The following is a 71036-nucleotide window of genomic DNA, read 5'->3' on the forward strand; positions in this document are numbered from 1 at the left end:
ACCATTAGTTGTAATGTGCCTACCACCACAGTATCCACAAATAGCTGTGAAATCCCAGAGAATTAAGCTTGAAAAGCTAATGGCAGAAACTGGCCTCTTGATTTTTATTTGCATGTGAAGACTCACTCATCTGCATTTTATAACTGAAGACCTTCAGCAGTAACCATGCAGTGGAGCCCTCCAGCCTGTGACAGCACTTTCCTCACAAGTGTATGCCGGGTCTTGCTTTCCCCATCTCCTATATACTTAGACACAGGAGAGGGGTCATCCTTACTGGTGCATCTCTTGGACTGTCTTTCCCCACTGCTTTCCACATGTTCCAGGCTGTTGGGCGTGCAGAGCTCTGCTGAAAACCCAGCAACGTGGCTACAGTTCTGCCATTGCACTGCAGGACCACCTTAAAAGCTCACTGTGCACCCCTGATCGCAGCTGGGCCCGTCTCAGTTCCCAGCACCAACAACAGCACATTTCCTGTGTCTCTCCTGATGCAGCATCAAATACTACCTGATCCTTGTGAAAAAGAACATCTTTCTCAGCAGGTGTCCTGAGCCCCCCAGGAAGTGTTTGCTGCTCTCTGTTTGCAGATCTCTTCTCATTTATCAGGCCAGCCTGGTCACTCATCACCTCCTGATGTTAATGGTGGAAGATAGGGCCACTGAGTGCAAGAGTGGCAAAGCTGTCATGCTGCAGCTGGGCAAAAGCGGAGCCTCACTCAGTAAATATTGACACGTCTGCAAGCAAACAGAAGGCAGCTTTCAGCGAGCAGCCCTCTGGCTCCCTGAACTGATGCTGGACCAGAGACGCTCGCTGCTTTGTGGTTATGAGCTGCTGTTTGCAGAAGGCAGGATGCAGGAATGGATCTCCAGCAGCTGTGATGACAGTGGCAAATTGATGGGCTCACAGGAGCCACCAGCTGCGTGCCCACTGCCCACCTGCAATACAACAAGTGGCTGCAACCACTTCAGCCTCTGGAAAAATAAGTTTCCTTTTCCATCCCTCCATTAAAAACACACAGCACAAACCAGAGCTTTGTTCCAAGTCTTTAGTTCACATGATTTCCTGTCCTAAAATATTGCCCTTAGTATTTAGGTGGTTATTGCATCTCCTGTAAATTGTCAGATTTAGGCAAGTCACAGGTGCAAGTGAGTATAAACACAGAAATAATCAGATTGATTCCTTCTCATGGGTTCATGGAATCAAGTAGCCAGTCATTAGCAGCATCAGTCCTTACAGAAATCCAAAAGTTTAATTCTCATACCTTATAAAAACTACAACTTAACTTTCATCCTAAACTGGGAGTTTTATGCTCCCTTTCAGGATACTGCCTGGTAGCTAAATGGCCACATTCCCTGCACAACAAGAGATGGGATTGCAAGCAAGGGGGTCATGTTAGATTGGGTTCACCTCCTTCACTATGGCCTTGGGCAAGTTATTTGATCTCTTAAGGCTCTAGTTCCCTTCCATGAAAAGCAGGTGATAATGCTTTCTCTCTCCAGCTCTTTCTTGTACCTACTTAGACTGAAAGCCCTTTGCTTTTTCTCTGCTTCTGTGTTTTCTGTTTGTTTGTATTCCCAGAACAATTAGATTCTGATCCACCCAGTTCTGCAGTAAATGTAACTAATTATCAGTTCTCATTTAGAGCCTGGGGGCACCATCAACAGGCGATAAACAAGAGGATGACTCAGGTCCTTAACTGACACTGTATGGATCTTAGAGAACTAAGGAGTGGGACGGTAAATTGGGATGGTAAGTTCAGAAGTAGATCCCAGGACTCACGGTGTCATCAGTCCCTTTCACCTTTTTTTTCTGAATGTCCAAGTTCTTTCTTTACATTTGTTTTGCAGTCTCTGGTTTGTTTTTACTACCTGCCTCTTACTTGCAGAGTACAAACGACAGTTAATCCCCAGTTGTTTTTCCCTGCATGAAATAAACACTGTAAGTAATGGGCGTGCTTTGGAGAGAGGGCAGATCCCTGTCACGGAACATGTATTTTCTCTTCTTCCTTGCTGTTTCTTGCCATCTTTCATTTCTAAATGAGACTGGCAGTTGCTTAGAGCAGGGATCTTGTCTGTGTCAAGGAGCGCAGTGTGCCTATAGCACTGCAGTATACTTGACAGGCTGTTGGTGTAGACTGTACTAGGAAAAGTTACTCATTTTTTCATTTCCTAGAGTAAATCAGTCACTGGAAGCTTTCTGTCAGACAGCTCTTTTGCTGAACCAAGTGTTGGGTGATGACAAGGTACCAAAAGCGTGGAAGAGGAAAGTGGAAACTGCAGCCTAGAAACAGTGTAAGAGAGCCTAAGGATCTGGTTGATAAAAGACCAAATATCTCACTTCTACGACAGCTACACCCCAAGCTCTGAGTAAAACCAAAAGGCACCAAAGTGCTGTTTTGATAGCACTAGTCTTCAGATCCAAAACCTCAGCTTCTACAAAACAACTGTTTGATAGCAAATAATTTCAAGTGTTACTCTTCTTCAGCCATTCCTGATCTGTGAGGCCTCTGCAGAACCCTGTAAGGAAACCTATTGCTCCAGGCTGGGGCCAGTCCTTTTGCCAGGATCACTGCTGATCATGTCAAAGCCTGTGCCAAAACTGCTGTGTGCTTCTAGCACTGGCAAGCCTACCAGTACAACTGGATTGCTGGGAATGAACCTAGCAAGGCACACTGCTGGAGATCCAGGGGAAGGACAGAGACAGAGAAAGAAGAGGGAAACAGGATGAAAAGAAAAAGAAAGTGACATAGCAGACACAAAATGGATCTGAGTGTAAATTAGAAGGGCAAACTGGTGATACCTTTTGTTGACTATACTTTGAATGATGGTTTGCAAAATTACAGCCAGCAGCAACATTAACAGCAGGCATTGAAACGTCACTGTGCTGGCAAGCTGCATTCCTTTTCCAAAAGTCTCCAATTCCAACCACTGCAAAAGTACCACTGTAGCACTGTCAGTATATATGATGACAAAAAGTATGTCAGGCAAGTGTTTCCTACAAACTGCTTCCACTATGAGAATATACAGGTAGAGAAACTGCACTGTATGTCACCTAAGCATGGAAGACAAAATGAAGAAACCTGTTGTTTGGTTGGTCTCCCCACTTGACACTGGGAGAAGTGAGACTAGACTGCACCTCTGCCTTCTGTGCCTAGAAGATGATTAGCAGTAAATAATTTATTTGGAGGCTTTTTCTGGCACAGACAGATGTGTATAGACACAGAAAGGAAACACTGCTTGTTGAAAGGTCAGCATATAATGGTTATGAGCAAGGGAATGTTCTCACAGGAAACACTGAAGGCTGTGCAGAAGTAAACATACCTCCAGTGTGGAGTGGTGTGGCGATCCAGCTGAGTCCCTCTCCAGGGATGAGCTTCCCAAGGATGATGCACAAAGCCCTTGAGATATTTACACAGCCTGTTCTCTAAAGAACAGCTGCCACTCAGCACAGTTTATCTTCTTTTCCTGATTATTCAGTCTGTGTTTTCTTTGCTCCTCCTGGCTGCCTTTTCCTCCAGTTCCTGGAACTGCGAGGAGCTGAGGCCTCTATAGCACCTGTGTGCGTGCGCCAGGCCCAGCAGCTGCTGCATCCCTTGATGCTGAATGCAGCCTGTCCATCACATGCATTTTCACAGTACTGGGCAATAGGTTATTTCCAGATCCTTCCTATGTGGGTTTGTTTCTAGGCTCAGAAACTTCGTATTTTCCTAGAGCATGAAAACTCTGTTCTTAGCCCCTGGCACCTCTGCATTTTGTGTTTCTTCTGATTAGGAGGGCTCCCCAAAAAGACTCATCTTTTTGTTGCTATCAGAGGTGGGAGAGGAGAGACAGTTCCAGCTTGTGAACTGTCTGAGCCCTGCTAGACACACAGGGAATATAATGAGTGAGGATCTCACTGGGTGCCTGCATTTGAGTCCTGTAAAGGCTCCAAACTCCAGAAGCCTTTCAACAGAAACAGCATTTGAAGAGGTTACAGTTCTGGTGCTCCTACAAAGGGTCAAAGCCCCTCTTTATTTCTGCTGGCAAAGGCTTGCATGTCCATGTCTGCCAGATCTCCCTGCAGGGACACAAAAGTCTATACTCAAATATTTGTTGCTGCCTCCACTTTGGGCTGGAGGAGCCCTGACTTGCACAGGATTTCCAAGCAGGCCAGGCTGAACAGCTGGCATCTCTTCAACATACTTCATAGCCAGAATTTTGCTTGCTTCTTGCAACAGCAAGGTTCAGAGGGATGCATTCTTCTCTGTGGAACAAAGAGGGCACTGTCTACCAAGCTTTTGCTGAACAAAATCAGTTCAGTGAAATATTTGCTGTTTGCCTGCTCCCTATTTTCACAGGCCTGCTCTCTCCACTACCTTCACTAGACCCATTATTGCTTGATCCAACTGCTGCAACAATAAAAAAATCAACATGAGTCACCCACAGAACACAATTCACATTTTTTTCTGAAATGCAGTACCTATTGAGAGGTAGATTTCTGCAGCCACCCCAGGTCCTTTCTAGAGTCATAACCATGCAAAGAAAAACCTTTATAAAATATGATTTTAAAAAAGAGAAGTACTTCATAACTGCACAAACAAAAATTTCCCTTGCTACCTTCATATTCTATTAGGATTAAATCTCTCAGTTTAAAAACAGCAGGCAAGAGGAAAAATGATAATGTTACTATTCATGAGTTGTTTGTAGCACCCAAAGACGTGCTGTTTAAACCAAACAAAGAAGAGATTTCTTGCACACTGCCTCCTCCCAAGCCAGTTCTTATAGGGTAGGAATGAGTGCCTTGATGTTGTTATTGCTGAGGGAGCAGGGGGCTGCTCTGGTGGGTACGAAGTCTATGAATGTTTACAAGGTAGGATTTCTACAGCATACAAGGGAGCTAGTCATCAGCCAAGGTTACTTCTGGCTTAAGCAATCAGTTCAATGGACTTTAGCATTGTTATATAATTGTAACCAGAAGTCCTCTGGGAGTTTGAACCATGCTGTTGTGCTCTCACCGCAAGTAATTTGTGAGGCATCTCTCCCCTTAGGAGTCTACATTAGTTAGTAATGCGGAGCAGCTGTGAGCTTTCTTTAGGAGAGAGGTACTCCCAATGACCAGAGCCCAGGTCACAGTCAAATCATCTCCCATGATGTTATCTTACATCTTTTCTTCAGAGCATGTAGCCATCTCACAACCACTTTAACTTTCTCACTAAGTTCATATTGTGGGTTTATAATTTTGTTTCTCCATGCAAAACACCAAGTGCCACACCCCACCTTACCACAACTGTTTTAGTGCCAGTGCTGCTACTGCTGTTCCATTGGCTTCCAATTTCATTCTACACATGGGAACCTGATCCAGCAAAATTAATTAAAAATTTGTCACTGACTTCTGCCAGACCTAAGTTTCAACCAGTAGCCTCTGGCTGTCACTAGGCCTGTATTTTAACCCAAGCAGTTTCTGATTTCAGTTCTTTTCACAGCACAGTTCATCCAACCACTTCAGCAATACACACATATAACAACCTTCCTGAGCTCCTATTTCTGCTTCCATCAAGTGGATAGTGATTTGAAGTAGGCTGCATCTTTCGCCTACCCTCAGCCAAGTTCGTACACTTGTGGCTCATCATTTCAAAAACAAATGATCTCAAGTTGCCAAGATGTGATTCTGGGTTAACAGGGCCAAAAATAAAGTTGTGGTCAAATGAAAAGGAAATATCAAGTGGTTTTATATGTTGGCACTAATTAAGCATTTACACACAGAAACCCACTAAAGTCCTAGAACTAGGCATCCAGATCAGTCAGTATTCACCTGAACAGCTCTCTCCCAAAACAATTACTCCTTAACTCATCCTTGCTGGTAGTGGTAGCTGCAAAACAAACAGAACTTGAAGTTGCCTCATGGTGGTTCTTCGGGAAAGGAAATTTTGTTCAAAAGCATCACTGTAGTCCAAGTCTGTCTGTCTCAGGTGCTCAGAAGTTGGCAACAGCCCATCCCACAGTGATTCCACTGTGCCAGGTTCAGTGCTGTGATGTGTTGTTAGTCAGAGGTGAACGCTAAGAGGCATTATGGCTGTCTAAACCAGGAGTCCATCACAGCACCCATTCCCCTGCCCTCAATCCCAGTTTTCTTTCCAATGGAAACCAGGAAGCATGGCAGGGAGGAAAGGGAAGAGAGGGCAGACAGGTGCACACCCAGTCTGCATCCTGTCAAGTAAGCAGGATGTGACTGCAGTGCACACCTGGGCCTCCAAGCTGGAAAACTTGCAGTTCAGATGTACCTCTCTATCTCAAAGGTAGCTGTAAGAGTGAAATTGCCCTGTGGCTGGTTATAAAGCCCAAACAACTGACTACGTGAGATCCACCTCATTTCCCATTGGCATAGCACTGTGCTGCTGCATTGACAAACAGCAGGGGCTTGGGTGTGTGGCTTCTCTTATTGAGGAAACTTGCCTGGCTCAGATCTGCAACGACCTTCAGACCTTGCCGGAAAAGGACAAGGTCATCCATGCTGTGGGAAATTCTGAGGTAGAGGCTGGTAGAAGCAGAGGCATATATAACAGTTACTGCAGGAAAACAAGCTAGTAATAATTATTATTGTTATTATGTATGACACTCCTTGTATTCCCATACAGACCAAAGACCACAAGTGAGACTGGGGGAGGATTAACTCTGCTAGGTGCTGAACAAACCTAGAGTGATCCTCTACCCTTGCAGTTTACAGGTATAAGCTGGGCTTATGTAAAAGAAAAATCTCTAAAATTGCAGAATTTACTTGCTTGCTTTTTTTTGCTATAAATTCTTTCACTTATTTAAAAATCAGAGAACTGGAAAAGAGATCAAACCAAGAAAAGCTGGAGCCTACGAAGAACTATGTGGCTTAGCCTACAAATTATGATTTTATAGAGTTAATCAGGTTTTGGGAGTGATGCAGACAATGATAAACAAATCAAGGCAAGAAGCAGGGATGTAGGAAATGAATTTCAAAGGATTATAACTCTGGATGAGGTTATTAAGAAGAGTCTTCATGCATGCCCATGAAACCACAGACTGCATTCTCTCTTTAGATCATGGGAGAGTTTCTAAGCAGACAAGAAGTAAAAATTTCTCCTACTGGAGCTTTGTCAATAAAGAAATGTCAATAAATGTTCAGTTGATTGAAACAATTTCCCAACACAGACGATAAAATACATTTTCCAGGGTGGTCTATTACTTCTTTCAGTGACAACCCTTCTCCTCTCAGTTACAAATGATTACTTAGGTTTTCAATATCTATGTGGGAGGCAGGCATCCATTCAATATTTGAAATTTTTCATATATAATTCCCTTCTGAATGGGCAGTGTGTATTTAAGATTTTACTAAATGAATAGGGACAAATTATGCTTTTTGAAAAGTTGACATAAATCTGAAGAATTTGCCCTATTATAGACTTACACTTGTTAAATCAATGTAAACGAGACCACACTTTGGCCTCTCAAAATCTAGCACAGGGGCAGGAATACTATACAAGAAAGGGTTACTTTCCAACTGCTCGTAAGATTTAAGGCAGATAAATAAATAATAATAATAAGTCTTTGTTTCTGAAAGGAGATATTCAGTCTACCAAAAGCACCATTCAGGAAGGATTCCCAGGTGCCAGTATTTGGAAAGGGTATTAACTATTCAAACAGTTCAGGCAGAGGTCTTTGCTGTTCACTCTCTTGGCTCATCTCAGATTTCTTCAATCTCTGCCCAGAATTGAGCATAGGCGGGAAAGAAAGGGTGGAAATTTCAGAGGAGTAACATTTTCTCCAGAACTAGAAAGAACATATTTTTAAGCCCTGCAGTAAAAATGAGAAAACTCTCTTTTGTTAATGTGACAGCAAAGCTGTCTGGGCAAGGGCCACATGCTGCACGTGGAAGGACAGACTGCAGCAGATGCTGTGCAGGGAACCCTCTTTTCCTCCCCTTTTCAGATATAATTTACTTGGCTCCACTCTATTAGTGGGAGAAGAAGCCACACAAAAGTGTCAGCACAACGCAGCTGGGTTGTTCAAACAAAGCGACTCAGCAGCAGGTGGGAAGAGTGAATTCCACATAAAGTGAAAAGGCTTGCTGAGGGGATGGCCGCGCTCTGCTGACAAGAGTCAGTGCCCCAGAGACAGGGATGCAAACACCTCTCTGTGTGTTTGATGCTTGGAGAGCACAGGCTGCCATCTGAAGCTACTTACCCCACCTGAGTTGGTCTCTGGCTCCTGTATGTTTTTAAAGGTTAGTAGTTCTAAGCACGTGCACGAGACTGAGCAGAAATTTCAGATGGGAATTATTTCCCAAAAAAAAAAAAAAAAAAAGTGGTTGGAAATAGCAATCATAGAAAGCAACAGGAGAAAAGGCCAGTAATCTCTGACTGTCTGGCAAAGAGAGAAACACAGATGTTTCCAACAGGAATAAGTTTTGCCTGGCTAGAAGAAAAGCTTACTAGAAGAAAGATTTTCAGAAAACATCATCTTGAGTCAATGAGATCTGCCTTGTCAATTGTTGTGAGCCCAGGGCTCCCCTGGATGTACCTCCTCACTTCTTCTCTGGGCACTCCCTAGGCAGTAGGCCAGAAATGCTCATCCTATTGTCAGGTTGCCACATGCTTTTCCCAGGTCTCTGTTGCCCCTGTGCTCCAACAGTTTAGAGAGGTTCTGCCTGGAGCCACCTGCAAGCAGCAGACTTGTTGAGTGTTCTTCCAAGGACAAGTTGATTAAACCTTGTTAGACCAAGACTGTGTTTACTGACGGCTGCTGATTCATCCCTCTTTGTAGTATGTAGTCTTGGTCATGGCTCTGAAAAACCTAAATCATTTGGGTCCCTGCCAGTATGACATACTCTTCCTCCATTTTGCTGTAGCAACTGCAGCCTGTGGAGGCAAGTGTCAGTCCTAATCCTGGAACTTATAATGACCAGGGATCACCAGCAGCAAGCTGCTTCCAGGGAACCACCATAACAATTTGGCAATCTTTCATGCAGTACCTATACTTGCTTAGGATGTCTAAAACCACCTGTATTAATTAACTGTGTATATATTAACTTGTTGTGCCAAGACACTAGGATGATGGGCAGACTGAAATGTGGATAGTACCTATACTAATGCATTAAATCCTCATGAATCCTAACCACAGTCAGGACTACACTTACATAGCAGTTTCTCACTATGCTGTTTTGTCTTTCCTAGGTTTCTTCAACAGCATCGTCCTACTCACACTGCCAGCAGTTTGATTGGCAGGTGCAAGGTCAGAAGGCTGCATCTCACCCCTCTGGGCACCTGAATAGCACAAAGAAAGATGTGTATGTGTTCAGTTGCCAGCTGGAAGCATCACATCTATTCATGTGATGCCCAGGCAAGATGATATAATTGGCACATTTGTACTTCTTACTCCAGTAAACTCTTTACCTGTCCCCTGTGCCAAGAGCAGTCAGGAAGATAGATGCTATTAGGGAAGTGATGAAAAGCATGGAACGGACCTTAAAGACATAGAAAACTTCTTGTCACAAAACCAACAAAGCTCTTTGGCTCTTATGCCTGTCTTTTCCTGAGTAGGGCATGATAACCACTTTTTTGGGCATAGTGCCTGTGTAGGATTATGCCAAAGAGAATCCCCAGGGAATGACTTATCCCAGTCATTCCACACATATCATCTTTATCTCAGTGCAACTGTCCCATCCTCACCTACTAGCCTAATTTCTTGCTGATTTGTTATTGAGAATGCTACTACAGGAATTCCAGATGTGGAGGAACTCAGCCTGCGGCATACATTGCAACTTGACCCATTCCTCTCCGAGTCTCCCAGAAACTGCACACAGCTAGCTTGTGTCTCACTAACAGAGAAAATTGCATTCATCCCAGACCAGGCAAAAGACCCGCATCCTATTTCTTCAAACAGTTTGCAGTCAAAGTATTCCCAGAGTTTTGCCACATTTAGTACAAACTCAAGACAGAGGCGAGTGCCTGTATTGTAGCAGGTAGGGACACCTCTGGTCCCTTCTGTTGCTGTTAATGGTACTTGGCTTCAGTTCTTCACTTTATGCACAGCATAGCTCAAGGATTCGCTTTACAGTTCTTGAAACTTGTTTAGCTGTTTCTTAACCACAATCCTCCCCTTTGGCCAAGCAGCCATCTATCATGCCTTCCTTATTGAAAAAAAAAAAGGTCTCTACTTCCCTTTCTTGTTTACTATTGTTTACCTTATACAGTAATGACTTACGTGCAAGAAAATGATTCAAAGACACAATGTTTCTGAAGCCAGCGACAGTCTGAACTTTGGAGATATTTGGGAGGAAAACCAGACTTTATATTCAACACACCTGAGTAGAATAACCCCTGCCTGTTTCTTGCAGCATCAGAACCAACTGCAAACTGTCCCCACCACATGTAGAAGTGACCCGAATGATGGACAGCAGTGTAACTTGTAAGCAGTGTCAGACTAATGGATGCACAGGACAGTGCAACAGCTGCACTGTAAGAGTATTTCGGAGGCAGCCTTCTTAATCTGTACCAGCAGAAGCAGTGACATGGCTTAATAACTATTTTTTCTTTGTCTTGAGATGAGGTACACTATAGAACATGAAAAGAGATGCGCTCACTTCCTACAACATCACTAGAAGTATTTTTAAATGTTTTATAAAGCTGTGCAAGCATACAGGAGCTGCTGTGTACTCAGCAGTATTTGCTTACATGTATTTCAAGATGTTTAACTCTGATGTTGCAAATAGTTCTGTGAGCTACTTGCCCAAGACAAGTGGAAGGTAACCTGGGTTTGATTTCTCACACAAAAGGATGCCAGCTCTCACAGGGTGGAGCCGGGAGGAGCTGAAGCTGTTTGGCACACAGGTATGTGCATGTTCCTGGCAAATGCAGGAAAGCTCAGTGCTCCAATGGGAGCTGCTGGAGCATGGCACCTTGCCCCCCTGAAGGAGGACCCAGAGAAAAGCCACCTATCCAGCGGCCGGCTGAATGATGTCTGGTGCCTTTCTTCTCCCCTCCTGGCTGCCTGAATGCAGAGCAGCTCCTCGGTTGAGCCTCGGATGGCAACGGATGGGAGAAACTGCTTTCAAACTGTTTAATAACAGTGATGGTAACCTTTGACCTCACTGAATAGCAGCGCTTTTGACCTTTCATTTGTTAAATAATACAACCACTTACTTCCCGATCCTTATCAGTGTTTAGTAATTGGGGTCAAGACAAAGCAGGCACAGTACAGTTACCCACCAGACTTTACTGAACCAGGAAGAATTTCCTTAAGGTATAGATTTCCTTTTTGATAATCTTTCGTCGGGACAAAGACTGGAGACTGGGTGGTTTAGGAGATCCATAACAGACGAAAGAGCCTCTCAGCTGTTAGCGCCTGGTTCGAATCCAGCTGTGGCTGACAGTGGCAGAAATTCATTATGGTCTCAGGTTGCCTCTCTGACTAATATGAAATGAGTTTGGCTTGCAGTTCTGATGTTTAGTGGCCAGATAAGAGCCGTAATATAAAATATTAGCCCATAGTTCCTGAGACATTGGTGGTTAGATGGTTTCACAAAGCCTGAAAATTCCTGTTCCCATAAAGAAAATCAGGCTATGGCAGAGTGACAGTAGGTGACAGTGTGGACAAAAAGTCTGCGGTCACTCCTGTGTGTTCTGCCTGATCGATGTCAAAGAGAGCCCGTTAACCCTCAGGAATCTGAGTTGCTTTTTAGGCGGTGTAAGTAAAACTAATGGGTCAGATTGTGTGTGGTGCAGCTCATTAAACATCTCACTTGACAGGCAAGCAGATGACGGCTGTTACAGCCAGCGGTCCCAGGATCAGTGTTTTCCTTAGAAATGAACAGGAAATGGATGAAAAAGAAATCCAAGAATTTATGATGTGACAATGGATTTAAAATATGTGCATACACATATATTTATTTATATAATGCACACATATAAAAGCTTAAACTTCCTGAAGACGTCAAACAGAAATTCTGTTTGTCTAAGCAGCTGCACAATCTCATTACTTATTAATTGCATTTTGTACTAAGCCAGAATGCAAGATTTTTAGGGCAGGAGCTGTTTCGTGGATGTCTGTTGGTACATGATTCAGCAAAATGAGCCCCTAAAGAGCAATGCAGATGATGCCATTTATAGATAAGCCATATATTTATAGATATACGTGAGCTAGATAAGATCAGTAAAAACAACTCTGTAACTAGTAAGATTCAGAGGGTGTGGTTTTGGTTTTTTTGCTGCTCTTCATATAAGAAATGAAGAAAATGGAGCCCAGCTAAGGTGCAACACAACTGTGCATCCTCCTGCTTTTTTTTTTGCTGCTTTTATTATTATTTTTTTTTACATTTGGATCCTAGCACTTAAAGGGGGCCTATGAGAAAGCTGCGGAGGTGCTCTTTATCAGGGAGTGCAGTGATAAGGGGTAATGGTTGTAAGCTGAAAGACGACAGATTTAAACATTAGGAAGAAATGTTTTACTGGGGGCAGTGAGGCACTGGCACAGGTTGCCCAGGGAAGTTGTGGATGCCCCATCCCTGGAGGTGTTCAAGGCCAGGCTGGATGAGGCTTTGAGCAGCCTGGTCTGGTGGGAGGTGTCCCTGCCTATGGCAGGGGGGTTGGAACTGGATGATCTTTAAGCTCCCTTCCAACGAAACCATGCTATGATTCTGTGAGTCAGGCCTCTGGAAGTCGAGGAACACCCGTGCAAGTCGGCTGCCCCTCAATGCATTCGTAAAGGGCTGCTTGTCAGTGTCTCTGGGCCTCGGACGGGCACGGCCAAGCCCTGCAGCCGCCTGCAAGGCTCACGGGGCCCTGCTTTCTCCTTCGCTTCTCCAGAGGCAGCCCCCTGCTGTCCCGCAGCCTCCTCGCCGTGACTGCCCTGCTCCCCTCAGCGTCCCGTAGGAAGCATGCGGGGGCCGAGGCGGCGCCGGAACCGCACGGAAGCTGCTCAGGCGCTGAGCTATTGGCAGCCAGCGGCGCGCCCCGTCCTGCCTCAGCCCCGGCGGGAGGCACGAGCGGCCGCCATCACCCGTCCGCGCCGCCACCCCCGCCCCCAGCGTCGCACACACCCTTCCCTGTCGCCGCTGACTTTGATTGACGTCTAGGGCCGTTACTTCCGCCGGAAGCGCACTGCTGCCGCGCTCGGGGCTGTTGCCCGGCAACGCGGACGCGCTCCCGCGCCGTTTCAATGGCAGCGGGGAGGCGGGGCCCGCCGTTGCTATGAGAGAGCCGCTACTACCCCTCCCCTCCTACCGCTGTTGCCGCGGCGCTGACTTTGATAGGCGCTTGAGGGCGCTACTTCCGGCGGAAGTGCATGCCCCCCGGGCCGTAGCCCGGCAACGGGGACGCGGGGCCGGCATGGAGGCGGTGTCGCTGCCCGCCGCCCTGGAGCTGGCGGCCGGCGGCGGTGTGGGGCTCGGCCCGGAGAAGCGGGCGGTGCTGGGCACCTCGCTGCCGCTCCTGCAGCGCGACTACCGCTTCCAGCGGGTCCGGTTTTGGGGGTGTATCCAGGGCGTGCGCGGCGTCTACTACCTGGCCGAGGGGCTGGGCCCCGACCGCGCCGCGCCCCGCAGCCGTCTCTACAGGTGCGGGGCTGCCTCCCTTCCGCTCCCGGGGCGGGGGGAGAGCGGTCTCCGCGGTGGGTGGGGGAGAGGAGGCGGGACTGCGAGAGAGTGTGTCGGTGCGAGAGAGTGTCCGTCTGTCGGTGTGTGAGAGAGAGAAAGTGTGTCCGTCCTTGTGGGGGAGAGAGAGAAAGTGTGTCTGTGTGCAAGTGCATGTGTGAGTGCATCTGTGCTTGTGTACATGTGTTTCTGCATGTGCGCATGTCTGTGTGCATGCATGTGCATGTGTCCGCATGCATGTACTTGTGTCTGTGTGCGTGTGCCCTGCTCTTCTGGAGGGAGCATTGCTGTGTCCCAAGAGGCCTGGTGAGGCTTGCATTGAGCCCTGTTATTCAGTGGGCTTGGGCTGTGTTGTGCTTGTCGCCGGCAGCTTGAACTGTGTCGAATGGAGCCTCCTGCCACCAGCGACCAAGGAGATGGTTGTGCTGGCTGGGAAGCTGAAAGGCCGCTTTCAGGGGGATCCTTCTTTTGAGTACGACTACACTGAGATAAATGCAGAAGATGCTGAAAGGTTGTTGGAAGATGGTAAGGAGGTAAATAGAACAAAACACTTCCAACTCCCTTCACTACAGTTGTACCCCTCAACACTGGACAGGTGGAGGCTCCTCTTCCTTGTTTGTAATGAGTAGACTGAGCCTGTGCTCAGACAGAATATGTACAATTTCCTCTTTACTGTCATTGTGTAGCAGCACTTTCTTGATTGACCTCTTACTTCAGTTACTCCTGGATGTAGATGTAACAGTAGACATGGCTTAGGAATGTTATACCTCCCATGTGTTTTATTATGCACAATCGGTATAGATCCTTACTGCAGTTTCTGAAGCTTTAATAGGAACTGCAGGCACCGTTCTTCATAAAGCAATAGACCGGTCAAAAGTAGCTTAATTGAGAGGGAGGGAGGAAGGGAGGGAGGGATGAAGAGAGGGATAGTTAGCTCTCTGGTGAGTCTGGACTGTCTGCTCCTAACCACATTTTCTCTCATACCTTTTGAGAAGAACGTCCTGTTTGTGGCCCGCTTAGTGGCATTGGGCTCCAAGCTGATGAGTGAGTCCATTGTGGTTTCTCCTGTCACCTTGAGTTTATCTTCAGAAATGACAACAAGGAAAGCCCTACCTTTAAAATTTGCTTATTTTACTTTAAAGCCCATCATCAAGGAGGAGACCCGCCTCGTAGCTACGATAGAACAAATAGACTCAGCAGTCGGTATCGTACCCCGGGGTGCATTTGTGAAGACTCCCCTTGGGTCTGTGCATGAAAACAGAAACTTTGAAGGTAAATTGTCATTGTCTTTATCAATCAGGATCAACTGTACTTTGATCATAAAAGCTGTAAATTAAGATTAATTTCTCTCGTTGGTGTTTTGATGTGAGGTTTATTTTTCCATTGGGTAAGGTGAACAGGGAGGGGAGAATCCAATGGCACTAATGTTCAGGTGTATGATTCAGCTCTGGAAGATGGGAAGTGAGTCAGTAATGGCTCTGAGTCACTAAACCTGTAGTTTCATTTGTCTATGTATAGTTTATATCAGTGTTTAGCACTTATAGCTGCAGGGAATTCTCCATCTAGGTACAGGATGTTACCAAATGGGCAGAGAGAGTTGGTCTCAGCTCAGAGCCCATTGCTTGTCTGGGACTACACAGTTAGCATGGTCTGCAGTGCACAACATTAGGGAGTGCTGCCACCCATCTGTAGCAAGACTTCAGTCTTATGTGGAGTCTGCTGGAGAAAGATTGTGATTCTGTCACAGGCTGTCTGCTTAGAGAAACAATATGATATTCAATGTTATAAGAATGTTAGCTGAGCCTGCTGTATTGATGGTTACCAATGGCTGTTTGCAGGTCTTTCTTTGATGGAGGCAAAAAAGTTAAGTTCCTATTTCCATTTTACTGAGCCTGTTAACCTGAAGAATAAAACCCTGCTGGAAAAGGCTGACCTGGACCCATCTGTTGACTTTCTAGACTCTCTGGAACATGATATTCCACAAGGTAAGGCTAGCAGAATCAACAGATGCAATAAAAGGGAAGGCAGTCCAAGTAGCCTGGGAAACAGCAAGGCAACAAGGTGTTGGGTTACTGTGGAGCTGGTATGATTGGGAGAAGTTCCTGCAAATCTATAAAGGAACTTTATCCTTTAGTAAATATTGTACTTTATTTCCTTTTTAAGCAATTCTAAATGCTTGTAATGGTAAGATGCAAGCGTACCAGAGCTGTCACATCCACATAAGTATGACCACACCAGCAGTTATCCTCTCTGGCTAAGTGTCACATTCCCTCCTGATTTCTGTAAAGCCTGTGACAGCTGGTATCCCTATGGGGGAGATAACTCCACCAGTGATAGAGAGAATTTATGTGGTTTGAAGTATTTCACACCTCTGGTCCCGCCCAGCACTGCTGCTCTTTATCTAAATGGGCTCTCATTAACACTAAGCCGATATCGCTGAGAGGCTGAATTCAAACGTTCCTTTGATAAACTGTTAGAAATGCTTTAGTGTGGAATTATCTGTACTCTAGCAGGATTACAAGCCGTGGAAGGAGAAAGGAAGACCTGCGTATTGGAATGTATCATCAGTTCACATCTTTACTGTTGTGCTTGACAACTGTTAAATATATTTAAAGTCTCTTCCAGAGAGTCTTGACTCCTCTGGCAGAGTATTTTTTTGTAGGTATGGGAATGACTTGTTATTTGTTTCTAACTGCTTTTTGCTCATTTGCTGCACTTTTTGGATTAGGCCAAGTTTTTTCACATCCTGCTGTCTAGAAATATTCCTGGGACAGAATCAGACCTCGGGTTTGCTATTTTATTCCTATCCTGGAGTAGCAGGATAAGGGTAGTAGAGGAGCTATGCCAAATGGAATGAGCTGGAAGGACAGCAAATTGCCATATAGCTTTTCAGACTTTGTCTCGTTCATATATCTCTCTATATATCTTTTTAAATATATATATCACCTAGTCTCTTCTTTGGCAAAAAGAGCCCTACCCTTTATTTCCTAGGGTTTTTGGTAGGGAGGCTTAATTTTGCGAGGCCTGAAGCCACAGAGCCACTGGAGCAGAAGGTGAATCTGCAGTGTCTTTCTATTTTTCAACTAGAAAGCAGGCTCCAAGGGCTAAGAGCCTGAAGGCTAATTTGCAATGCAGAGCTGGTTTTAGCCACCTTCAGCTGTGATGGAAAAGGGCACCTTTGAAAGATTTGCATCTAGTTCAAGACTCCAGGCAGTTGGCAGGTCGTGCTGTGTTTTAGACATTTCTCTCCCTCTACTCCACTCTCGTGAGACCCCACCTGGACTGTTGTCTCCAGTTCTGGAATCTCCAACATAAGAAACATGTGGAACTGTTGCAACGGGTCCAGAGGAGGGCTATGAAGGTGATCAGAGGGCTGGAGCACCTCTGCTATGAGAACAAGCTGGGAGAGTTGGGGTTGTTCAGCCTGCAGAAGAGAAGGCTGCAGGGAGACCTTGTAGTGGCCTTCCAGTACCTGAAGGAGCTGCAGGAAAGCTGGGGAAGGACTTTTTACAAGGGCATGTACTGATAGGATGAGGGGGAATGGCTTTAAGTTGGAAGGGAGAAGATTTATATTGGACATTAGGAAGAAATTCTTCATGATGAGAGTGGTGAGGAACTGGAACAGGTTGCCCAGGGAATTTGTGGATGCCTGGAAGCGTATTCCTGGAAGTGTTCCAGGCCAGGTTGGATGGGGCCTTGAGCAGCCTGGTCTGGTGGGATGTGTCCTAGACCACGGCAAAGCGGTTGGATCTGATCTTTAAGGTTCTTTCCAACCCAAACCATTCTATGATTCTATGGCACTTTTATTGAAGTCTTTAAATCAATTTGACTTGTAGATGTATTTTACCCAGTGGCAAGTAGAAAGTGGGGTTCTGCCATGCCACTGTCAGGTTTATCTTCCTTTGACAACCTGAGGTCTCTGTAAGCGTGAACCTTTGCCCCTCTTCCTGGGAGGTTGTTGCTGTTAGTGCAGATCTTGGTCTCCTTAAAAAAAGTTACCTCTCAAAGACTACCTGAGCTCATGTGCAGCTGAGTGCTTCTTAATGGAAGAGGAGAAGATTCATCATGGTGTCTGCGCAGCTCTGGCTGTATTGTCCTGCTCTTTTTTGGACTGAACCTGAAGATTGATGGAATTACCTTGTCTGGCAAAGGAAATAAGACAGGAACTGGTTACAGAATCAGCAAGGCATATAGCCTCTCTAATTGCAGTCTATCCCATGCAGATAGGAGCTCTGACATTAAAGAAAGATCAACCCACCCCCCTTTAACAAGCATTCAGGTTGCCTAAAGTTCTGGTTGCTTGTGAAAATGTGTGTGTGTGGAAGGAACAGAGGAGGGCAGACACAGGATGTCTTCTGATTTTATCAGCACGGCTCAGCCAAAGTCGCTCTCTTCTGGTTGCAAGGCACTAAAACTCTGATTCTTGGATTACCTTCCTTCAACTCTGCCAGTGCATGTTGGTCCTGACCCAGAGCAGACAGCGCTTTTTCTTTTTCCTGACATGTTGTTCTCGGCTCTGGCAAATCTCCTAATCTTCACCTGAAGCTTTTCTTGCACTTTCTTTTCAACAGTTATTGCCAGGACAGAAGTAGGAATTCCCAAATTTACCGCATCTAGAATTGTGACAGAAGCCAGAATTGTCTCTGTCCTCAGCAAATATATGAACAGTGGGCAAAGGGTGATGCTCCTAGCCTACACGTTGGATAGAATTCTCTAGGCATCTTAAAAGACCTAAAGAACAGGACTGAGAGATTAAGGGATGATTTTAACTTGTCTAAAAGTAAGAACTTTGTTGTTACTTTTTCTTTATTAATTGGAGACTAAGCATCTGTGATGGCTGTCAGCTGTCATGAAATGTATGGTGTGTCATTAGAGGAGAGCAGAGGTGTCTTACAGAATGGAAAGTTGGAGGCAGAGAGAAGATTTTATATGACAGCTGAGAGGTGGGAAGAAAGGAAGTTAAAACTGTGTTGAATAAAGGTAACAATGGTAGAAATGGAGAATTCACTGCAAGAGTGGAAAAACTGGAGTTTTGTAACAAAACTGTCTGCCACCCTAATCTTTACCAGTGATATCTGTGGTGATTGTGTGTTCCAGATTCTGTCTCTGCCTATCGAATTATCTGTGTACTTTAAGAGTTCAGAATATGTTGGTGTTCCTCCCCTCATCATACTGTGAGTCTGTCTGTTTTCTCTTGGTGTCTCAGCTCCCAGAGGCAAGTGACTGTGCGACTTAGCTTTTATTAAAAAAAAAACATTTCTTTTAAAAATTGTTGTAGAGAAAAGCGGGAAAACATGAACCTGGTCTAAAAAAGCAAATTCAGTCAGTTTATCCCCTTTTAAAATTTCCAGCTCTCTGAGCTAAACTGATGAGTTTGAGTGGCCTGACTTATGATTTTTCAAATGTGGAGAGGTGGTGATACTGATCTTCTGTCACTACAGTATCAGACCATGTAATGCTTCATTCAGATCCAAATGGCCAGCTGGCCAGAATGTTGCATACTGGGATCTGTAGGTTTTGTTGGCCATATGTCTGCATTAAAGATAAGCTTGTTTGCTCTAGTCTAAGCAGACAATCTGCTCAACTTTATGCACAATTAGATATAGTCTTGCAGCTGCTGGCAGATTGCCCGCGTGGTCCTTTCTGCTGCGTGGAGTCCGGCACCCTAGGCGATAGCGTTTCAGGAACTAGAGTTGTGGCAGTTTTACATGTGCTTGTAGATAATGGAATGGCAAAACAAATAGCAGTAATTCCTAGCGTGCCTACAGCGTTTTCACTTGATGACCTAATGATGTGTAGGTATGAAATAATAGCCTTTTGTGAGGCATTGATGTCATGGGGAAAGTGAAATGGGGAAGGATGTTTTTACTGTGACCGTGCTACCGGATCAGGCTGTGCTACATTCTGCAAGGATAAAGGAAGAGGATGGGAGAAAACCTAAGGTACTAGTGTGTTATGGAAGGCTTGGGAAGAAGTAAAGCTAGGGATGAAAAATTTAGTTCCTCAGTGCTTTCAAACTACAGTTTAGAAAAGTAATAACTTGACTCTTAACGTTTGTTACAGATTACTGACTCGGATAGATCACTTTGATATGGAGATGAGGAACACCAACAGGGCACTGTTAAAAACTGATGCAGGAGGGCAGATATGTCAGAGGCAAAGAAAAAGTAAAATGTAGATAGGAAAAGATATGAGCGGAAGTAGGATTTATATCGGAAGACTTTTTCAAAAGTTATGACTCCCACTCAATAAATAGCTGCTGTTGTCTGAAAGCCTACCACAGTTCACTGGTAGAATAAGAGTAGGATTTAGAATTTTAAAAAGCAATTTGAAAAGGAAATGCATAAAGTTGGGAACAATTAATGATTGATATATTTTTTTAATTAATAATGAGTAGAAAATGACGAAGCCAGGATGACCTGGACTAGTCCATGACAACTGTAATGAGAATTTTCTTCCAGTATATCGAGAGGAAAACAAGGCATAGTAATAGTACTGGAAACTATTGCTAAATGGTGATGGTTAAAAGGCCATTAAGAATATGGAAGGGCAGAAATGATCAAGAATTTTTTTTCTGGTTTGTTTTTGGAAGGAATATGGACTTGCATTAAGTGAAAATAATAAAATACTGTTTCTGACAGTTTTCAGACTGTTTTCTAGGGGAGGATAGAGCTAGGCAACCTTTACTTTGAGTAAAAAAAAAATGAAAATGAAAGAGCCAGATAAGTTACACCTGAAATCATCGTCCTGGGAGGCTTGTGGCATACCTATGATGCTAAACTTTAATAAATACCAGTATTGCAGACATAATCTCTTACCTTGATTAGTAATTGCGATTCAGAAGTTACTGAATGGGTGTATTTCTGGAAGGGATCAGAAGGGGCTTCAGTTGGAACCAGTGCCAGTACTGATATTCAACTTGCTTACAAATGGTCTAGAAGTAAAGGACTGGTGGAGAGACAAATAATGACAACGACAGGATGGCTACGGAGATCTGGTAAACTGGGCTTACTTTATTAAAGTACATTTTGATATAGCTACTTACAAAGTAAAATATCTAAGATCAAGGCCTGGAAGCCAGGCTTCAAGAACTGTGTTCTGGAAGATGTAGCTCTGAAAAGAAATCCAGGCACAACCCACTGAACATCAGCTCCCAGTCTGATCCTGAGACTTAAAAGGCTAATATGATCTGTGCATGTGTAAACAAGGGCGTAGCAAATAGGAGCAGGGAGGTGACTTTACTTTTGCATGCACTGTTAGTGGAATCAGAACTGGATTACTGCACATTGCAAAACTGGAGAGTTGCAGAAAAGAGCCACAAAATGATTCAATGGCTAGTGAGAGACATAAACAGTTCAATCTGTTTATCTTGCAGAAAACAACATGAGAATGACTGTATTACACTGTGTAAATACTCCATGGACTTTTAAGTATTGGGTACTGAAGATCTATTTAGTATAGCAGAAAAAGGCATAACAGGAGTCAGCAGCTGAAAATTACATCCAGAAAAACTAAAATGAAAAATTAGGTACAAATTTTAATAGTGAAATGATTACCACCTAGCAAGGGCAATGGATGAGTCTGTTTCTCGGTGTCTTAGCATCATGCTGGATGAGTTTCTGGGAATTGTGTTTTAGCCAAATGTATATATAAGTTGCTAGTCCCAGACATGAGTAACTGAATTCATTTTAATGGGCAGTATTATGTAGGAATCCAGAACAGATGATTTCCTGGTATGCCTGGCTGTAAACTTGATGACAGCTGTGGAGGGTGATGTTTAGCTTGGGCTTCTTCATGGTCATTGACAATAACACAAAGGTGACAATGGGTTCCTGAGACAGTGAATCTTAAAGGCAGGACTTTCAGTACAGCTGGCTTTGCTTTCTGAACTATCACACATGAAGGCTCAAAAGAGGGCTGAGGAGATTCCCGAGTTATTCCTGTCCATTCTGGAGGGTAAACTGGGGAGCTGAGACCTCTTGGATGTAATTGTTGACTCTGTAATGCTGGGAGAGATTTTCTAGCATCATTCTAAATTGGTATACAGCAGCAGTGTGGATCATAGCGAGTCTTCTCTACTTGCTGTTTTAAGATTCAGGTAGAGGAGTAGAAGTGCCTAGATAAAAGATCGTTTCAGCTTCTTTACCCTCTTTCTGTTGAGGAAGTGACAGCTACTCAGTCTGTAGCTCTTTTTCTTCACCTGGAAACGCAAGGCTTTTGCAGCATTCCTTATACAGCAGTACAGACAAAGAGATTTGTGGCTTTTCCCTTGGTTGAATACTTTGGGCACTAGCGTTTCTGTAAGCTTGCTGAACAGTAGCCTGGGTTAGAACGCTAACCTTCTGTCCTCTGAGCTTCATTAGCACACTCTTTATTGGTTTAGCGAAAGACAGTGCTTAATGGGCCCTTGAAGGTGGAGAGGTTGCATTTCTAAGTGGGAGATAGTTTCCTCTGACCACTCTCAAGGGCCATTTTGGTAGTCCCGTCTTGGCTGCCCCAAAAGCCCAGGTGCTGGAAGGATGAAGGACAGGAGATACAAACCTGCTTTATCTCCGTGCATTAACAGGGCTAATTATCTCCCTTTCGACCTGCCCCCTTCCCCCCCCCCCTCCCCCCCCCCCCCAGGCAATTAATCCCCTATCAGCCTTGTCTCCAGCCATTTGAAGAGTCTCTGTCTGCAGAGGTATTTACAACCCCAGCTAGCCAGCAGAGAGCAAGTCGTCTTGTTATCAGGGCTTTAAGACAAATGGCTGCCTATCTCCCCAGTGGCCCTGGAAAATCCAGCAAAGTGCTATGCTGTGCTGGCCACCTACTTTCACCCAGCCTCCCTTCTCCGCTAACATTTCACAGATGTGACCTGAGCCCTCCCCTTTCATTGCTTAACAATAAGCAGCACCTCCCCAGCTCTGTGAAAGCTGAGAGCAAGAGCACTTTACTTCTTAGCCTGCCAAGAGCCACACGGGGACAAGGCTTTTCAAGCTGTCTCACTGAAATCCAAACTAAAAGACCCGTAATGAATGAGAAGGCAGTGCTTCGTGTTAGCAAGGATGAAAAGAAGTGGCCAAAATGTAGACTGAAATACCTAGTGTGGTTCATAGCTATCCTCATTCCTGTTTAGGAGAGGTGCTCCTTAGGATTGGTGAATGTGTGAAACTGAGCTATGGTATCCCATGGAGTTTCTTGACATTTATACAAGTGTTTTTGACAAACAAGGATTTTAACACAATGGTACAGAACAAGTGAAATGCATTAGTGTGCACTAGAACAGTCGGCATTCAGATGTGAGAATTGAACCCAATAGCTGGCTCAGTGGGATATTAGTTAAAGCATTGGTACCTGAATTTTTCTGTTAAAACTGAAGTCAGCCATCCCTAGAAATAATTCTAGGATGGCCGCAGCTGCTACCTTCCAGCAGGGTGCACTATGGTGCCAGCATTGTCAGGGCTGAGCTTAGAAGAGGAAATCACAGAAAACTAAAATACGAAAGAAAAGCACCAAGACCATCATCAAATTTAGGAGAAAGTATGGCCTGAGTTTCCAGACTGTATGTGGTACCTACATTTCAGGAAGTCAATTTATGGAGGAGATACTCTGTCTCTTCCAAGCTTAGGCAATTTCTAGAATGGTCACTGGGCTTTTCAATAGCTTTCTTAGCATCCTGGCCATGATAGGCATGCAGTGGACGTACACAACTACATAAGCATGTCTGCTACATCTTCAAAAGCAGAGATGCTCTTCAGTTTTGTTAGTGATGTGTGGAGTGGGAAGCCACTCCTGCAGTGATCCAAGAGAGTTCCCTGGGAGCAATACAAGATGTTGTCCCTCTTACAACCTGGGGCGCTGCCAGCTCAGGAATTCAAGATCAGACTGGAACCTCTCATGTGGCAGCACGGCAGGAGGACTCCAGAGTCAGCTAGTATTATGGCTTTTGACTGGCTATCCATGGTCTGCCTTGATTTCTGGAAAGGAGTCTGTTTTCCTTGGGCTTTGTGTCTATGGGTTATAAAGCAGCACATTCACTGCTTTTAGGTCCTAGGTCTGTATCACCTCAGGGGTCTTGTTTAGTCAGAGGCCATGGATAAGTTTATACTGGAGTAGGGCTGCCCATCAACGTAGAGCTGTGGTAGTCTTTCGCCCTCCTGACTGCTGCAGTGAAAGAATGAGGACAGAAGCAGAGTCTTTGCAAAAACTTTCCAGGGATTGTATTTAAAGGTTTTGGGTTTTTTTCTCCTTGGTAAAAAAAAAATCATTCCCCCCCCTCCATCTCCATTTCAGCTCTTGGTTCCTTGACTGTGAAAAGGAGATGAACTTCTTGCTGAACTGATAGGAAATTCTGGTAAAGCCTCTTAGAATCAGAAGCTGTAGTTTTATCACCAAATCAGTCAGCTTTGGCTTAACCCTTTCCCTAGGGAATGATAAGAAAAATCACTTGCAGGGGGAAGCCTAGGGCAGTCTGTGTGTCGCTGAAATCAGAATGAGGTCAGCTTTTGCTAGGAGTGATCTATTTCTGAAGGGGCTCCACGTAAGGAGTGGCAGTTCCTGCCTGAGCAGCAGTTGGCATTGGTGCCAGCCGTGCATATAGCTTTCCTTTGCTCTGGCCATAGAACTTTTGCAGGGACGGAGTCAACACGTGTTGTCTTATTTTACTGTATACAAATATCCTATGGATTTAAATAAATAGGGAAAGGAACAAGGGATAGTTGATCTATGGGTTTATTTGTACAGCAGTTGTGCTGTACAGAGATAGCTAGGCTACCCAGGCACTAGGAGATGCTTACCCATCTTTAGTATTCAAAGTTAGCTTGAATATCAACACAAATGCAGTGTGCTGTGTGGGTATGCTCAGTGTGACAGTCTTCTCGGAAACTGGTAAGCTCTTAGGTAATTTGGGCCAGAATTCACATCTAACTTAGTACAAAAACATCAACAGTTTATAAACTGTGCCATCTGTTCCTCATCCTAAGCCCTTTAGTTTAACTGGTCCTGCTAACTTGATGAGGTAAGAAGTGCAACTGGCTTGTAGCCTTGCCCCTCCTGCAGGAGGGTGAATTGGATGTGCTCTAATCATTCCGTGGGTTTTGAATCCAGCATCGACTTCTTTGTGTCCTCTCAGAATTCAGAGATCAATGTGAGGTTCTTTGCCCCTAATCCAGCCCCTGTTCATCATTATCACCTCCTCAAAGTGGTCAATGCTTTGTTATCAGGAGAGGCGAAATCTTACAAGGTGGCCATAATCTTCTCTGAGAGTCACAGATATTCTCCCGTGGGTAAGAAAGTGACAGTGACCGAAAGCTCTAGGGGGAAGCAGGCTAGAACAAAGCTGTCCATAGCATCCTTTCATCAAACTGTTAATCTTTCTTTCAAAGACATCACATTTGTTTCGTGACAAAAGCCCCAAAGAAGCTGAATTGAGCCTGAAATCCTGTAGCAAGATTTAGAGGAAGCGTCTTTCATTCAGAGCAGGGAGGAGCGAGAGACTCCTTCTTTTTCTTCCTACCAACCAATGGGCTCACAGAAGCCCACGAAGGTGACGGATTAATGCAGGGGCTCCCCAGGTAGATGCTACGTGACTCCTGGCACGCTCCACAGCGACCAGCTGAACAAGAAATATGGAGTGTAACAAGATTCAGTGTGAACTTGTGCTTTGGAAGGAGGATGCTTTGCCACCGAGAGATTTCTGAATTTACTACAGAAGGCCCAAGATACGATGATCTGTATTGTAGTTGTTAGCAGGGGTTTTAATCAGTTTTCCCTCTCCTTATAAGTTTTGATTGCATATTGTCTTGCTGTTTCCTCTAGTGCACAGCCCCATTCCAGATCTTTGTTCTGGATGCTTTCTTTGCAAAATCTACATTTTTTTTTTTTTTACAGCAACAAAAGTAAAAAGGATTCTAGCTATATTCTAATTATTGGGCGAATTTCGGACGAAAGGGCAAACTAACTGGACTATAAGGAAGGCTGTAATTTGATATGTATTACTTCTGTGCTAGCTTTTTCAGCCCTTTCCATCCTCTGTTGCTCATTTATATCTGTGTATTGGCCCTTCTTTTGTGTTGGCATTGCTGGCTGTGCAGACAAATTCCAGCAGGAAAAATAACTTTATTTTTGTCTAGACTATTTTTCAGCCAGTTCGTTTTCCTGACCTGGTTCGCTGAGCAGTAAATAAACACTTTTGTGGTCTCTACGATGGAAGAATGATGAGAGGGGGAGTAAGGGTTTGAGGGAAGAGGCTGCTTCAACTGGATTAAGCTGCATCGTCTTCAGATGTCTGACTATGGCCTGAATTTCACCCAGTACTCAGAGGCACCTGAATACTGTGCATCTGGGACAGCATTGCAATCCTTGAGTCTTCCTTGTCAGCAGGAAATGGGTACCTGGTGTGTAAATGGAAGGTCCAGGCCTGTCTTAATCATTTGTGCTGTAGAGGTGTCCCCAGGGAGAGACGATAATGGAGAGAAAAAGCCTCTGAAGTAAGATCATTTTACTTTGAGGTTTGGGCATGGTTGTATTTGTGTGTCAAAGACATGGTAAGCAGTAGGACCATGCAAGAGCTGTTTGGCAGCATCTGACTGTTTGTAAGCTGTGCTTTCCTGGCTCTGGAGGCTTTAAAAAATAGTACTGAACCTGCAACCAGTCTGTGTTTTTATTTAATTATTCTTAAATAGTTATTTGGGGAATTGGAAATATTGACAGCAGTGTTAACATATGGGGTGCAGGTGGTGTGTCAAGCAAATGAAAGAGATTTAATTTGCAGCCAGTAAGTGGCATGAAGGAGTTTGAGCCCCACATAAGAGTGTTTGGATGTGTCCTTATAGCTGGTAGGCTGTGCATGAAATCTCTGTGTGGCAAAAATTGTTGAGAGCCAGAGCACAGTGACCTTTCCTTACAGCTGCTCTGCTTTGAAATTTGTCTTTGCTCCCTATAGGTAGCAAATTAGAAGTAAGAAGCTCTTCCCAGTATAGGATTTTCTGTTGGAGGGAAATGGAATCTAAATCCCAGGGGTGTAGTGTACCTTTGTCAGAGCTAAGTGCTTGGGGGTCACATGGCCAAGCAGCGGCTGCTTTTGCAAAGGGAAGTGGTTATATTGCCCCTCTCTGGGTGTTAATATTTGTCTTATAACTCCTTACTTCACTCACACTCGGGACTGACTGGAGCAAGACGTGTTATAACCTGCTCTTGTGGCAGCAGCATATTGTGTTAATGGTCAGTGCAACCATGCCGTAGCTGCTTTTCCCTTGCGACGTTTCTTCCTTTGAAGAGGAATTGATAATGTCACTTTTATGGCCCTCGGTGAGCATTTGCGACATGGAGCCTCTCTATCAGGCTGTCTAGCTCTTAAAGCTGTTTCTTCTCAAGCTTGCACTGAAAGGAGGCATTGCTGAATCACCTCCAAAGCAGCAATGTTATGAGAGGTCATGCTGAAAGTGGACCAGTTACTGCAGGAAAGTTCTTCTGCAAACAGCCCTCTTAAAAGGCTTTTGTCTGAAAGCTAATGTGCAATTACAGGATTCGGCCTGTAGCTGAGACAGACATGGGGGATGAGACAGGGATTTCTATTGGCGACTGGAAAGGAAGAAGAAGCTGAGGAGGAGGTTGACTTTTGAAATTCAGTCCTGGTGTCCTGGCAGCTGTTGAAGGGCCATAAAAAAGGCAGTGGTTTAACACTGGGTGAGCATCAGGATCTTCAAAGCACTTTCTTGTTTGGGAAAGATGTAAGGAAACTCCTCAGAATTCCTGCCTGTGTTTGGAGGGGTGGAGGCTGCAGCCTGATCCAAAGAGGGAATAGGAAGCTCCAGATATTCATCCAGCGGATATTTTTCCCATGCTCTTTCCTCCCACACAGCAGCTCCCTCCCTTCCCTTCTGGAGCAGCAACAGGCAATAGTTTCAGCACAGACAGTGCTTGGCTTCCTTAGGTTTGCTGGGTGCAGCTTAAGAATGAACTTGCTCTTTTAAAAAATGTATTTTGAAGAATGGAAACCTCACCACAGCAGTGTTTCTTTCTGTGAGAAATCTCTAGTGTGAGAGCAATGACCTCCAGTTCCCTGCACCTAAATGAGCTTTGCGTGATGAGTGAAGTTAACTCTGGTGCCTGATTTAGGGACAACACAGGCTACAGCTCACATGTAGATGGAAGTTAAAATGAGCATCTAACTCTAGGAAAGCCAGCTTTTGCTTGCTGTCTCCTAGTTCTAGTTGTATTCCCTCCAGTGCAAGTAATAACAATTTAACTTTTTTTCCTGAAGACTTTTGTCAAGGAGTTTTGGTGTGCTTGACAGACTGATGCTCTGAGCTTCCCTGCCTCCCAGTAAGACATGTTGTCTTACACAGGTGTAATGACGAGCACAAGGAATGCAGTGGGATATTCTGAGCCAATGTTAGAAAGGATTTGAACCCAGCATCCTCCTTTGCATTTTTACAGTAATACAGATATACATCTACCTAGGCAATGCTTTTACTCCAAAAAACATTTGTAGTGGCAAGGAAGTTTAAAAGGAAAAAAAAAAAGGGAAGAGAAAAATAAGGGGATAAAAGCAGCATTTGATTTTCATAGTTCTCCTCATCCCTTTTTATACTGTATAATTAAATGCATCCTCTTGAAGGAGGAATGAAGGCATATTAATTTTAAGCTATTGTTTCATACCATTGTTAGTAATTCGAGTACTTTTCAACTGATTTATGATATCATTTCAAACTCCTACAAGAAAGGTGTGCCTGAAAAAGCACCTTGTTTGAAGATCATGATTTTGAACTGACAGAAGAGAAGACACTTGTCTTGGATTTTTCAGGGAGGACAACTTTCTTCATGGCTCATGAGTTCAAATATCAGTTTTGTTTCTGGACCATTTCCTCAAATGCAAAAAAAAGTACTGAGATAATGGGCTCTAATGTCTTCATTTAAAAAGACCAAAATAAGCAGATACGTTCCAGAACTTTAATGTGATGTCTTCTTAGAAGACAGACACTAGCATTGTGTATCAAATGCAGTTTCTGAATGGTTTTTGTGTGTTGCACAAGTCCAGTCTGGATAAGTTTACTGAATAAATCACCTTTGGTAACTGAGTTAGGCAAATGTCCCCACTGATCTGGTTAGTAAAAGGTGGAAGGTGGCACTGGTTCTGCTGCTGTTTGGCTAAAGATAAAGAGCAGCTCTATGACCAATCGTCATTCTGGCTGAAAACAGGATCCGAGTGAAAATGACATTACAGTTTTTGGCAGTTTCTCATAGTTTTTTCCTGTCCTCAACCTATGTTGTGTTGGTCCAGCTAGGACTGCACGTAAGTAACCTGCTTTTTTGTTCAGGACCTCATTTCATAGAAAGGCTTATGCAGCATCAGCAAAACTTTATTTTCCATATTTGCATAGAACTAGATGCGGAATGAAAAATCAGAGAAGACCTGGGAAGTGTAACAACTTAATAGTCCCCAAAGGTCTCATGTTTATGAAATAACACATTTGGGACTTTGAGAGTTCGCAGCTTGGACAAATGGTAGGAAAATGAAGCAACTGCATGTCATTGCCTTCAGAGATCTAGAAAGAAAGTGAATGGAGCTGTCTTGAATTACACCTGACCATTTCTGCTAGGTGTGAGGGTACTAGGGAAGTTGCTCTGATCCACAGAGTTAGCTGCTGCTGAATACTCCGCAGGGATTGATTAGCCTGCATAACACTGGGTACATGTTTGAGATCATGGATCCATGTACTGTATTGCCCCAGAGTGCAGCTAATGCCTGTATTTGGATGAAGGCACATAACTGTCGAGGACACTGAAAGGTAACAAATCAAAGATGACATAGACTTACATTGTGCATATTACAGTATAACAAACCTGTGGAACTTGCTATCGAAGGAGACGGGAAGCAATGGTGTCCAAAAATGCCCAAATATCCAAAAATGTCCTGCCCTATCAAGGCAGGCTGAGTGAGTTGGAGTTGTTTAGTCTGAAGAAGACAAGGCTCCAGGGAGCACTGAAAGCAGCTTTCCAGTACTTAAAGGGGGCCTACAGGAAAGTCAGGGAGGGACTCTTTATCAGGGAGTGCAGTAATAGGATGAGCAGTGATGGGTTTAAGCTGAAGGAGGGTAGATTTAGATGAGATATTAGGATATTCCTGTGAGGGTGGTGAGGCACTGGAACATGTTTCCCAGAGAAGTCGTGGATGCCCCATCCCTGAAGGTGTTCAAGGGCAAGTTGGATGAGGCTTTGAGCAACCTGATCTAGTGGGAGGATCCTGCCCATGGCTGGGGAGTTGGAACTAGATGATATTTAAGGTCCTTATCAACCCAAACCATTCTATGAAAAAAACTTTTGAAAAGTGCAGAAATACAAAGAGAAGCGATAGGTAACAGGTGAGCAGCACAACTTGTGACACCTGGTTTTACGGAGCTTTGAATTGTGTTGTTCCTTTCCGATTCTGCATCCACCATATACACATTTGCCCTCAACTTCCCTCTTCCCTCAAGCCCTTAACTAATGTAGTTTGCCGTGAACTGTGCAAGAGACTATGTGTATTGCAAGTGAGTGTGCATCAGCCCAAAGCTAGGCAAACACAGACTACCCAGTTAGCTGTTGCCTTTTGGATGCCAGACAAGCCAGGCAGCTTGTGTTTCCTCGCAGCTGCTAGCAGGCCAAGCAAATAGCTTCAGGAGCTGCAGTCAACCCCTGGGCCATGTTCTGTGGTGACCTGTTGTAGGAATGGCGGTGTTAAAGCTCTTCAGCCTGTTGTTGGATGTGACTAAAACTGACCAAGAGGCAGAAGTCAGTGGGAGGGGGAGGACTGGCAGCTGGCAGCAATCACAGAAGCCCTTCCCCAAGCTAACCATGACATGAGTAAGCATGAGTCATAGCATAAATTGATGAGCCTAAAATTATCTACAAGGATGAATACTGTCTAACTGGCCTAACATACTATGGGCTCTCTCCTTACTCTGGAACTGGCAGATTTTGGCTGTGGGTGCAGATAGGCTGACCACTTGACTCAAGGCCAATAGTAGCCTGACAGATCCAACTCTGTTGTTTTGGTGTTTTTTTTTTTTTTTTTTTTTTTTTATTTGGGCCTGCAGCTTTTGCTTTTAGATGGAGCTTCAGCAGGAACCTTTTTCCCTACCTTCTGGCCTCTAGGCATTACTGATTTGGTGCTGAAACTGGTATTTTTTTTTCTGGCAGCTCCTTGGCCTCTGGCACTGAATCCAAGCTGATGCTCCAGCGCCCTCCCCTCTAGCATTGTTCCCAGGCTGTTGTGTCAGATGCAAAACAAATACTCAGTGGCTCAGAGCTCCTTGCATCCAGGAGAAATTGCATTTTCATACTGGCTCTGAACCTCCTCTGCAGAGCCAAAGCAAAACTAATGCAGAAACTAATCCCTTCGCCCCTACCACGCACATCCTCTTCAATGGTGCAGCCAAGAAAGACTGAAGAGAATTAACCTTTTCTGTCAATTTCTCTGAGATAAGAAATAAATGCCTTGCTTTTCACTTTCTTCTTCTTTCGCAGCTGCTGCATCAGGGAAACCAGTCTTCCCTGGAGCAGGAAAGTACTGCCTTCCCCTTCCCACTGATAATGCTCTTAAGTTTATTTTAAGAAGAAATTTCATACCTATCTAGGATTGCTGTGGGTAGTCTTGGCTCCCTATAGCTATTAGCTAGACCAAGTAGGTGGCAGAGCTTGTTAGAGTAACTGCTGCCCACTCAGAAGCACTCGAGAATAGCTGTAGCCTCTCTTTGGGGTCAAGTATACAAGTCTGGAGCTCCAAGGGTCCTTTCCTGTGACGAATATGACATTACCATCATAATCATGGGAATATGCTACTGTGTGAACTAAAGACAAACATCTGGAAACAAGGGTAGCCTGGAAGGCTGAACTGATGAAAGGAAAAAAGGCATCAAGGTTTCTAGTCTCCCTGACTTCCCTCTTTTCAGGTGTCACAACTCCTGTGCACTGTTAACTGGTCAGGCAGAACCCACCACAATCCTTCTCCCAGATTAAGGCCAGCTTGCTCCAGGAATGCTGCCTCTTTCTTATTTCCAGTGACTCATTAGCACATGTTCTTGCACAGGCTCGTGGACTGTCCAGCTAGAAAAGGGAGGCACTGTGGTGGTGCTGCGGAGTCTGCTGTGGCTGGGACTGACATTCTACCATGTCCCAGTGACCAAGCAATATGGCTATGTCTACTTTGGCACTGGCGAGAAGAACTTAGATCTGCCCTTCATGCTGTGACTCTCCTGGCTGGAATGAGGACTTGAGAACATTTAGATTTTATACTTAAAAGATTTTGTTTACTGCTTGTTCTAATAAATGTGTGAAACCTCTGCACTTTGAGAAGGATTCTTTTGTGCCTGGACTCTGATTCTTTTCCTAGGACTTGCTGTGTGCAATATTCCTGCAACTCCAGACTGAATTCCCTATGCCACTGCAGATCCTTTAGCTAATAATAAACGGAATTTTCTTCCATGATGGGTAAAGCCCTAGGTCTGAAGCAAAATGTACGCCATCTGTCTGATTACAATGACACCATGCCTATACAAAACTAATTTTGAGACAACATGAATGAATGCCTGCTGTCACCCATGAATGACAACCAAAAATGGAGCTAGAGTCAGAGTAGAAAGCTGTAAGGCATCTGTATTAAACTCTGAACTCTAGAAAGCCATATTGAAGAGAGGAGAGTATTTAGTTTTAGATATTTTAGGTTTCACCAGAATTAGAGGGGTCTTTTGAGCTTGTGGCACTAAACTGTAGCAAAAAATTAACAGTGGGAATCATCTGGTCTTGTGCAAAATGTGCTCATTCAGGTTCATCTCAAGGCAATGGTTTAATCCAGTGACTTTTCCATTGGTAAATCTCACTAAGCAGAGCTCTGTGGGCTAGAAGACATAGGAGATGAAAGGAAAATCTTTTCCTTTCTGAAGTGCTGTAGGTTTCAAATTTTCATAAAATAGAGATGGTCAGCCAGAGATTTTATCTCAGTTATAGTTAATAAAGTCTTGGCTCTGTCTCCCAAAGCAAAAAGAGCTTGGCCAGCTCTAGAGGCTGAATGCAGGGCTTCCGTTTCACAAAGTAAGTCAGGAAAGAACCACTGTAGTCTAATTTGATTTACTGGGTAATACAGGTTTATCTTTACCCTTTGTTCCTGTCCATGCCAATAGGTATTAGCAAATGATTCTGATGAAAGCAGTACAAGGTTAAGTGGCATAGCAATACATGAAAAGGCTGTGTTGATTTGTAGCCCCCAGATAAATATCAAAGAAATGGAGTCAAAGCAATAATAACTCTGATAAATTTAATAAGCCTTTCATACTAGGTCCCTAAGTAGTGCTTCCCATGTAGTGGTGGTCAGTAGGTAGAAGGTGCATACATCTACTGTACAGGGAGAGAAATGGTGCCACCTTTTAGTTACAGGAGGTAAAATTATGCACACCTATCAGTCTCAAACTGCCCCAGGAGGCAGCCACATCACTGACAAGGAAGACTTATGGCAAATATATTTTCAAGGGGAAAAAAACAAGCCAAGTCATCAAGGATGTCAACATTCTGTATTTGCTAGATCCAGGAGTGAAGCACAAGCCAGGAACCCTTACGGGGTAGGACACATACATGCCTGTCTGCTACTGCCACACATGTTCTGCTGCAAATTATGGATAGTACAGATTATCAAAAAAAAAAACATTTCAGCAGTCATTAACAATTTCTGTTACTGCCAAGGAAACCCAGTTCTGCAGGAGACTTGTTTTTCCATCAGCGTCACAGGTACAAAAGCCCAAATGAGGGAAATCTGAGTTGAAACACATGTTAATGGGGAATCACCATTCATTGCTGGAAAAAGAAAGAAACAACTTCTTCAAAACTCAGTTGCAGACCCCAATGAAACAAAAGCCTTCAGATGTTTTCTGGCTTTGAGGTAGAAGTCTTAGCCCGCTGCTTTCTCCAAATTATTCTGCACATTGAGCTTTGCTTTGCTGAATCTTACATTCTCCTAAAGCAGCAGATCACAGCTTTATCGCTGGAGCCAATGTAGAGTACTAATGACAGTTTGGGAATAAGAAAATCTGAGATAGTGACAAACTTACAAAAAAACTCAGAACAGTGGAAAACAGCTGTGCTTCCTGACTATGCCAGTTCTGGCCACTAGTGGTTTAAATAGAGAGGCTTGTGTGTATATTTGATGTTATCCTTCAGCAAAGGGTGTCCGACTGGCATGGGTTTTTTGCACCACTTAGGGCCCCTCTTCCAAATAGGCTTTGCAGATTTGACGGACCAGCGAGTCAGATACCTGTCAAAACAACACAAATGTATTTAAATTTGAGACTGATTACTGTGAAAAAGTTTTGACTGAAGCAGGAGTCTTTGTCTCCCCCCATGACTCTACAAAAGGAATAACTGTGAATAGAGCTCACTAAATTCAGAAATGACCATTGGAAAGATATTTTTGTTTTTTCTGGAACTTCCAAGCTGCACCTCTCTACTGAACCCACTAGCACCAGCTGTGCTTCTAGTCTCACAAAACAAATCAGGTGTAGTCTCCACCTAGCAAGTTGTCCACCTGTAGCTAAACTGACATGCCAAATCCCTTCATTGCAACTAAGTCCAAGAAGAATGCATCCAGCACCTATGGGAAGTGTTATTTCAACAGCTGGCCTCAATAAGGTGAACTAATTACAAAGGCTAAACTCTGTGAGAAATAAAAGTCTCTAAAAAGGGATTCATTCACTTTTAGACAATAATCCATTATTTCTTCTGCATGGGATGGGTTTCTGGCCTTGTCTCACATTTTCATATGTCTAAATTTGCTTTAGTATTCTCTGTGCAATACTATTGCAGCTGGTTGGTGCAGGAAGTCAGAACCTACAATGTCAGAGGCACTAGAATGGAATTACCATCACAACTACAACTCTCTGTGAAGAGCAACGTCTGGCAAATATCCTCTGCTTTTTACCATTTGAAGTTTTATACTTGGCTTTGCAAACAGGCAGGGGATTTCAGATCCAGAATCAGTTACTGGAAATCTTACCCTGTGGCTGGGTGGCCTGGAGTTTTGTTAGGCTTTAAATCTTTTGCTACCAGTAGAGAGGGGAATAGAGGTCCTTAGAGAAAGAGGAGTCTTTTCAGACAATAAAGATCCGAAGTAAAACCCTAGCATAATCTGCACAAACAATGCTCCAACAAATTAGAATTTGGAACAGACTGATAAACTTTGTCCAGCAATGTTTGCATGCCTCTGTTGAGTAATCCCATCGTCTTAATGTAACCTCAATCAGTCGTCCTGTCCCCAAACAGCTTTGTTACCTTTTATTTGCATCGTGCAAATTTGAGATATTAAGAACTTTGGACAGAGACCATGTAATGCATTTGTTTGAAGGCACTTGGCACATTCATGAGAATGACAAAGAAAGCTTGCTATGCCAGGCACTACAGGCTGTATAACGGCAGCCCATTTTCCTAGCACTTTTCTTCCTCAGCAATCCTGAACAGCACAAATTGAAAAAGGAATCATATTTGGAGGTTCCTGCTGCTGAAATGAAGCCACTTCCAAAATGCTTTGGTTTGAGGAGTTCACGGAATTCAAAACACCTAGAAGCAACAGCGGGAGGGATTTGGGAGACGACATCAAGCAAGATCGAGCCACTTGTTCACCTATGCATCAATTAAATTCATCCCTTTGCCATTTAATATTATGCTAGTGCATTAGTGGAATACCTTACATAACAACATCAGGAGAGGACGTAGGAGAGGCTCTTCTGTCTCTAATTTCACATGCAAGGGGAGTTCAGAGAGTCAAACGCAGGTACCTGGCAAAGAACAGTGGCAAGGCAGCTCCTTTGGGAGAAGCCGTATGGATCTTTGCTTGTATCAGAAACGGTGTGACCAGCAGGTCCAGGGAGGTTATTCTCTCTCTGTACTCAGCACTGGTGAGACGGCATCTTGAGTACTGTGTTCAGTTCTGGGCCCCTCACCACAAGAAGGATGTTGAGACTCTGGATCGTGTCCAGAGAAGAGCAACGAAGCTGGTGAGGGGGCTGGAGAACAAGTCTTATGAGGAGCAGCTGAGGGAACTGGGGTTGTTTAGCCTTGAGGAGGCTGAGGGGAGACCTTATTGCTCTCTACAACTACCTGAAAGGAGGTTGTGGAGAGGAGGGAGCTGGCCTCTTCTCCCCAGTGACAGTGGACAGGACAAGGGGGAATGACCTCAAGCTCCACCAGGGGAGGTTCAGGCTGGACATCAGGAAAAAAAATTTTCACGGAAAGGGTCATTGGGCACTGGAATAGGCTGCCCAGGGAGGTGGTTGAGTCACCTTCCCTGGAGGTGTTTAAGGGACAGGTGGACGAGGTGCTGAGGGGCATGGTTTAGGGAGTGTTAGGAATGGTTGGACTCGATGACCCAGTGGGTCCTTTCCAACCTAGTGATTCTATGATTCTATGATATTTCATGGGCACAGGAGCCTGGGTCCTTCTTTTCACATTCCATTCCTGCAGGGGGAGGTCTGTAGTGCAAGTTTTGATATCGCAAGACTGCACTTACAGTGAAGGAGGAAAAAAACCCCAAATTGTTTAATGCGTCAGTGTGCCAAATGCAGTTCTGGCCACATGTCCACATGCTTACGGGAAAGTGCTCCCATGATAATAAATGATCTCACTGGGACAGAAGTGAATGTGTGAATGAGATACACATCAATGCTGTGTGCAGGTTTAGACAGACAGTGGCTTTTTAAGAATTCCCTCTGTTTCTGTGTGGGGGCTGGAAATGCACACCCCAATTCTGCATAGGAAGGAGGATTTAGTAATGGCCTGATTTTAAAGCTTTTGTTATTTCTCTTTTGAGCAGGTCTAATCCAGCCCTCTGGTCCAGGCTTTTGGCTTCCTTTGGGGACTGCAGGCTGGGGCTTTTCATTGTTAGCTGAAACAGACATTTGGACGCTTTCCCTTCCTGGAGCACATTTGCTTTTAGTACTTTTAATACTTGCTTTGTCCCAAACTCAAACTTGTCCTATTTTGTTTGCTGCCTCTTTTTATTTTTTTTTTTTAACCTTGATTCAGCAGTGGCAAAAGCTTGATGCCTGGGAGCAGTCAGTCTACAAAGTTCCTTTTCCTCTTTGACTAACCACATTTCCTACTGTTTCACAGACAGATTTATTTTCCTAAGAGCAAAAACAGTCCACAAAATCCACATATGAAAGCTTCAAAGCCCGTCGCACAGGACTTTTCTGCAAACTCTTCTGTCTATGTAAGGTAGTGTACCCCCTTTTCTTGCCAAGTCACCCAACTTTCTGCTGTATCCAATCACACAGTTTGTAGTGGGAAGTTTGAAAATAACCTGCAAGCACACACTGGCAGATGGTCTGAATTTTCTCAACCAGCTGAAGGTTAACAGGACAGAGCATCCATGTGGTTGCCAAATGCAGCTGGTTCACAGTCTCCTAACATGTTATGTCAGTGTACAGAGCCCTCACTCTGGACAAAGGTGGACAGCACCGCCAATCTCAGGGACTGGCAACCCACCCTGGGGCTCAGCTTGCCCCCTTGAGTACAGTAGGATCCTGGGCAAAAAGTGGAATCTCTAAACTTCAGCTGCACAAATGAGTTGTTTGGATAGAGTATGATGCGAGTCCTGGTGGGATTTCCCTGTCTGGAAAAGGCAAGACATAAACAGGATGGAAACAAGTGTGGTTAGTCACCTGCAGTCACTTCAATTGCTTAAAATCTTTGTGGCACATGGAAGTCTGTTTCCATGGATTTTATTCATGAGCAGGAGGGCCCCACAGCCCTCCCACTCAGGGACTGCTGCTTAACACCTAGGAGCAGGCACAGGGCTCCCATGTACTGGGTAGGGAAAACGACCTACTTATCGGGCAACTGCAGTTCTGCATGCAGCCCAAGCAAAGGCCATGTTGGTGCAATTCAGGACTGAACTTCTGAACCCTCAGTGAACTTTTTCAATCTGGCTTTTGTTTGGATTAAGAGCAGAAGGCAGAGGGCTACAGACTGCAGGAAGCACTCGATCAAAGTACTGGCAAAACTGCCTCCTCCCTGCCACATCCCTTCCCACGACACCTCTTGGCTTTGCTCACCTGCAGCTGCTCTGGCTCTTTGCTTTTGAATTCGCATGCTATGCACAGCATCTCCATGCAGACTGAGAGAAACCACGTGCTGCTGGAGTGAAATGCTGACAACAGTGAAACCAGGTTCTGCTCCCAGTGATGAAAAGGTGTCCACGGAACCTGAAAGCTTTACTTATAAAGAGTTCACATGGAACCTGCCTCTTGCCTAACGCATCGCTGCTTCAGATCAGGTGATGGAGCAGGGATTGATATGGATGTTACCTGTGCCAAGTTCTCTTCTTCCAGTAGAAATCTGAAAATGGAATGGCAGCTGAACACTCAAAATCATGTATCTCATAATCTACAGCACCTCTTACTGACAGTGCCTAGACATAGAGAGCCTGTGACATCCCTCTGTCCTTTTGCAAAAGGAACAACTTCACAGCGTTATGCTTTAAATAATATTTTGGACCTGCCAAAATAAAATGAATGCTACAAGCATTATGAAAGCATCTAGATGCTGGCCTGAACTCAGTGACCATTCTGGATAAAAAGTTAGTCCACACCATCCATGCAAGAGTCTCCATGCTAGAAAGGAAACTGCTGAGTTATTCAGGTTTCCATTCCTGACAGCAAGGACAGAAGTTTGACCTGCAGCTGCGCTTGACCATTTCCCAAATGCTTCTGGTGTGTAGTGGCCTTACACTCATGACTCGGGAATATGAGAACAGTCTATCACTCTGCACAGTGCTGGTGAAATCCTTGAGAACTTCCTCAGCTGCATGGGATAGTGAAAATATTTCGTTCCTGCAGCACTTAACTGGAACATGCCAGGCTGGAGCACAAATGGATGCAGAAATGACAGCAGGAAGCTATGAAAGGGAGAATTCAGGCTGAGGATGAGGAAACAATCCTTGGCTGCAAGACAAATTTGCTTGTGGAATCATCCCTTGGAAACAGTGAAAGCTCCAGACTCAGCCAAGCCTAAGAAAATGAACTGTGGGGAATAATTCTGCATTGATGGGAGTAAACTTCATTGGTTTTCCATGTCCAAGTATATGCAGACAAATGATATGGAAAAGAGGGAGAGGATGGTAGACTTGAAAATTTATGGATGATATGGGTACTCCAACAGCCATATTTCTGCAAAAGTGCCCACAGCTAGTAAAGCAGTTTAGTGATAACATTCATGAGCTATCACTGTCAAAAACAAACCAGGCAGAAGGCAAAAAGAACTACTGAAGTCCAAGAAAAGGGAAATACCAATATAAGTCTCACCCGGATAGTGTCCCAACTGCAAGGGGTAAAAGAGAGAGCTGTGGAGTGCTCCCCAGTTGAGTTCTGACCACAAGGTGTTCTCATACATCTCCCACCACCGCCAGGACCACACAGCTTGGCTCAAACTGGTATTTCATGTTCATGTTATACCTCCTGCTGCAGTTCCAATCTCCTCTATGTTACATTATTCCTGGATGGGTGATACCATGTGTTAAACAGCTGGATGACCAAGAATAAGGTGGGATCTCCAGGCTCCTACTTCCCAAGGCATTCCGCTCTTCCTCTTGCATTCCAGTAGTAGAACAGGATGGGGAGATGGGGTGGGTAGGAGAAGGCCAGCTGCCAAATGACCCAGTGAAAAGCAGGGAAATTCTTACCTCTCTGGGTAAGAGTAATCTGGGGCACGTAGGAGGGAATGTCCAAAATTCATACAGTGCAGATACAATAAAACCACTTCAGAAAACAGAGTAGGAATTGTGTTCTTTCGGAAAATCACTGAGTAAGCACCAGAAACGCCCCTGGTCTGGAGGGGCAGAGCAGGTAGGGGGGTTTTGAGTGATAAATCCACACTTCACATTACTAGATCAATGACAGGGCAGCATGACCCCTGTTAAAACCAAACAGTTTCCTGACATATCCATAGGGTGGCATGTTACATTTTACTCTCAGCTAGGTGATAGCCAGTGCATGCCAGACACTTTGTATTTGAAGCAGGCTCACTTTAAACAGGGTGATGTGACATTGGCCAAACACTCTGGCCAAAAATACCACAAGTGCAGTCAAGGAAAAGCTGGGGAGCAGCTTTTCTGGTGCTCTCAAAAGTATAAATTAACACAGCTCCTCAGCCCTTCTTTATGTACTTTCTTAGCACCTTTGCGGGGGAGCCATAGAGCTCCTCCTATGCGGCTTACCTGTCCATTGTCTCAGAGCGAAAGAGCAGGGGCAAAGCAGGTTTTTATCAGGTTGTAGTTTTTTATCAGGCTGGTTTGACCCTCTTTTGACAGCAGATGAAGCTGCTCTCAAAAATACTGACAGAACTTGGAAGAAACCTGGCCAAATGGAGCGTCAACCAGAACTTTGCAAGACTGGAAATGAAAGGGATTGCTCATCCAAATGAAGTGATCTGCCAGGCAGGCGTTGCTACTCTGAGTCTACAGAATATTCATGGAGTCTACATGCAGTAAATGAATGCTCAGGTCTGTGTTATCGTAGAGGTGACTCCCACTTCAAGTTACACTCCCCACAATGAATCTCCTTCAGTCTCAGGTGCTGTGAGTGGAATCAGCCCCCAAGGTTATCTTGGTCCTGTCACTCTAGCAGCTGATGGTACTCTAGTGTCAAGGGCTCTACCATTAGAAAAATATTCTTCAGCCCAGTAGGTGGTAGGAGTTCTCATAGAAGTATGTAGGGTAACACCTAGAGTAGACAGAGACTTTTCAGAAGTTCCTCTTTTAAAAAATTGAAAGATTTCTCAATTCAGAGTGTAGAGTTAGACAAGACATTGCTTATAGGAAGGCAATCAGAGGAATTTTAGAGCAGAAGGGGTGAGCACACAAAAGCACATATAATGGTCTGAAAGAAATGCCATCCTTCAGCAGGGCAAAGCCTGTTCTCACAGCCTTGAGAAAGACCATATACCTTTAAGGTGCTGTCTATTCTTTTCACCTAGTGCCTTTCTATTTTAGAACAGTACAGCAGTGCCTGTGTCTTCTATATGCAAAGCCTTCTTGCATGTGCAATGCAAACTCCTGATGGCAAAAGTAAGTGCAGATGACCACGTGGGAGAGATAGAAAGAAGGAAGGATATGTGACTGGGAGTGGCCTAAATTCTCAGTATACTGGATACTAATAGCCTGCTTGTGAGAACTATCCCTCTCAGTGTGCAGCCCTGATACAAATTTGTATCCATGTCTGTTTGCTAGCTTGTTACCACATGATGACTACTCTGACCAAAGAACCAGACTTCTGCAGAGCCAAGCAAGTGACACCTCTTTCACCTTTCCAAGCATTGGGTACAGCAATGGACAAGATGCTGTACCAGGATCCCTGGTTCCTTCACAGGTTAAAGGTCCCTGAAGCAGCTGGTGGCAATTCAATAGCTCCAAGCATCTACAACATGGGTACTTCAGTCTGCTCCTGGGAGGGGATGAGGTGCAGAAGAATGTATTTCAACACTACACTCATAGCAGATCCACTGGTGGAGCACAGAAAAAGCCATTGCTGCAGGCAGAGTGGCAGAGGACAAAGGCTGATTAAACTGATTTTAAGGAATGTACACTACCAGTCTTTCTGTCTTATGAGAGCTTTAACAAGAGGCCCAAGCATATTATGAGGCATCCTGGTTTCTCCCCACTGGCATTCTCAGGGCTACAGCAGCAGTGCAAAAAGGCAACATTACTTCTCATTTAAGCAGAGGTGAAGGTGATGGTGACTAGAGCAGCCAGGACAGTGATACCGAGAGGAGTCCAAGCTGAAAAATTTGGAAAATACATCACTTAACTATGCAATGTACTGTCTGCTATAATAGGCTTTTATAATAGGCCTTCTCATGGCACTGAACAAGGCAGCTTGTTTGACTGAAGAGTCCCAGCCCAATTCTGCCCCTGACCTTCCCTACCAGCTCCCTTGCATTGGGCAGAACCACTTGTTGAGTGCTTCCCAAATTACTATGGACTTACAGGAAGCTTTAAAAGCAACTTTAAAAAAAGTACAAAGGCAAAGACAAGGTAAGCTTGGATAAGCCATTTATGTGGGAAACTTGTAAGCAGAGCTCTGGCTTCATTCCCAAAATAAGTACTAGTTGAATGTGGGTACCCTTCAGTCCTCCCTTCAGAGTAGAGGAAGGAAGGAATTTGTATCTCTTGACTTTTGTGGTGGCAGCTACTGTTCCAGAGAGCAATGTGGTCAGTCAAAAGTTTCACAGAACCGCAATGGCCAAGATTTCGCAATGTTCCAAAAGGCAGAGCTTTCCCCTTATAGCAGGCTGAGAAAACAGTCCTGAAGTACCCATGCACTCTATCCTGGCTCTGGGACTCATTTGTTTAGTTCAGGCTCCACCTGGAACTCCTCCTAAAACTTTCAATCCGATTTCTTGATCCAATTCTTTTGTCTCCACCCAGACTCCAAAGCCTGCCTATTCCACTGCTGGTCCATCTCCTCAGCAGTATCTCTGCTCTCTTTTTCTAAATTCTGCTTCCACTCTACTTGCTACATTCCCTTGCTGGGAAAAGTAAAGCAAGAGTGGTGTAGGGAGGAACTAGCAATGCAATAGGGTGGGCTTGGATAATAATCTCCAATTTAAATCTCCTAATTCTAGAGGTGTAGCTCACCTGCTTGCATGCAGAATGTATCTAGAAGTATCTGTTTTTACTAGAAGTCTGCGGAACAGTTTATAAGTCATGGCATTAGATCTGCAGTTCTACTGTGATTCCAGCAAGATACAGGCTTTACCATTTCCTGTCTCAACCTGCTACACAGGGTTGCTATGTGAATGCTAATTCGATAACGTGCTCCACCCCACAGTTGCCAGATAGACACAACTACTAAAGAATCCCAAAGACTTGCAAGACACAAGAAAGAAGTTGTTTTCAGAGTTGAAGTATCCGATGGCTACTGGTCTGCAGGAAATGCAGAGTCATCTAATTCAATCCTCGCTGATACCCAGTGCACAGCCTGCCAGCATCCAATAGACATTTTCAAGACCTTGCCTCAACTCTCTACTGCAGAGAGTCAGAACTGAAATGCAGGAGTCTCCAGCCACCCCCAACCCTGTAGCCTAAGCTCTCCCAGCAACAGCCCCATGGCCTCTGGTAACCCCACAGCTTGCTAATGCAAGGTTCATAAACCGCTCTGACATCCCCATGGAAACAGAGTGCGAGGTCATAAACAGGGGATTAGCACCTCTGAGTGCCCAGCACAGTGCAGGAGGCAACCATGGGCTTTCCTTTCGCCCACCAAAGGCCAGAGGCCATTCAGGCTGGGGAGGGGGATGAGAGCCTGATGCACAAGAAGGGCAGAAGGAGGGGCGAATTGCTGACTAGGGGAAACAGGAATTGGGCAGAATGGAACAGGCTTGTGATGGACCCTTGCTGGCCTCCCAAGCCCCCACTCACTGCTAGTTGCCCTTTCAGGGCACCCCCTTGCTGTTGGGGACCAGGCATAAAAAGGCTAAGATAGAAGGAACTGCTCAGCCTGGAGAAAAAGAAAGCTCAGCGGGGGTTCTAAATACCTGAAGGGTGGGTGCAAAGAAGATGAAGCCAGGTTCTTCCCAGTGATGTCCAGTGACAGGACAAGAGGTAATGGGCACAAAATGAAAGACAAGAAATTCTGTCTGAATGCAGTAAAACACTGTCTCAGAATGAAGGTGTTCTCTGGAATAAGCTGCCAGTAGAAACCGTGGAAGTTCCCTACTTGGAGATATTAAAAACCTGACAATACAGTCCTGTGTAACCTACTGACTCAGAGCAGGGGGCTTGGACTAGATGACCTCCAGAGGTCCCTTCCAACCTCAATTCTGTGATGCTGTGACTCCCTTTCTGGGGCATTCTCCTGTGACTGCCCTACTGAGCGTTAGTGATAAGAAGGCAAGTGAAGCTGAGGAAAGGACAGCAGACTCTAACATGTGTGGCAGTTTTAATCCTTTCTGGATAAACGGTATGAATGAAAATATGGTTTGTCCTTAAAAGACTGGTAAGAGAACATCATGACAGACCTTCCTTCTCTGAAATGCTATGAACACTTTTTATGAGCCCTGTTGCCTGAGGCATGTTTTACCTAGTTATAGGGAATTGCACTTCCTCTTCCAATCTATTCCTAAAAAAAAATAGATGTGGAAAGACAAGGCTATTCACCTGTTGAGCTTGGGTTTCTTGGGAACGTGCCCTTCAGGAAGTGGAGGCCTGTGGTCTGGCAATAAACCTGAAACAGAAGAATAAAGATGTGAGAACATTTTGCAATGCCTCCTTGCCTCTATAGCATCCAGAGATTACATTACACCTTGTAAGCCAGGCAACTCAGGTCCCTGCTGGGACAGTACCACACAACCTCAAGTACAATGGAAAGGGTTTTTTCTCTTTAGTCATTCCTGAACCTGCACTCCAGCCAAAAAGAAGGTAGGAGGTTCTGCTGGATATAGATAGGAAATATACACCAAAGACACAACCACACAACCACTTGAGGTCATCAAAAAGGCTTTTTGAGAGGACATAGGGCTCTGGTGTCCAATCAGATTCCATCTCCAGGATGAAAATCTGACTACTAAAATTCTCAGTCCATTTAACTTAGGTACGACTTAGGTACCCGGCATAGAGATCAGCACAATACTTTGACTGTATCAACCTGTGTCCCACTTCTAGGGTAGAGCAAAAACGTCTCTACATGGCAGATGGTAGACAGGAGCACGTTATTAAAGGGGTAGGTCAAGCTTACATTAAATCAAGTAATTTTGGAAGCTGGTATTTAATCATTAGTTACTAGAGATTGAGCCACTTACCAAATCTTTCTGCAATGGTAGGTAGTCTACTGCCAAGGCAGGAGCCAAGACATAGAAAGCAGAACAAGCGTCTGGTCTATTATTTTGTCCCAGCACTCGGACCATAACAAGTTTGTTGGGTAACTGGACAAAGACATCTCACTGAGCTATGCTAACTGGATAGGAGACTCTTCTCAAAGGATTCTAAGAGTACCCCATATTAAAGAGTTGTCTCAGGAGGAGGCTAGGTACCTGCACGGTGAGCCATCTGCACACACACAGCAATCTTCTTGTGCTCCTCCAAACAGAGGCCTGTGATCCTTCGTGGCAGCATCCCTCCATCAGAACGGATAAACTGACTCAGCAGCAAGACATCCTGAGAGAGTGAGAGAAGGGCAAAACCATCAGTACTACAGCTACTTTAACTGCTGTGATTCTTAGGTGTTGTGCTGACCCTTGCACTGTGTATAGAACTCAAACCAAAGCAAAACAAAACAATGATTCTTTCCTACTCATTCTGGCTGCAGCTTGACAATAAGTGGCTTTTGCTTGCTGTCACTCTGCCCGCCAGCTTAGCTCAGTAAGGTCACTCAGATGTTCTGAGTCTTCCCTTGACTTCACTAGTGTAAACACATGATGTCAGCTGCAATCCCTGCTACTTCACCATCGCATGCTCCAAGATTCTAGCTAAGATAATGTGTGCTAGGTACTCAGGCATAGTTACTCAAGACCTACAGATGGACAGTGTTTACACAACTTGAAATGCCATCACAGCTGCTATCCTAAAGGTCACAGCTATGTTAGATCACCTCTGGCCCCCTCCTTGTTCCCTCAGAGCAGAATTGTTCTCTGCTATCTACTCCTCAAACCTTTATCCAGTTTCCCATGGTGGAACTTCCCTTATGTCTCTCTGGAGGGGTGGAGAGCAGGGAAATGGTCCAAGATCTTGCATGAAGAAACTTTGTGTATGAAAAGAACACATGCGGGTGAGAAAGACCTAACAGGATAAATTGCTGCCTTCAGTTCTTCAACTATGTGTGTATGAAGTGGGGCTGTTACAGCCATGCTGGATAGAAGCAGCACTCTGAGCATGCCAAGGGTTCATCTATGATTCAAGTATCATTTAGATTACACTGCTGTTGACCTTTCCAATTAAGAGCTCTAGAAATGTAAAGCCGTCTTAATAAAAACAAAATTAAAGGGATCTCTAGGATCAGATAGTATCACAAGGGTGGGATGACAAATTTTTAAACACAGCATCAACAGCTGTTGCGTAAGTGTCCCATTAACTGTACACTGTACAACAGCCCAGTACTTAGATATGTGTTCTCCGTGCTCTCCGCTTCCACATGCAGCACCACTTTAGGCAGGTCCCCTTGACATGTTGACGTCAGCACAAGTCGGCCCAAAATGCCTCTGGACAATCTGTGCTTGTATTTTCCCCATCTGTTGACAAACTTCTTGCTGGTTGAGAGTTTACTTTCCCCCCTGCTGTGGTAAACACGTTCATAGTTGAGGTAGCTGGACCATGTGGAGGCTGCTGCAGGCTGGAAGGGACCTGCCAGCAAGCACCCCAACAGAGCGAGAATTCAAAGCAGGTACGTCAGCGATTTACACCCATAGTGTCTAGGGCAACAGGCAAAAACAAAGAGTACTTGTTGCTTTTCATTTCGGGTGACCCTGACTCTGCCTGTTGTTCACATATTCCCAGACCTGCTCCCACCTCCCTCTCTTTGCTCTTTTACAAAGAGCTCCCTGGAACACTCCTAGCTTCATTTACTGCCCTTGCAAATGCAAACAACTACAAGTGGATATAAAATTCTGAAAACCTAGCTATCTAGGAATTATACATCCACCCCCGCTGCACAAGACCAGCTCAATTCTGAAGTGGGCTGTTGGAATTCAGTATGGCTTTCTAGTAATGACGGATTCTTTCATACAAGCATTGCAGTGAAATATAGACTTATTTGTTTAGGGGTTTTGTGATTTGTTTTTGTCCTTTCCCATCCTCCCCCCTTCAATCCCACCCTCGCTACTATCATCATGACACACAATTTCCATCTTCCCTTATCTGGCTTGCTCTCCTACCTTCACTTGTCTGAAATGAATGTGTTCAGGCTAATTTTCAAATCCAGGTCCTTTGAAAACACGTCAGGTTATACAACTTCTCACTAGTACATAATTACTTATCTGCCACCATACAGAGTGATGCTGTACCCAAAGAACAAGGAAAGCACAGCTGAGTAACTAGCACTAAGCTCCTGAGAAGCCATCTATGGTTTAAACGGAAGTGAAGTGTCCTCATCCCAGCGAACACATGCCCTTGCCAATGAGAACAGTAACCAGCGGACCCGTTGGTGCCAGCTGCATTGGTGGAAACTGGATGGAGGCCAGCCAAACAGTCCAAGGGCATTGACTTTCAGCCACTCCTGAAATACACTGGATTGGATTCAGGAAACCAGAGCAAGACTCCATCCTCTTTTTTCATCTTCTTTAGCCATCCAGTTCCCCAAATCACCATCAGTTCAATTTGCCATTTAGCACAAACATATCATTTCCTTAAGAGAAAAAGCGCTGTTCACCTCCAAGTGCCTAGAAAAACATTCTAGATTTTTCTACTAGCCTGCTGCACTATTCTGTGGGGAAGAAGAAAAAGGGAGCGGATGGCAAGTTTCAGGCTGTTCTAGCCTTTGCAGCCGTGAAAGCCTTAGTAGGCCACAGGCTCTTGTGAAGGGTGTGTGTGGTCCAAGTGATTTCTCGTATTACCACCACGCCTCATGGAGTCACAGGGTTGTTATCAATGTTTCCATGCAAAGGGGGGAGGCAAGAAGCAAAGGGAGATAGTCTTTCTTTCTCTCCCTGTGGAAAAAAAGAAATCAGAAAAATCCATGCTCTGTTATCTCTGATCAACAGTGTCACCAATTGACTAACACCCTTGTGTGGCAGTCACTTCTTAACTGAAATCATCTACGTCCCAGCTGCTGCAGCTCCAAATTATAATCGCGCCGTTTGGCTTAAAATGCTGCACACTTGACAGAAGGTTTTTACATTTCTGAAGATCCCCGCAGTTAACAGGCCAGGTGCCTTTCCCAGAGTACTCGCACAGATGCCTCTTACCACAGGGAGAGAGCAGACAGGTACAGCCAACTTTATGGGGCAGCTGTGGAGGGAAGTGAACAAGTATGTGGCGCGGTCAAAGAAAAAAATATGTCTGGCAAGTTCTCGTGGTGCCGTCATGTTCCATGCAATTCACATTTTGTGCTAGTGGACAGCCAAGCCTGTAACCACGGATTTGCTTTAATCACTGGACAGCTCCCACGAGGCTGGACCCAGATTCCCACCCCTCTAATCTGCAGCATTTGATGAAAACAACTTGGATTGAATTAATCTAGGGCTAACAGGCAAAGCTTGCAGTTTGGTTTCCCCTAATTGCTGCCAAAGCAAGATGACATATTTACTGCCTACTCAGACTAATGATGTTTGAAGTGGATAAGGGGGAAAATGAAAAACAAGTTTAGCCTTCACCTCTAAAAGGGCTGGATAAACTTGCTAAAGAAAACACTATGTACAGCACGTTCTTGTGAATGGATGGCAACCAAAATGCAGAGGCTTCTTTGCATTTTAATATCTGCAGACACTTTGAAAAGCAGGATCCTTGACAGGTTGCATGCAATTCATTAAAACCTTCATTTACTGCAAGAAGAGTTCTGTCTGTGTAGCCAAATTACTACTGGGCTGTATCAGACAAGTTTGCCAGTCATTATTTCCAGTTATACAAGAGTCTTGTTTTTCCTTTCTCCCTTACTCCTGGGAGCTGTACACCATTTTCTAGGCATTTCATAATAAGTTTGCAGGTTTCAATCCAGTTCCATCCTGACAATGACCAAAACAATTGTTTATCTCCAATGGATATGAAAAAGAAAAATCAATTGGGGTCTCAGTTTCAATGGACAGACATACACAGACCACAAATTGTGGGAATTTATACCTAAGGCTCTGTTATCCTAAGCCTCAGCAGAGACTAAGGGCTGAACTGGCAAAGACAACTTCAGCCCTCCACACCACAGCTGAGGCAGGTTGGAATCATGACCTGCTAGTGCTCACAATGCCTGTTCAGTTGATTAATAACTTTGGAGACACTGGTCTCCCAGTCCTCTGACAGCCAAAGTAACTCATTATGCCGCTACTTTAGACTGTGCTAGTTGCACATGACAAAAGGGAATTCCTATGAGGTCATATTACTCAGCTCCCTCAGGGGCTAATTCAACACTTCCCTTTTCATAGTGCCTCATTCAGTCCAATTACAAGCATCCCAAGCAAAAAAGCTCACACTTTCCCTTCTGTGCAACTGACTGATCACAGATTATCAATCTCAAAGGAACCAGTGTGATCCATCTATTCTGATCTCTTACCAAGCTCAGATTATAGGTTACGCTGTATGAACTAGGCTATATCTTTAACAAAAATAGCTGTTCTCAATTTACAGTCTTTTAGGACAATTAACCACCAGTGAGTAAACTGTGCCACTGTTTAATTACCCACATAGTTAAATGCCTGCACTTTATTATTTAAGCAGTTCTGCTGCTCATCACTGCTGCAGTAAAAAGAAATAGCAGAGAGCACTTCTGTGTGGAAAAGGGTGGTTTTATTCAACTTAACGTTTAAAAGCCTGAAAATCCATGACTGGTACAAAGCATTCAAACATGTAAGAGACTTATTCAAGCAGAAGAGGTGGTCTGCTCCAGAACTGAGATTTCTCCTAGTTCTCATCAGCCCCACAGAGGAATGCTTTTGAATACTGAGGTGAGACACTTCTACAATTCTGGAATACCAATTCACACTGCTGTCTTCGGCTTTTTGTCCAGGTTGTCCTCTGCTTTACAGCAGAAGTACCAGATACAGATACACCAGATATGCATGCATTCAAAAACTACATGACAGCCAGGACAGACATGTTCCTAGTTTGCCTCTCAGGATCACAATTTTTTTGGGAAAGATCTCGGCCATGTTTCTCAAGACACTGGCTGCAGGGTCTCTCCTTGCATTCGGCTTTTGCTTGCCCCCACACTACATACAGCAGAAATTTGATCTAAGGATAAAATTGAACTGAAGCGTGGAAGAAAGCTCATGACCTTAGTTCATCCTACAAACACACCTAAAGACTCATGTTTTACACTGTCTGTTGGGACCAACAGCCTACCTCTATTCCTGGAACTCGGGCTCTACAGTATCACATTGCCTAAAACTGCTTTTTTGGTTCTTGATGGCACTGTTATCTCTATGTGCAACAGAGTCTTCTACCAAAAGGGCAGTACTAAGTGGGTCTATGTATTAATTTCCAAAATTTAATTGGTTTCCTTGGCTCATTCCATCCCCAAGTATCCATTTAGAGTTTCTCTGGAGCTGTTAATGTGTGACTCATAGAACATTTTCTGGAAATCTGTATAACTATCCAGTTTAATGATGCTGTTGACTCCTCACATTTAAGTCATATGAAACTACATTAACCTTAATAAAGTATTTTCCACTATAAGTGACTTGTCTGTTTTGATCACCACAATTTGGCAACCATGAGGAAGAAAAGAATTGCAAGAAACCGCTGCATTCAAACACAGGCAACATAAGCCAAGAGTGATCTGGTTTTTTTTAATACTTTCCATACCTTATTGGTATTTGCCACTTGTCTCAATTTATTATCATCAGCAAAGTTATGAGCATCACCCTCCTTCCTCTCTCAGCTACTTAGCAATTCACTTGCTATTTTCAAATCATTTGGTGATTCCTTAAGATTTTTTTCATGCTTTAAAAATATCCCACAAGTGAAGTAATACATTTGTTAGCCAATTTGCTTAACATCTTGGAGCTACATGCAATCCAGGACTGCTGGTCTGAACCTAATTCAACGCTGAAGTTATTTCTGTATCTGTTTCTTCCTGATGTTTTACAGTAGTCATTTGCAAGATCACTGTTACCACCTAAGTATTAAAACATTTTTTTTGTCTGTATGTGCTAGGATTGCATGCAACCAGCTTAGTCATTTTGCAGTCAATGTGGCTTTCAGTTCTCCTCTTATTAATGGACTTTCTTTCTCCCAAAGATTTCTTTTCCTCCAGATGCATTTGTATCTCTCTCACCCTAATCCTATTGACATTAACTTATTGTGAATTTTCTGTTGCCTTATCTTAGTAACAGCATGTTCCTGTCTGGTTTTCTTCTTTTCTAATTCCAGTACTGGGTTTTTAGCTTCCTAGGGGGCACTTAGTCCTTTTGTAAACTGTGTTTGAATGACCTCTTGTAATGTTACATTCTGCATCTTCTATCTCACGCTTCTTATTCTTGTTCTTGACTATTGTGCTTTTGTTTCAAAGCATTTTCCCTCTCAGCTTCTACATTTAGTATTAGTAATCCTCTCATTAGTTAATAAACTTCTCACTAGCTTTTCCTTCAAAAAACTTGAATCAAATCTATTTTTTCTGTTGCAAGGGATGTAAACACATATGTTCTCCCTCATACCCATCAAGAGTTTTAAAAGTTATATAAAACAGTTATTACCTTAGTGGGCAATGACCCAGTGAGAAATTATAGTGCTTGAAGACATATAATTGATCTAGTCAAGCCTTTTCACTTCTGTGGAGTTGTGACAGCCCTGGATTAGTTGACTAAATGTTGCATTCCAGTTAGATTCTCTTGGAAGTGCAATGCTGGGCATAAAAGAGATGTATGGCCTTCTCAGCTGAGACGACCATGTGTGTAGTTGCAAACCTATCTGATACGACCTCATACTTCCTTTTCCCAGGAGCACTGCCAGCCAAGGCAAACATTTACTGTTTAGGAAGCTCTTGCTACACCCAAAAGCAGCAGAGATGGCATTAACTGTCTTTACTGCACCCAGCAAAAGATGAGGGGGGCAGGTTATGCATATGTAGATCTGAAAGCAATACTTATCTAGGTATGAGGACGGGGGAACTCTCCTTCATCAAACTTACCACATAATCGTACTTATGCTTCAGGTTCCAGCGACAGATGGGACACTGGCCAGAGGGATTTGGAGGAGTCGGTGTCGCAGCATCCTCTATAATTCTCCCTTCAATCTAGGAAACAATTCAAAGGATATAATGATCGGGCATAGTTTAGATGTCTACTTGCATCTGTGACCTGAGGAATACTTTTCATTAAGTCCACAACACGCTGACCAATACTGCACAGATGTAAGTGGAACAAGATCTGCATTATTCAAATTGGTTATATACAGATATACGAAGCAGTCTGGATATACACAGACAATGGAGATATGAAAAAGTCCAAAGGGCATAGAGAACCATTTCGTAAATTCTTATATGTGTTTTACTAAATGTAAATTCATCCACAGTCAGTGTGAAGTTCTCGTGTTCACCTGAATTCATTTATGGCAGTACTCCTTTGAACCACTATGCCTTGAAATTGTACTGGCCCTTTAGCCAAAAACTTTAAAATGCATTTTTTTCTGGGAATTTGAGAATGTCACAGAAAAGCAGATGCATGTTATGGACAAAAACATACAGAGACTTGCTTGATTATAAATCACCAACAGCAAAAATTCTGAGCAAAAGTTCAATTTAAGAAAGGACCGTTAGGAGATGTTTGTGGGGGTTTTTGTTTTGCAGTTTGTTTGTTTTTAAATACACCAATATTTTATCCAGTTTAATTTCCTGATCAATTCCTTTAGATAATCTTATAATCTTTTCTATATTGCTACAAAATGGTGACATCTAACACTCACATTTTCTCAAAAGTAACATGGGAAAAGATGTTGAAGGTGTGTGTGGGAAGAACTTGAGAAATTTGTTTTCTAAGTGTTGATACGTCAGGAATATGAAGTCTATCAACATGTGCACTTGTCTTTTTTTGAGGATTTATGAATAGAAGCAAGAGCTATCTCAAATTGTAGCTGAACGCACAGAAAAGACAATAAAACTAAGCCTTCTTTTTCCCCCCCTCCAAAATATTTTGGAAGTTTTCTCTGGTGAAATTAAGCTTAAAACCAGATTTTGAATACCAACTGACAGCCTCAAATAGAGCAAGCACCAGAGAGTTTAAAAAGAAATCCTGGGTGAAATGCAATGTTACTTTTAAGAAAGCTGGCTGATTTAGACTGAACCATCAGGTTCTGGGCCTGAAAACCTGGGACAAGCCTGACATATTCTGTAAATGTACACGGGACACTGGCATCCAGCTGAACTGTCAGAATTACTTAATACCACAGATTAGCATCTGTCTTGTCTAGTGATAGCAAAATGGAAACAGATAAGTTTTTTTTGTAGTTCAAGCACCTCAGTACCTCAAAGAGAGAGAATATTGTCAGTTTTTAAGTAAAATTCCACTCCTTACAAGTAGAACAGCCAGTTTTACAAAAACACTAAAGTAACTATGAATATAAAATATAGGCTAGTATCTGATTTATCTATTAATTGGTAAAGTTATTTTCTGGGAAGCTGGTGTATGTGGTCTTCATTCTTGCCACTCTGGCTTCAGACTGTACTTTGACTGTAATACCATCCTGGAAATGAATAAAGAAGATTCAGAATGCTGAATCAATATCAATATTTCTTGACATAAATTACAATGTAGAATTTTTGGCAGTTATTTCCCAACTACTTTCAGATTGTTAACCCACTCACTATTATTCTTCTGTTAGAGGGAACATAGGAGCCCTACATTCTCAGTATGCTGATGAAGTCCAGATTTCTCTGGGCTTCATTTATCTGGTTCACGTCAAACACTTTCTTCAATACTAATAAAAGCAAGGACACATAGAAAGATGAGCACAGGAAGATGGATTCAAAAGATGTGGAGTTGGTAGGATAAATGGAGTAACCAGAGGATATTCTCAGAAATGTATCAGCCCTTTAGTTGGCCAATTTACACCATTTGTTATCTTCCTCACCTAAGGGCACTGATGGATCCCAGATTGATGTTACAATATTGTACAATAGAATTATCCAAATGTCCATTACAACAATCGTCCAGGAAGAATTATTCTTCTAAAGGCTTTGCTACTGCAATGCATGCCTTGTTAACTTCAAGACTCAGTTATATGTATTGCAACTTTGCAATTACAATTTACATCTCCTCTGAAACTAACTGAGCACAAAGTACAGCAAACCACTGTGTGTGCTGTGTTGGTGTGCATGCTCCCCCCTTGTTTTGGTTAAAACCACTTCAAGACATGCTCGCAAGCTCTTCTCATTAGGTCTCTGGGCAAAGTCTTGTAGTATGATACTTGAATAGAAGAAAAGAGACTTTCCATCAAACCTGCTGTCACATCTTAAACTTATTTTGACAGTCTTAGACATCTTGTTAACTGCCGAATTCTATTTGATATTATGTATGTGAAATATAAGTAACCTGCTCCATTTAGGTTTCAAACATGACAATATCCACTAATAGAAAATTCACAAGAAGGAAACTCAGACTTCCAAAGGCATGAACACCCATGTTTTTTGTTTTATTAGCAAGCACAAAAGTCTGTCCCCTCATTACTTATGTATGTATATATATTAGCATTTACTGCACTGTATTCTAGCTATTCCTAAATAATCCTTGCTCCACTTTCCTCAATATATTTACACGTTGTGCTACCTGTCTCCAGCCAAGGTATAGGTTGCAACTGGCATATGTTATGTGAGCAGAACAATGCAGTCTCCTTCCCCTCCCCAAGTAATTTCAGTGGTTTCTCTAAAACAATGACTATTCTCTTGATAAAGTGCCACACATCAGATGGTATTAATTAAATAAAATTCTAATTCTACTCCTTTGGTCTTTTCTTTCCTGTCATAAACCTGAAGTAAGAAAATGCTTTTCTTTATCAGGTACTTCACAACTCCCATTTTATTTTCAGGAGCAGTCTTCCTTTAGCATTTAAGATCTTCCCTGGATGATACCCCTTCTATTGAAACATTTTCTTACCAAATGCACCAGAAGATGCAAGCTTTGTATCACCTGCAGTCACTATGGCACACACAGCATAGACCAAAGGCAAGTGACATGTGTGGCATGCAGCCAGTACAGAGCCATCCTGCGATGCCACATTGCCTTGCTGGCCCGGGTTACAGTGACAAAGCCACTGGGAAACCTCCTTCATGCCCACCCACGCTTAAGACAATGCCTAGTGCCACTGCTTTAAGGAAAGAACCCATCTGAAAAACTGCCTCTTATATTTTGGGTCTCAAATGCTTCCAATCTGACCTTCGGGTCAGGGCTTCCAGCCTTACCAGTGGTGCAACCAGGGCTTTGGTAGTCCTTCCAGTACCTGAAGGGGGCATACAAAAAAGCTCGGAGGGACTTATTACAAAGGCATGAAGTGATAGGATGAGGGGGAATGGCTTTAAATTAGAGAGGCGAAGATTTAGACTAGACATAAGGAAGAATTTCTTCACTATGAGAGTGTCGAGGCACTGGCACAGGTTGCCCAGGGAAGCTGTGAATGCTCCATCACTGGAGATCAAGGAATCATACAATCACCAGGTTGGAAAAGACCTCTTAGACCATTAAGTCCAACCATTCCTATCTGCCACTAAACCATGTCCCTGAGCACCTCGTCTACTTGTCTTTTAAATATCTCCAGGGAGGTGACTCAAACACCTCCTTGGGCAGCCTGTTCCAGTGCTCAATGACCCTTTCTGTGTCAAAAAAATTTTTCCTGATATCCAGTCTGAGCCAGCCCTGGCACAGCTTGAGGCCATTCCCCCTTGTCCTGTCCCCTGTCACTTGGGAGAAGAGGCCAGCACCCCACTCTCCACAAACTCCTTTCAGATAGTTGTAGAAAGCAATACAGTCTCCTCTCAGCCTCCTCAAGGCTAAACAACCTCAGTTCCCTCAGCTGCTCCTCATAAGACTTGTTCTCCATCCTCTTCACCAGCTTTGTTGCTCTTCTCTGAACATGCTCCAGAGCCTCAACATCCTTCCTGTAGCAAGGGGCCCAGAAGTAACACAGCATTCCAGATGCGTCTTTACCCGTGCTGAGTACAGGAGCAGAATAACCTCCCTGGTCCTGCTGGCCATGCCGTTTCTGATACAAACCAAGATGTTCAAGGCCAGGCTGGATAGGGTCTTGGACAGCCTGATCTAGTGGGAGGTGTCCCTGCTGATGGTAGGGGGGTGGAACTGGATGATCTTTAAGGTCCCTTCCAACTCTAATCATTCTATGCCTCATAGGACAGAGGCATAGAAGGGACCAGAAGCACTGCTCACCAGCAGCTGGGTGACCTCCACAGCAAACTTCCCATCTAGCTTCCCAGCACTCACAATGCTCGACTACCTCGGCTTGGCCTTCACACCCTGGGACATCTTTCAGGCAGAAAAGCGACACTTTGGCCTCTGTTTCTTTTTTTTTGTTTGTTTGTTTTTTTTTTTTTTCCATTTTGGGAGGGAAGGAACACGGGGACGGACACACACAACGAAAGGCTAAAGGAGAGAGAAGCGAAGCAGAGGCAGGCGCTGGGGACGCGGAACTCACTGTGGTGGTGTTGCCTTCAGTCACCTCCACGACTGCAAAGACAGAAACAAAAAAAAGAGACGGAAGAACAAAATGAGACTTAATTCGGCCTAGAAGACGAAGAGAGGGCGAAAGCGCAGCGACCCCCGCACTCACCCTCCCGCAGGGCCCGGGCGGGCGGCGCGGCCCCGCGGCTCCCGAGGAGCCCCGCGAACAGGCGCCGCAGCCCCGCACCGAGCACGCTGGGCGCCGCCATCTTGGGCCGTCGCGCGCACCGCCGTCACTCGCGGCTTCCCCTCTCCCAGCCCCATCCAGCCCCCCCCACCTCCCCGGCCTCCGCGCGCGAGGGGGCGGGGCGCGCGCTGCCGCCGCCATTTCGGTGCGAGTCTCTGAGGGGAAGTGATAGGGTATCCCTTCAGCCTCCTCTTCTCCAGGCTAAGCGACTGCAGTTCCGTCAGCAACCTCTCATAAGGCTTGTTCTCCAGACCCTTCATCAAATTTGTTGCTCTTTGGACACACTTCAGCACCTCAATGTCCTTGTAGTGAGGGGCCCAAAACTGAACATAGGATTCGAGGTGCAGCCTCACCAGTGCTGAGTAGCGGGTCAGAATCACCTTCCTGGTCCTGCTGGCCATGCTGCTTCTGATACAGGCATGGCAGCTCTCATGGCCATTGCCTCTTATCCTATCACCTGTCACTTGGGTGAAGAGACCAACACCTGCCTCTCTACAACCCCCTTTCAGGCAGTTGTGGACAGTGGTAAGGTCTCCCCTCAGCCTCCTCCAAGCTGAACAGCCCCAGTTCCCTCAGCTAGTCCTCACAAGGCTTGTCATAGCATGCTTTGGGTTGGAAGGGGTCTTTTCAGGTCATCCAGTCCACTCCACCTGCAGCAGCAGGGACATATTCCACTGCATCAGGTTCCTCAGAGCCCCATCTGACCTGACCTTGAGTGTTTCCAGGGATGGGGCATCCACTACATCCCTGGACAACCGATTCCAGTGTTTCACCACCCTCATTGTAGAATCATAGAATCATTAGGTTGGAAAAGACCTTTGGGATCATCAACCATACCTGCATAGTACTAAATAATGTCCCTCAAAAATTTCTTCCTTGTATCCAGTATAAATCTACCTTCCCTTAGTTTAAAACCATTACCCCTTGTCCTGTTAATACAAGAAGCAGCTACTGTTACAAAAAGTGGAATATTTCTGATTTAAGCTGAAGTAAAGTTACATGTAAGTAATTGTATTTTTTTGAAAGTTAGACAGAATGTCCCTCTGATAGCATATTTTCTTTTAGACAGTGTTTTCCCAGACATTGTTCTTTCTTTGAAGATGATAACGTCTTGTGTGCAGTATGATCTGTGCTGAACAGATGTCTCTTCTGTAATCACCCCTATCTGGACTCTCCCCATCTCAAATGTAAGGTCAAGCAGAGAGCTGGAGCCAGCTCCAAATTATCAAGAATTTTGATTGTTGTGAAATTCATAATAACATTAAAATTAGTTCTTGGAAAGTAATAAAATATGCATAAGATTTCTGGGAAAATTTATATGTATGCATGTAAGTGGGAAATGCACTCTGTCCCCAGCTTTTGTTTTGTTGCCCACGATTGATGGAGATTGCTCCCTCATGTTGCCCAGGCCTGATTAAAGGGTGCTTGCTTTCTAAAACTCCAAAACGAGTCTTAAGAGAGTTTATTTGCTGGTATTTTTAGTACCACTATCCCTGCAGAGTTATAAAGAGCCCCTCTCCAGCTTTCCTGTAGGCCCCCTTTAAGTACTGGAAGGCTGCTATAAGGTCTCCAGAGATTCTTCTTCAGGCTGAACAACCCCAATTCTTTCAGCCTGTCCTCCTGAGGGGAGAGAGGAGGCAGGGAGCTCTTATTCCCCTGCCTGAGGTGGCTTATCTTCCCCCCTAGGGTGTCTTTCCTTATTTTTTTTCATTTGTTGACTGTTCGTGTTAAGGATTTTTTGTTGCTGTTTTAGGTTTTTTTTAAGCTTGTATCATCTTGGGGTAGAGTTGAATCTAGAGGTCAGAGAGTCATAGAATGTCCTGGATTGGAAGGACCCTCAAGGATCATCAAGTCCAACTCCTATCCCTGCACAGGGCAACCCTCTCAATCTCCTCCAGGCTGAACAGACCAAGTGACTTCAGCCACTCCTCATACAGCTTCCCCTTTAAAACCTTCACCAACTTTGTGGCCATGCTCTGAACACTTTCCAGGAGCTTTTCATCGTTTTTCTACTGTGGTGTCCGAAACTGCACACAGTACTCAAAGTGGCGCTGGCTTTGTGTTAGGCCTGAGCTACACTCCCACCACAGCTCCTGAGCCTCTCTCTCGGCTCTCCAGTGAGAAGAAGAGCGAGGGGTTGTTTGGCTTACAACCCCTATGCTTACAACAACTATGCGGTGGAGAGGCTTCTCTCTGGGGTGACTTCAGCATCAGGGAGTGTTTCAGGCCAGCTATGGGCTGTAGGGAAGGGGCGTGTTTCACATCTGCCTGTTTCACATCTTTATCTGCCAGCGATGCTTGAGGTCAGTGTGTGTTCCTGCACGGGGTTGTGCAATTTAGTGGATGAAGATTTGAAACAGTGTCTTGACAGGCTGTAAACTTAATCTTGTAACCAGCCAGTCCAATTTAGATGCTTTCTATCTTTGTTTCAATGCCACTTACCTTTGGTAGGTCTCGGGCAGCTTGTAGGCTGCTGAGAGATCACTTTTCTCTTCGCATGTCTCATCGCTTAGCCTTTTCCACCTGCTTTTGGTGGAGAGTGTCCCAGAGTGTCCCAGTTGAGGGTGTTCTAGTTGAGGGGGTGTGTCAGATGACAGCTAGGACTTCAGATACCATTTGTTTTAGATGGTAATGCTGTATCTTCATGAAGAACTTACTTGAGCTTGAGTTGAACTGTACTTATAGCAAAGGTAATTCATGGAGTTTCACCAAGTGCTTTCTATTTGTCATTTCAACTCTTTAAGAAAATCTATGAATCAAAACTAGTGGAGTGAGATAAAATCCTTTGGAAGTCATGTGCATAGGTGGACATTCAAGCAGTTTCATTCCACCAGTGGTCGACAGTGCTCATGCAAGATATTCTGTACATTTTTTTTGAGTTTTTTTTTCTGAAATATGGTGTAAAATATAAATTGTGACTTAACTGTAAAATTAAATGTAAACTAAAATCTGCTCTTCCTCCTTCAAGAGTTCTTCCATCTTCCTCCTGTGTGTTACACTTGTTTCGTGTTACGGTTCATTTTGCAGATCTCTTCGCCTGGCAGATCTAAGCACTCAGCTCTGGGACTTTCCAAAGAAGTGGTAATGAAGACAGGGCTTCTGTCCAGACTCTTGTGTGCTCTATGCCAAGCAACGAAAATAGGGCCATCCCAGTTACTCAGAGAACAAATTGAGTAAGAATGCTTGCCGGAAGAGTTCTCTTCCTCTCTCACTGCTTTATGCTATATAATGATTTCTAGAGCCAGAGTGATCTTTAACTTGTCCAAAAGTATCAACATAAGAGCCAATCAAAATATTTACTGCTGTCCAGTGTAGGGATAACTTCCTTATGAGGAGAAGGAACATTGCTAGGCACAGTGGTGTAATGATGTCACATTTTTATGAGTTGTGTTTTTTTTTTGTTTGTTTGTTTTTAATTTTTTCTCTTTTCCTTTTTCCTTTGTATAGAATTTTATACTAGTGGAAGGAGTTTGGCTGTAACAGCCTGACAGGAGAGTTTGTTCAATGGCCTAAGTTAAATGCATTTTCTTCTGCTGGCTTCCTTGCTTCTTGTGATGGGGCAAACTAAAGGGGTGTCTCTCTTCATGGGACAGAAACCAACAGTTGGTAAGCACAGTGCTGGCTTACCATAGAATCATAGAATGGTTTGGGTTGGAAGGGACCTTAAAGATCATCTAGTTCTAACCCCCCTGCCATGGACAGGGACACCTCCCGACAGACCAGGCTGCCCAAGGCCCCATCCAACCTGGCCTTGAACACCTCCAGGAATGGGGCATCCACAGCTTCCCTGGGCAACCCGTGCCAATGCCTCACCACCTTCTTTGCAAAGAAATTCTTCCTTATGTCTAGTTTAAATCTGTCCCTCTCCAGTTTATTGCCTTTGCCCCTAGTCCTATGACTACAAGCGTTTGCAAACAGTCCCTCCCCAGCTTTCTTGTAGGCCCCGTTCAGATGCTTGAAGCTCACTATAAGGTCTCGGAGCCTTTATCTATCCAGGATGAACAACCCAAGCTCTCTCAGCCTGTCCTCGTATGGGAGGTGCTCTAGCCCTCTGATCATCCTTGTAGGCCTCCTCTGGACCAGTTCCAACAGTTCCATATCCTTCTTATGTTGAGGATTCCAGAACTGTACACAGTACTCTATGTGGGGTCTCAAGAGAGGAATAGAGGGGCAGAATCACCTCCCTTGCCTGCTGGCCAGGCTTCTTTTGATGCAGCCCACGATACAGTTGGTCTTCTGGGCTGCAAGTGTGCATTGCTGGCTCATATCGAGCTTCTCATCAATCAGACCATGGTAAAGATTTGTAGACAGAGGGTTAGGGGCTGTTCAAGGGTTTCTCCATGTCATAGGACTTTTGATGGAGGTGATACTTAAGCAGCCTTATAGCTTTTAGTTAGACTGAAGGAGGCTAGCAGCATGGTGATGGTTGAGATACAGTTAGTAGTCCATTTGATTGCTGCTCGTTCAAACAAATGGTGTCTTTAAAGAGTTTAAATAACACATAACTTGATGCAAAGAAGGAAAATGTTTGCTTTCTTAAAAACCTGCACTCTCTGGGTTGAGCGAGTTGTCTCTTCTGAGATGTTTTCTTTGTCTTCTGGGTATTTTCTACAACTGTTAGCAATGTAGACCATCAAGTCCCAAGGAGACAAACAAAGCATGTGCCAATTTGGGTCAAAGCCCATCATCTCTTTCCAAGTTTGGAAATTTGACATACTTCTGATTTCTTGCAGATAATTTTTGAATGTGTTTATTTCATCAAGCCCTTGTATTCAAGGGAAAAGAAAAATAGCCCTAAATACTGTGTGCATATACACAACAGAGAAAAGAAAGCAATTTTCTTTCCATAAGTTAGTTTAGCCATGGCCTGTGATTTTTCAACACTGTGGAGGGTTGTACAGTTTAAATAGAACTGGACATTTCCAAGGAGTGGAATAATTCTGTTGGCCATTGAAGAGTGACTTCTTTTCCTTCTGAAGTTAAATTAAACCTGAGGTCCCAAGTGTGGGTCTAGTCAGGAGCAAAGGAGTATCATGTTTTAGATGAGAAACTTGTGACCTAAGTGCGTATGGCCTCGAGAGATTTTATGGAACTGTTCTCAAAGAAACGGTATTCCCTTGTTTGAACTGCTTTGGAATTAGACATTGTAGGTGTTCTGTAAGGCTCTGTTTTTCTTTTCATAGTAACTTGCATTCTGTTCTTGTCTGAAAAATTGAATATGTTTTGCTATATTTCTTATTTCTTATAACGTTACTGAATTCTGCTTCCAACTACAAAGCAACTTTTCTGGTCCTTTGGGCCTTTTCTGGTTCATTGGATGCTAATGGATGACACGTATTTCTCCTCCAGGGCTTTACCCGTGCAAATAGCTTATGAAGGCTGAGGCTGTTCCAACCAGACATGATTAAAAGCCATAGAAATGGAGATGGAAAAAGCTATTAGGTCACGTAGTTCCCACATGCGCCCCTCAGACCAGTACAGGTTTGTTTCCAATGGTACATTTTTGGTGCTTTCCAGAAGGGGTCAGTGCAGGTCAGTGTTCACGTTGCATCCAACAGCCTTCCTCTCTTCCCCCTTCTTGAAAAATTAGGAAACCTTCTGAATCTGGTGACGAGTAGGTTGCAAAATGTCTAGAATTTTTATTATAACTTGCAATTTGATGTTGGGTGATCAAAAGCGGAAGAAATGTGTTCAAGTCGAACAATTGATCATCCAAAATTTTAAATGAGGAATTCTATTTTGCTCTTTAAAATGTCTTGGTGGCAATATACGTATGTTGAATGCTGCAGATCCTGACAACTGTTATGGGGATGCATGGTTGTAGTAAGAAAGAGACAGATTCACAGGTTTATCCTGTTGGGTAGTCCATACTTAGGAAGACCATATTACAATAATATTTTACAGTTACATAAAAACACCTAGAAAATTCAAATCAAATTTCTGATTGTAATAAAAGCCAAAAGTGACAAAACCTCTTAATAAGAAAAGGGAATAACTAACAGTCATGTTGCACTAAAAATGCAGTTCATGCTGCTCAAACACTGTGATACAGAAACCTTGCTGAAGATTGTACGGTGTTATGAGTCTGTTAGGGCGCAGGAGCTGCTGTGGGGTTCATCTCACCTATGTGAATCAGATTTTCTGGTTGAGAGGGGCCACATGCTCATTTTACACAACAGCACCTTACCTCGAATGCCTATGTCCACAAAGAAGTGACCATTAGCTTCTGAAACAGGCTTTAGAGGGTGGAGGAGAATGACATTGGGACAGAAATTAATAATTAAAAGTGTGGAAGGGTATAAAAAGGTGGCTGGAGATGGTAAGAAGGAAATGCTGCAAAGAAAGCAGGGAGAGATGGCACTCTGGTAGGAGGATGAGAAACTCACTTGAAAATAACTTGTTTATATTTTTCAGGTTTTCTTATTTTCCCACTGGATATGGTTATTTTTCAAAGTAAAATAACCAAGTAATAATTTCATTACGTTTCCTTCCAAGATTTCAAGCTAAGCGTAAACATGAAAAATCCAATGGGAAAATTAATCCAACTTCGTTTTTAAAGAGCGCTTCAGTTCTGTTTCTCCCGCAGCCCCCTCCTTGTGCATTTTCACTGCTACTGTTCTACTTAGTTGACACCAGCTGAAGTACCTCAGTACCTCAGTGGTGGCATTTGTTAGAGGGAGAAACTCTTAGGATCACTGAAAGTCACTTCTGATACAGAAATTATAAGTTCTGAGATTTTCAGTGTTTAAAAAATATTTATGACTTTTGACATTTTGGGAATGTTCCATATGGGCAAGTCAAAATGACGGAAAACAACTGAACCACTTGCACTGAGATTTGATCTCTGGCAATTAGTATTTGGGCTGCATGGGAGAATCATAAAGAACAAAAACTCTGTAACACCACTGTGGCAATTTGACCGGCAAACTTCCAAGGCTTTAATTTTTCCAGATGTTAAGTGCCTTTTTTTTTTTTTTTTCCCTACCCAGGTGAAGTAGGGTCTTCAGAAAAGCAGACAATGAAAAATATTGAGTTCGTAAGAGGTGGTTGGCATAAAGACCACTGCATAGTTGGATGTTCAGCTTTGAGTGTGCTGAAACAGAAGCAGTATTAATTTGAAGTAACTGAAATCAGAGGGTTTATCTGGGCTATAAAAATAAAATATGTTTTATACATTTTAAAACATGTTTATATGTTTTTTATAATAAAAATGTTGTGTCTTCAGATGTTTCCAGGATGGATTGTAATGAATGCTGAGTTTGCCTTCAACAACAGACGTGCTTGTAAACAGCAAGGATGAGCAGAAGGAGACCTAGAATCCTCTGGTTCATTCACATGAGGAAAGTCCTGGGGTGGTCTTCCACTGAGGAGTCACGAACGCCTGAAGCCAGCTGTCTGCATCAGTGTTTTATGCTGTTGGCTGCAACACATATAGCCTCGGCTCAGTTTCTCTCCTGATGTCACCAAAGCCTGAGGCTTACCAGAGAGGTCTTGGGACAGATATAGGCAAAACCAGTGATGGTCAGTCCTTTCTTCTGGAAAATTGATGTGTCACTGTAGAAACCACTTCATTGAATATTTTGTGCGGACATCTGAAAGCTTCTCATCTCTGTCTCTGAGTGTGGGAGAATCCATAAGCTCCAAAATTTACAGGAGAGAGCAAAGCAGGCTCTGTAGCCTGTTCCCACCAGGAATCAAAACACCTTGACTTTAAGTGAAGTGGGATTTTTATAACAAAACATAGAGTCAAGACTGAAATGGTTTGCAGGAGAGAGTACCAGCTGGGTTTATACTTTGCAAAAAAGAGTAGAGGCTCTGTCATAAAAACGAACTTTGCAGTCTTCTTCTTGTCTTCTTCCCATATTTAGCTCCATGAGTCTGGAGCAGGGGAAGCCCGTGCTGTGCTCTGATGTTGGACCATGGTGGGGTGTGATGGAGAGATCTCCAGCAGGGTTTTCCTCTTATGGCTCGTCCAGCCAGATGGCTTCAATCTACTGACCAATCCTCTGTGCTTTGTGTGAGGTCTGTATGCGATTTAAATGGAGTCTGTTCTCAGCTAGTTTTGCCTTTCCTTTGGCCCCCTCCCCCACATGCACATACATTCCCAACTGACCTTTTTCAAGCCTCCCCTTTGCTTTAGCCATTCGGGGAAATTATGCTGGCACCATATAACAAATGTATCAGCTGGATTCGCCTCATAGCCCTTCGCTTCTGGAGGCTTTCAGTCGTCTAACTCCTCCGAGTATTTCTGAGAAGAGTGCTGACTTAGGCAACTGTGCTGTAGATGTAGCTCTCAGAGTGGTATTTCTTTGTGATGCTGCTGTTTTCCAGATGGTTAGAAGTTTAGAACGTGTCATTTCTTGTCCACACCTATATTTTCTACCACTCTGAGTTCTGGCAGATTTGTCTAGTCAACACAGCACAGTTATCTGAACCTTGATTTATCTCTACATTTTGCAGATCTGGAAAGAACGTGTTTGTCCTCCAGTTGGTTTTTTTTTTGTTGTTGTTGTTTTTGGTTTTTAAATTTATGATTGTGTTCAGCATGAAAAGCCTCAAATACTATGACAGATAAAAGCAGGGACTGTCCTTCTCACTGCTTTTTTATTTATAATTACAGTGAGCAGTAGGCAATAGGAGACAGTCTTAGAAGACAGTCTTCTAAATGGCAGACAGTAGAAGATAATAGAAGAGTGATAACAATACAAGACAGTAGGACATTGTTTTGTGTCAGCCGTCATCAGGCTTGTTTCCTGGACTGGCATGACGGAAAAAAGGTCATATGAACTGGAGTGATGATTGTTGGTCTATTAAAATCCGTTTTACTTAATCTTTAACTGTAGGTACTTTCTCTTTGCAATCTGTTGCATTGCATTTTTTAGTGAATTCTTTACTTTCGTTTGACAGTGGCCTGGAAGAGGCTTGGAGGCTACTGGAAAATAATAGCGTTGGCCTCCTTGCCAGTCAGGTGAAAACATAAAATACTCCTGCATTTCTTATGGCTTCCTTGTAGGAGTCACAGTAGGCTGGAACCTTGCCTGTTTAAAGACAGATAAGGAAAAAGAGAATTTCTCTTGGAGAGAGAAGGGCATAGGGGTACTTTTGTGACACTTTCTAATTCTCCTGGTACATGGGGTGAGGCATCTACATAGGCCACTGCCACATTGAGCTATTCCACTGATGAGGATTTCCAAAATGTATTGCAGTACACTGCTTCTTCTCTTTTAATTTCATTTCTGTCAGTTATTTCCAGGAAAGGGATTCAGTGTCTGTTATTGTGAATAACACTGACAAGCAATTCCCATTCTGATATCTGAGACATGTAAATAAACTCCCCTGCTGACCCCAAAGATACTTGTTCTGGTACCCTGCAGATCTAGTATGTAAACAAGAAGGACTCTGCCTTCATTCCCCCCCTACCAAACAACAAAATAAAACTGTTCCCTGTAATCTCACTGAGTGAAGCAGAGAAGAATATGGGCTTGGTATGCAACAAGAAAGCTGAAACAGTGCTTAGCAGAGATGAAAGTGAGATACTGATGGCCAGAGTTTAATTGGGTTTTCATAAAACATGCTGTTCTTCACAATTTGGCTAGCGCTTGATAGTTTCTTTTTATGAGTCTGGCAAGACAATGAAACTTCAAACCATTTGCTCTGCAACTGAAAAATGAACCACAATGATATTCAGAAAAGCACTAGGACTCTTTGTCTTTTGTATTGAGAAGAAGCAATTCAGCAGTGAGGGAACTAGAGCCTCTTGCAGCCGTACATGCACAGTTTAGCAGTAAATCAGCTCAGCTGCAGTCCCCACCACATGATATTCTTTAGTTGCCACTAGGGAGAATTGTGCTCATCTCCAGACAAGATTTTGACTTGAGTTAATATTTATTTCCGTTTTTACAGATGTGCTGTCCAGTGATAGATAGGGTGTGTTAACCTTCTGCTTTTTCACACCTGGTCCACACCTGTTTGGGATCTCATTCCCTGCCCTGCTGGGCAGCAGCTCTTGAACTTTGTTAGATCCTGGATCTTAAGCCAACTGAGAGTGGTGAGCAACTTTGAAACTCTTGGCCAGAGGGCTTTTTGTTTTTAAAGTCAGAGAGGTTGATAGGTTTTGTTTTGTTCTTGAGTGAATATTCATTCTCATGACAAAAACATTTCACAATGAGCTGTTTCCATTTGACAGCTCTTTGGCAGCACATGTGTGAAATACATTTTTTTTTTTCATAGTCCAGTTCCTAGTGGGTGAGAATATCCCTGTCTCAAAAAGACATTGCACTTTCATTGCGCTCATTAATAGTTTAATCAAATATTCCTCAGCATATAAACTCGCTAGGGAACATAGAAGTTGATCCTCCAGCACACTGTGGAGAAACTTGTTCTTGTCTTGTCTGTGCAGCTCCTTTTGGGTAAGAAGGGGTCTTTGGTCTCCAGGGCTGTGGATTTAAGAGCATGAAATTCAATACAAAATTTTTAAAACAAAAAACAAATGCTATTGTGTAGAGTCCTGTTATGGCATGTTTTTTTCATTTGCACTGCAGGAGCTTTAAATATTAGTATGTGAGCAGTTGCCAAATTTAGATTGGTCAAGACTAGAGAGAAACTGTGAGGAAGTTCAGAGATGCAGCTTAAGCTGGTTGGAAAAGGCAGCTCAATGGCAAATTAAGTTCTCTGTGAAATGCCAGAAGATAATGCAGGGTTGGGAGAAAACTCAATTGCATAGACATCTTAAAGTATGCTGATTTAGTCATTTTAGTTTAGGAAAAGACCTGAGCAATGCTATTCAGTGTGCTTATCAGTTTTACTGAGAATGTACTTGGTTGGCAGTGTGTGGAGAGTCACTGCAGTTATTAGTAACATAAATGAAAGCCAGAATAAACATCATGTTTCAGGCTTTTAAAGTAATATCAATTCACATTGGGATGGTGGACAGGTTACTAGGTGGATTTTAGACCTGCCCCGACTTGTCTGGTAGCTTTTTGTAGAGGTGAAATACTGAACTATAGAGACCTTGGGACTGATACAGGAGAGCAACTCACATGTTCCACATCTGCTGGTTTCTGATTGTAGGGGCTAAAAGAGGTGGCAGGTCAGGACTGAGGAATATTGAAGGAGCTGTGCTGTAAATGTGGGACAAGAACAGTTGGGGTATTATAAGCGAAGGCCAAGGCATGCCAGCGGAGTTGGGTTATAGGATCACAGACTTGAATTGCAATTAACTTGTGAATATACCAAAATGTTGCTGTGGCATTGGGGGCCATTGATCAAGGCTCAAAGACAGCTACTGGGCAATATATTGTGGTTCCAGGGCTGGAATAGTAGGAGGGTTGCAGGTCGGTATGAGGAGCATCCTCTGAATTTGTTGCAGTGACACCAGGGAGCAACAAAGAAAGGAGGGGAGTTTCCAGTCAAGGGATGTTGGCAGAACTCAGTATTTGCAGTAACTGGTTAGTGCTAAGGTGCTTTCTTTTTTCTTTGATGCCACTATGTGTCAATTTTTTTCTGATTTTTTCTCAGTTTTCTTTTAAGAACCTGAATCCCCCGAGCAGCAGGGGATCTTGACTGTAATGTAGGGGAATAAGCCTGGGAAAGTTTTGTTAAAAGAGAGTGGGTTATAAAAACAACACTGTCTGCATGGATTGAACCTATCAACATGACGCTGCCGACGACACAGCTGGAGGGGAAAATGACAGGCTCCTTGGCCCTGAAGCAGTGCAGCCCACACAGCCTGCAAATGTTATGGGCCCGGTGTGGGTTTGGAGGACGTGTGTCTGCCTTGCCAGGTGGGCCATGCATGGAAGTCACATGCTTAAGTGACCATAATCCTCCAATCAAAGTGATTGTTTTGGGTTCTGGTTCTGCCAAGGGATGGGAGAGGTGAGGAAAGTGCATGAAAGTCCTACTGGGCTCATCTCCAAAGTACAGGGTGCTTCTGAGTGTCCTCTTCAGGACTAAATAGTTGACCCCTTGCAAGAGCAAATAACTCTTCGTAAGGACAGTTCTTTCTTCAAGTGACTGCAGCATGCAGCTGTGCTGATATCCAGGCCTGGAGAGGTCAAAAAAAGCTAGAAAGAAAGTGGCTGAGGAGCTGGGGAAGCTTGTGTCACTGAGGCCTGGGACACTGGTCTGTCCAGGATGTTTTGGTTTCCTGCTCAGTGTCAGTTGCTTTAGAGAAGGAGCTGCTGCAAACATTTCCATGCAGACAAATTGACTCTGTTTGTTCTTACTGGCTTTGGTCTTGTCTCCTTGGTGTTCCAGAGAGAGAGAATTCCCTCTCTGCAAATGCAGGGCTTACATGCAGTTTTCCTGGAGCTCAGACAGTCAGCCAAATCAGCAGGAGATTTTTGGAAACAACAGGAGCCAGCTGCAGTCAGTTTTGATCTGGTAGGAACTTTACTAAACCAGTTTTCATTAGGAGTCACTTTCATTAGGACAAGTCAGTAGGAACTGCAGAGGGCTGGCTGAAAAGGTGTAGTTCTTGGTGAGGAGCTCTTGGATGAAAGTCATCTCCTAGATGAAGGAGTGAGGGCCGTGCTGAGTTATTTGCTGCTAGAAGAGACTTTGTTTTCGACAAGCTGAACTAGACTAGGCTCTTTAAGTTTTTCCCTGCTTTCCTTGTTGTATATCAAGACCCTTTCCAAACAGTCAGCAAAGGACTTTAAACTTCTGTGTAAGGAGTAGCAAAATTTACTATGCCCTTTGTTCACAGGGTGCCCTGAGTCCAGGCTAGAAACTGTTTTGCTCATAGCTGCTATGTAATTGCACTGTGTAGTTCTCACCTCAGCTGCATGGAGGCTTCTCTTGATCTTCAGAGATACTGCATTAAACTATTTCCTCTCAGTGTCCTCAGAGAAAGCTATTTGGAGAAGAGATGCCGTATTGTAGAACAACATGCAAATGTATGTAGTGCTGTGTTGTGGGATATTCAGCATGCTGTCTCTAGCCATGCAGTAGCATACATGAGCATGCCCTTGTGGCTATCTGTCAAGGCAGCTCACCTTTTCTCCCAGAATTATTTTGCTTCCTGTTTTCTGTGTTGTTATATCCTGATGATGGTATAAATTTTCTCAGGGTGCTTTCAGGCTGTCCTGATTCTAAGGCAGCGTATGATCCATATTCTTAGGTGACCAGCTGATGATGCAGACCACCTGGGTTCAATTCTCTGCTTTGCTACAGACTTTCTGCATGGCCCTGGCAAGTCATGAGGTGGTTTTTCCAGCACATTTTCCTTGTGACTAATCAAGTGCCAGATTTTTAGAAGCAGAAGTAAAACTCCTAGAGAACTGCAAGAATAAACTTTTGCATGCTGGCTGTTCATAAAGTACAGAGGACCTACATGTGATCTGTATGGTTGGGCTGGAGCAATAATAGCTTAGAGTAATTACTGAATGATTAAGAGTATAGCTACATTGGCAGAGCCACCTAGTGGGAATACGGCCTTGCATGTCTAGAAGTATTTTTGCTAAACTGGGCATGTTTACTGCCTCCTCTATTCCCAGCCTAGGGCCATTTCTTTGTTTACCCAGTGACAAAAATAAGGACAGTATAGGGTTGCATCAGTTTAAATGCAGGAGCTTTTTCCAGTGTGCCCTGTAAAAGCAGCTCCTTCTCTTGGCCTGAAAACTGATGGCCCAGTTGACCTACCAGTTTTGGCTCCAGGAAGAGGCCCTAATCCCACTGATTTCAGAAACAAACATTCTTTGTAGCTGCTTCTCTAAAGTCAGTATTACACATCAGTGCATCCTTGGCCTTAATACTTTCAAAGCAGCATTTTTTTCCCCCCTTCCAGATCCAAAGGAACAAGAGGTTCATAATATCTGGTAAGGCAAGAACAGTGTGGTGCCGGGGGCTGTATTACTGTCAGCATAGTGTAAACATGTTTGTCTTTTAAGGTGGTGGCAAAGGAAGTTCTTAGAAAGCTATAGAAAAGGCTACCTGGAAAATCAACAAAGGTGTTATCTGTGAATGGGCCACCTTCCTCTTTGCAGCTCTCAAAATGCATACTTCTCCTGCCAGGTGGTTTAGGCATTTTAGAGAGTTATAAGTGAACCACACCCATTCTTCTAAATTCTTCTCACTGACCCTCTACTGGGCCTTAATTCTGCCAAGGAAAAAATCTTTTTAAGTTCGGTGTCAACAGGCGAGAGCTGTCTGTTCTCTGTAAGGACAACATGTATCTGAGGGATCTAAAAATACCATTCTGTCTTGAGAACTAGAGGATGTATGTCCTCTGTAGTGAGCCAAGTTACAGAAATGAACTAAAATACAAAATTTATTAAATTTATCCAGTAATTAATTGCTGGTAGCATGTGACAACAGCTTTCAGAAAAGACCAGTTTTTGTTCTCGGTTTCCTGAATTGATATATTTGTCTGTTCACTTACCTGCCTTCCTCTACCGGGCATGCATGAGGTAATGGCAAAGAATACAGACCTTGAGTTAGATTTTGAGCTAGAGTCTTTGCATGTGAGCTGTGTCTGGCACAGACAGCTGGGGCAGATCATCAGTAAGCCAAATGTAACTTCCTTGTCACACTGAACAGTCATAGTGTGAGTTGGAGTATGCTAAGGGCAGTTTTCTTTTGTGCTACTGATGAATAAACTCCACAAATCTGTAATCTGATGAAGAATCAGATAATAAACCAGAATTCTGTTGAGAACTCTGGCCCTGTTAAGACATCTTTCCCACCAGGAAACTGCTGTCCTTTTGCACTCACAGTCCTGACAGTATGCATTGAGTTACACAAAATGGCAGGGATGGAAAAAAGGCTGATGAGTGATATCTAGTTTCCAGGCCATTTCTTCTAGCCCAGGAACCTTTCCATCCCATCTCACTCCCTGTGTTTTTATAAATGGTAGAGAGGAACTGGTCTGTAGCATACAAGTCACGCTGCTTTTGTGTTTTTTTTTTTTTTCTTCAGTAGTATACAGTGTACACTGGATTGTGACATGAACTGCAAATGC

At 43.8% G+C, this 71036-nt stretch overlaps 2 protein-coding genes across 5 annotated transcripts; one reads left to right on the forward strand and one right to left on the reverse strand.

The window, feature by feature from the left end:
- Positions 1-13285: 13285 nt before the first annotated feature.
- On the forward strand, positions 13286-43741 carry RSPH9 (radial spoke head component 9). 4 transcript variants are annotated; one of them, XM_054062096.1, is made up of 5 exons: positions 13286-13554; positions 13961-14123; positions 14733-14862; positions 15429-15575; positions 36706-43741. In XM_054062096.1, the coding sequence occupies exons 1-5, from the start codon at positions 13328-13330 to the stop codon at positions 36753-36755; spliced, it is 717 nt and encodes a 238-aa protein (XP_053918071.1). In that variant the 5' UTR covers positions 13286-13327; the 3' UTR covers positions 36756-43741. The 4 variants fall into 4 exon arrangements, with proteins under 4 accessions (XP_053918071.1, XP_053918069.1, XP_053918072.1 ...); XM_054062094.1 differs by lacking the exon at positions 36706-43741 and adding an exon at positions 31643-32192; XM_054062097.1 differs by lacking the exon at positions 36706-43741 and adding an exon at positions 18688-18765.
- Positions 32947-56133, reverse strand: MRPS18A (mitochondrial ribosomal protein S18A). The gene is made up of 6 exons (XM_009559024.2): positions 55997-56133; positions 55862-55893; positions 51354-51458; positions 44620-44743; positions 43748-43814; positions 32947-33856 (listed from the first exon to the last, which is right to left on the reverse strand). The coding sequence occupies exons 1-6, from the start codon at positions 56094-56096 to the stop codon at positions 33712-33714; spliced, it is 573 nt and encodes a 190-aa protein (XP_009557319.1). The 5' UTR covers positions 56097-56133; the 3' UTR covers positions 32947-33711.
- Between the last annotated feature and the right edge of the window lie 14903 nt (positions 56134-71036).

Source organism: Cuculus canorus, chromosome 3 (genome assembly GCF_017976375.1).
Source record: "Cuculus canorus isolate bCucCan1 chromosome 3, bCucCan1.pri, whole genome shotgun sequence".
Taxonomy (NCBI): Eukaryota; Metazoa; Chordata; class Aves; order Cuculiformes; family Cuculidae; genus Cuculus; species Cuculus canorus.

Excerpts from the sequence above, each read along its gene's own strand:
- MRPS18A (XM_009559024.2), bottom strand. The coding sequence starts at position 56,096 with ATGGCGGCGCCCAGCGTGCTCGGTGCGGGGCTGCGGCGCCTGTTCGCG. Across the intron at positions 55,894-55,996 it reads CGCCCGGGCCCTGCGGGAGG|TCGTGGAGGTGACTGAAGGC; the intron begins GTGAGTGCGGGG and ends CTGTCTTTGCAG. Across the intron at positions 51,459-55,861 it reads CTGAAGGCAACACCACCACA|ATTGAAGGGAGAATTATAGA; the intron begins GTGAGTTCCGCG and ends ATTGTTTCCTAG.
- RSPH9 (XM_054062094.1), top strand. The coding sequence starts at position 13,328 with ATGGAGGCGGTGTCGCTGCCCGCCGCCCTGGAGCTGGCGGCCGGCGGC. Across the intron at positions 13,555-13,960 it reads CCCCGCAGCCGTCTCTACAG|CTTGAACTGTGTCGAATGGA; the intron begins GTGCGGGGCTGC and ends TGTCGCCGGCAG. Across the intron at positions 14,863-15,428 it reads TGAAAACAGAAACTTTGAAG|GTCTTTCTTTGATGGAGGCA; the intron begins GTAAATTGTCAT and ends GGCTGTTTGCAG.